The sequence below is a fragment of the Lygodium microphyllum genome, chromosome 30, assembly GCF_053477565.2.
Source record: "Lygodium microphyllum isolate KBCC chromosome 30, Lygodium_microphyllum_v1.1.10, whole genome shotgun sequence".
NCBI classification, from domain to species: Eukaryota; Viridiplantae; Streptophyta; class Polypodiopsida; order Schizaeales; family Lygodiaceae; genus Lygodium; species Lygodium microphyllum.
The window spans coordinates 29,857,899-29,929,987 of NC_141164.1; the positions used below are offsets into that span (position 1 = coordinate 29,857,899).

Genomic DNA, 72,089 nt, shown 5'->3' on the forward strand with positions numbered 1-72,089 from the left:
CAACAAACATTGCATGCCTCACATCACCCCTCCTCATGTGTGCTTGATAATCCACTATTTAATCCCTTCCATGAAAATAATTCTATCCTGCCGCAAAGTCTAACCTTGGTTCACATTTTGTAGATTTTCCCACAGTAGCCGTCATGGAGCACACAATGCAGCTGGCATGTAAGGAAGCTCTCCTTCGTAGAAGGGAGTATAAGGCACGAGCACCTCCACCAGAGCGATATTTGCCTACCCTTAAGAGGTACACACCAAAAAGAGGCCCTAAGCGACATCACCCCAGACGCAGACCAAAAACTTCCAAGGCCAGGAAAACAAAGGCTCAAGGGAATGCCCAGGGGGTGGCAACTCCGGCCTTGCAGGCCCCCACCAGATGCTCAGGCACCAGTTGCTCGAAAGAGGAGAAGGAAGCTAGAGACAAGCGGGAATTTGATGAATTGTTTAAAAGCGTTCTTGAAACTGCTGTGGCCAGGGACTACACCATTCAAGTCCCGGCCGATATCTTCCTCGCCCAGCCTAACAGGAGCCCACCATCGCCATAGCCCCAGTCGTCTGATCATCCAAATTCACCACGCCTCATACAAATAGAATAGGCCTTATGTGTATAAGCTGCTTGCCAAATGCCATTTTGTCATGACTTTTTGTCCTTAAGTGGTTAACAGGACAAGCTTCCCAACTGCATAAACCTCCCATACCTACTATTAATATATATCACGTCTTTAACAAGTGTTGAGGATATGCATCACAGTCAGCACCATACGATTTTGATAAAGTAATATCTTTTTGGGTTGCATCGATTCATTATAATTGATGCATGTGACTTGCATATACTCTCACGAAGTGTCAAGTGGATGCAGAACGACACAGGTCTCTGTACGAAAGTATTCAATGCCCAAGTCACCTCAAGACCACCAACCTCATAAAGAGCCATGACGAAGCCACACCGTCGAAAGCGAAAATCACCCTTGCCGATCGCCCACATTGCATGGCCCAAAGCATGATCAATGGCCACTTTCTCGTTCTGGGTCAAACTCTACACCTGGCACTCATGGCAGCTATTACCTCAATTGTACCAACATCGCACATTACTACAAAGAGGTTTTGCAAAATCTCCAGTGTATCTCCCCATCTCAACAACTATTCCTCTAGCAACAAGGCTGGGACACAATCATCGCTGTAATATCCAGTTTCGTAGCCTTTGAATCTCGACATTTCCCAATCCAATTGAAAGGCTATGACCTCGACGTATTGCAATGGTTGTACTCATGTTATTCTTTTTTTTTAAAAAGAAAATAAGTGTGGGAAAGAAAAGGAAAGAAGAAAAATAAAAATAAAAATAAAAATAAAAAAGAAAAGAAAAGAAAAGAAAAGTACTCACAATCATAGCATGACACCTAGGGGTCCTCAAATTAGGTACACCCGGTGACCTTGGTCGGCTGGCTCCGTCCCTAGTCCCGTAGCCCTCTACATATCCTCCACAATTATTCAGGGCACATCAAGGGTAGGACATACCTAGGGAGCTTGTCTCGTCTATGGTTAGACCTGTCACCTTGACCCATTTGCACGATTCCTTTTTGCACTTCGCCTTAGTATCATTGCAATCGATCATGGTAAGCACCGCACGAATGGCCATGAAAAGTACACCATACTCGTCAAGCAAGCCCAGTAACTACCAGCTACCGAAATTTCGGTGTCAATGTATTTGATTATGCTACATCATGCTGTCACAACGCAAAGGATATCTCATACACCTTCATGTGTACTTCTTCTTAACATGGACAACTTTGCTTCATCCACACGTTGTTACGAGGAACTAGCCCGCGGTCTTCTAACTACGTAATATCTAAGTATGCACGAGCACTCACATAATATTTGCACTGAAATATATACATAGTTTGGGTCCTCAAGTACAAGACAATACTCTGAGCTTGCTTAGAGTTCGACCTGTCTCCCAAACTAATTGAACTACGTCTTGTGCACGATAAAGAAGACTAGCACTACCCCGAGGGAGAGACCACATATGAGAGGTTTTCAATTGCAGGTATTGAAGACTCCAACGAAAGTGTCGTTCGCTCTTCATCGACACTCAACTCTGAAATCTAATCCTTTATCATCCTCCAAGCCTGCCAAGAATCGTCATGTGCAGAATCCCCAAAAACCAATACCTGTGCCAGCCCAATGCAATTCCCAATAGTGAACAAACCTACCCCCAACTCCAACCACCCTACCACCAGCCACCCACACCAACAATGTGGCCCCAACAACCTTCATCTGCCCACCACCAGAAATCCTCCAAGGCAACCATAGACGTCCTTGCCACCCACTTCTTCGGTGCATGCTAAAGCCTGCTACCTATGACTGTGAGTGCCATGGAACTGGCACTCGTCTAGGAGAGGGGTGATGTTAACCCTCAAACGAACAAGGTGGAAAAGCTGAAAAATCTAAAGCAGAAGACAAGGCTAAGGCAAAAGTGAAATAGAAGACGAAGGCGCACCAATAAGAATTTGGAAACACAAGAAGTACAGAAAAGTCCTAAATCAAGGAAAAGGGCACATGAGAAAACGTGTGAGTCTATACTATTGTAAAAAAGCGCAAGGCGCACCATGATTTATTTTAAGAGTGTCGGGCTCTCACCCGTGCAATTTGTAAATGTAGGCATGTGGTGGAAAGGAAGCTAGGAAGATAAGAGGACAATGGAAAAAAGGGCCATGGCCGGCCATGTAAAAAAGGGGATAAGGGGATGACCGTCCAGAAGGGATTTAGAGTTTTGTATATAAAGTGGAAAAGTAAATGAGAAGCTCATTCTTGTGTGTGGCCAAAAGTGGCTCTCTTATTATTATTATTATTATTATTATTATTATTCTTGCTAGCTTGAGCTTGTGCTTAAGAGAGGGAGTGTGAGAGTGTGAGAGAGTGAGTGTGTGAGGGTGAGGGACCGGAGAGGAGAAGCTCTCCATCTCCTCCTCTCTTCTTCTCTTCTCTTGTCTTGCTCGCTGCAATGGAGCTTGGAGCATGGATCTTGAGGATTGCTTGAAGCTTGCACTTGGATCGTGGAGCTACTGGAGTGCACGGGAGAGGAGGTAACTCGATCGGCAAGGAGGTAAGCTCATTACACTCGTAGATATGGATGGCGCATCGACTATGTGAGAGGTAGCTATTAGTGCTCGGCTTGGAACGCTTGAAACAATAAGCGGTCCGTGGGTCTTGGCGGTTGATCGCCACTACATAGGTGCACCTTAATTTGTCAAGACTGGGCCCCCATATCTAGACTCCAGAGAGTAGTGTGGATGTGAATAGTGTATCAAAGAGCCACAACTTAGTGCGGGGTTCCTAGAACTATACTAGTGACCACATCCTCTCCAAACCATTGAGTGATGTGTGTATGTGAGTCAGTTTGGTGTCTGCTGTCTCTCACATTGAAAAGATGGGCCTTGTAAATAAGATTCCCATGTACATATGAGAATCCACATACTCAAACTCCTCTTGCCCATATATGAGTTTAGGTGTTGATCTCCAAATCCATCATGGTGTAGTATTAAATACCATTGCCTCGGTTTCACCAAGGTTCCACCAAAAGCTCACTATCTAATGCATCCAAGTGTCTTTGTAGTACCTTTGGAGAGTCAGCAACAATCAACATGATGTCACCTACATACAATAGGTAGATGCCAACTAGTGGAGCTCTTTTGTCTCCTCTTTGTGAGACATAATTAGTAATCCCATCAATGTAGAGGCCAAATAATGCCAGAAAGCAATAAGTCCATCAAATGTGAGCCCTTCCCTCCTCAAAGATCACTCTAAGTGTGAGGATATGATTCAATGTGGAGAAGCCTCAGTTTTCTAATGAAACACCGAGTTTTCTAATGGAACACGGAGTTTTCTAATGGATCACTCTAAGTCCATCAAATGATGCAAACCTCAGTTTTCTAATGGAACACTGAGGTTTGCATCATGTAACAATTTGAGGATCTCCACTTCATAGATATCCTCTGTCTCTCTAGAAAAGATGTATCTCGAGTATCAGTGAGTTGCATGACGGGTTTGCATATCAGTGAATTGGAGGTCAATGGTGAATGATAGGTTTGCATGGTCCATTGCAACTCCAAGGAGGCATAGTGATATTGAGATGTCTTGGATGTGAGATATTGGCATCGATGAACTGAGTATATAGCCTATTGTGCTAGCACCATGTCGATGGGGATAACATGCGAAGGTGCCAGATATTGCACCAAGCCATTAAGGATGGTCAATTTGTGTGATGTGCCCATCTCCACAAGGTATCTCCCATATTCGATGACTTCCCCTATATCTTGAGATGTCCTTTCTAGTTGTAGCTCTAACACATCCTACTCTTGTAGCATCTCCTCACATGCATCAAAGAAAGATACCTAGTGGGAGGTTGTCCTAGAATTAAAGTCTCCTAGTAAGATAACATCTCCTTTCTTTGAGACTTCCCAAATATCCTCATCCAAAGCCACATACGGTGATTGCCCATTGGGTGGGGTGTATTAGGATGTCATAGGGGGGAACTATTGTATGGTGATATACAAAGTGCACTCCTCACCATGTACATTCACCTACATGTATGTGAACTACTAATATCTAAAGATTACCTAGATCATGTGCTATAGCTCCTCCTGACCCTTGGTTACTGTGGTTTGTGTGTGTCTTCTTCTTGTAAGCTTACTCCCACCTATAGCTTATCACTTGTGGGAGCGTAGTATGTGGTCCATGGTGTATCTCTGAGTAGAACACTATATTTCTCCCTCTAAATGTCTCCTCATAAGCTCTCACATCTTGAGCTTCAATCTTTAACTCTAGCTTTTAAATCTTATCATTCAGTTACCTGTTCATTATACTCAGTCCATTGTTGCAACTACTTCTTGACTTTGTTTTTGATAGCATTCGTAATCATCTTCTCTATTTGGATTTTCTCCATATTGAGGGTGAACTTCTTGCTTTGTTGGGCATGTGGGAGAGCTCAAATTAAAATACTTTAGGATAGGGGATGGCCATTCCAGTGTAGATGAGAAACATCCATTTCCAAGATAGGTTTATAGTTAATAGGGGTAGGATTGCAATCAATAAATGGGGGGGGGGGGGGGGGGGGGTTGGGAGGTGATAGTAGGGAACAAAGCATGGATTTTTTGGGGTTGTAGAGATGGGGATTTGGGAGAATAGGGTAGGGGATTGTTGGAAGGGAAAAGATAGAGGGGTGACAAGAGGGGATAGGACTAATGGATAGTAGGGAACAAAGCATGGATTGATTGGGGGTTGTAGAGATGGGGATTAGGGAGAATAGGGTAGGGGATTGTTGGAAGGGAAAAGATAGAGGGATGACAAGAGGGGATAGGACTAATGGATGGTAGAGTGGCAGGGGGATGGTGGGAGAGACTAGCTCTACAAGTGGCGCGGAGGTGATGGGGGGACTGAGGTTGAGAGAATTTTGACGCACCCTTCGATTATATATATGTGTATTTCACAAAAAAAAGATGCACATACAGAGACAGAGAGAGAGAGAGAGAGAGAGAGAGAGAGAGAGAGAGAGAGAGAGAGAGAGAGAGAGAGAGAGAGAGAGAGAGAGAGAGAGAGAGAGAGAGAGAGAGCCCTCGCGGTCTTGATTGCATAACGAGGGATGGAAGGGGATGGGGGGATAAACGGAGAGAGAAGAATTCCTAAAGGTGAGAAAATGTATTGATTGAGAAAATGTATGGTAGGTTGTTTGCAAGTTGGTGTTTATAAAAACCTTCAAAATATGTATTTTGGAAAAATAGCTATATTTTTTTATCAAGATTGTTGGAATGCGTGCTACATAGCATTTGCCAGGTTTCCTAATCAATCGGAAAGATGCGATGGTAATTTATTTTTAGGATGTTACTCAAACCGCACCTTAAGCAAAATGCCTACGGTTGGTAGAGTTTGAAGAATGGAATTTACGTGTGGAGATGTGAACCTTGAGAATCATGCATGGAAAGGTAAGCTCATGTGAAATTGCTGTAGCTTCAAAGGAAAATGTTGCTGTATGAGAGCCTAGGGGCCCATGGGCCATGTGTCTAAATTTGTGGGCTGAAAGAAGGGAGAGGGAGAGTCCTCTGCGATTGATCATGATATATGCGTGTGTGACAGAGTGTGAGACAAAATGGACACATCATGTGCACTGTCACCAACACCAACACTGATCATACACGCACTTTCTGGGAGGACGCCGACTCGCCGAGGCCATCATGGCCTATAATTTATAAATCATAAATGTAAATGTAAATGCAAATGAAAAAAAAATACATTTAACACGCACAATCGCGAGGTACACGAGCATTTACACGCGGCTATCGTGTTCTCTCACATCATCAGCCTCAACAAATCGACGCAGCGAGAGAGAGAGAGACTATTTCTGCCATCAGAGAGAGAGAGAGAGAGAGAGAGACTATATATATCTGCAGAATTGTTCTATTCTATCTTTGAAGGATCACTGTCGCTCATGATACGCATCATTATTCTGTCCCGTTCAGAGATCGATCCTTCCCTCTCGATCCATCACCGCCTTCCCGCCTCAGGCCCCCCATCCGTCCCCCTTCAGTGTGCCGCAAAGCCTTCCCCTCTGTCAGCATTTTTGAGCAGCAGCAGGCGTAGGACCTCACTCGTTGCTACCGCCATAGCCTCAGCCGCCCTCCCTCGCCCGTCTCCGCACAGTTGCACCATCAGACCGCACACAGTGGACTTCGATTGATCACCGTTCAGGCATTTTCGTTTACGGCATTGTAACATTCAGGGTTTTGTCAGCGGGGATCGCTTCTCGAGCCTTTTGGTTCATGCATTACCATATCTAGGGTTTTGTCACCGGCTGGCACATGATGGCCCAGGTGCAGGAGTATCGTGTTCCTCTCCTGGCAGCTGAACGGAATGGACACTCTCACGACTTCTTGTACGTGCACAATGGTCGTGCAGAGAGACAGTTGCCTAATGGCAAATGCAGCCGTTCCCAATCAGCAGACGTCGTTTTGGATATTGCTTTCGGAGAAGGCAGTGATTCAAGTTCGGATGAGGCCCGATCAGAAAAGGGTGACACATCAGACCACATCCAGCAGGAACAAGTGGATGAGGTGGATGACAATGAAATTGGGATCAGTAGAAGTGCAGGCAATAGCTGCCAGCAACAGTGTCAGTATGAATCACATCCACTGTATGGCTTTTTGGGAGATCAGCCTATGTTAGGGGGGCTGCCAGCTGTTGACCCTTTCAGGAATCACACAGAAGATATTTCAAATTTGTACGAATGGATCAAAGTAGTGTTATGCCTGCCTTTAGCAATCATCAGGCTGATGGTCATCCTCCTTACCACACTGTTTGGGTTGCTCTTGGCGAAGCTGCTGCTACTTGGCTGGAAAGACAGGCATTTGCCAATGCCGAGGTGGCGGCGAAATCTCTTGTACACTACACGACTTCTTGGTAGATTCATTCTCTTCTGCTTTGGGTAATCATGAGCTCTACCTCTGAATCTTTGAAGTATTGGAAAGATGCAGGTTAACTTTTAATAGTTCTGTCGCTCCCACTCTGGTGCAGGAATTCAAGCATTAAGTAAAGGAATGTGGATGCTTGGGTTTGAGGGGAATCAAAAAGAGAATTGGGGGTAGAAAGTGCTAGAATTGAGAGACATGGGGATTAAGTCATTTCAAACTGTGATTCATAGGGATAAAATCACATAAACTCATGATGTTCAAGAGAGTCAGGGACTGGTATTGACCTAGGGTAACTCTAGCTTATTGGGGGGTGGAGTCTGGCATTCCAGCTGCTCTTGAATAGTGCCTAGAATGTTGGAATTAGATGATCACTTTTCAGGAGCAATATTGGTTCGCTGTGGATAATGCTTACAGGCTAGGCCTGAGATTCAGTATGTGGCATTCTGTTTTTAGGACCTGTCTTGTGATGCTAACTTGACATGATCTCAGTAGCTTAGTTTAGTGCATGCATGCAGTTTTTAGTCAGAATACCTGCTTACAGGCAGTGGTAGCATTAGCTAGCTAGATTTACCTATGAAGAGACAAGGACTTGTTCAGCATAGATGGCCAAAGTTGATCCACGATTTCAACTTGTTTACACCATCCAATTTCCAGCTTGGTGAATGATGAGTTTGAAAGCTCAAGGAATGTTTTCAGACTCTCTCATAGTTATGCACTCATTTGAATAAGGCCAACAGCAAGGCCCTAATGATTTATTTACATGATAACTCAAATTGATGCTGGATTGGAAAATTGGGGGTGTATTGTAGCAGTAATGATGATTTCCCAATCTGTTGGTGCCATTTTGTATGTGGTTTTCAAGATAGTCCATTTGAGAGTACCTATATACTTGACATGAGAATGATGTGTCTTTGATAATTGTGTTTTATGTTGATGACATGTTGCTAATTGGTCTTAATGAATAATGAGACACATATTACTGATTTTAAGGCCGAGTTGAATGCAATGCTTGATATGTTAGATTTGGGCCTATTGCATCATTATTTGGGCATTCAATTCAAGCCGTGTGATGAAGGTATTGCTTTGTGTCAAACAAAGTATGTTGAGATATTATTGTAGAGATTCGGTTTTGAGGATTGCAAGCCTATTACTACTCCTATGGAGATAGGTTTGGAGTTGAGTCTTCATAATGTTGGAGATTGTTGTGATGTCTTTTTCTATTAGCAGGCCGTTGGATGCTTGATTTATGTATGCATTACAAGGCATGATATGTCTCATAGATAAGCAAGTTTATGCATAGCCACTCAAACACTAAAGCATTGGCAAGTAGTAAAGTGAATCTTTTGCTACTTAAGTGGTACTTAGCACCTTGGGGTGTTTTATCTCGAGGGGGAATGATTATTGCTAGATTTACATGCTTTTTTGGGTTGATTGTTACAACACTCGTGTATCCACAAGTGGTTTTTACCTCGTGCTTGGTAGCTCATGCATATCGTGGTTGAGCAAGAAACAATTTATTGTGGCCATTTGTAGTTGTGAAGTTGAGTACAAGGCAACTTTCATAGTTGTGGTTGAGCATTTTGCTTGAATACCTTTGGTTGATTTGGGTGTAGGAATGTCATTTGCCACCATCGCCTTTATAAATGGTTAGAGCGCATTGGCAATTGCATGGAATCTAGTGTTCCATGTGCGCACTAAGCACATTGAGGTGCATTATTATTATATTATAGTGAGAGACTCTTTGCAGGAGAGATTAGCTTGGCCTATGTCCCAGATAGAACCTTGTAGGTCTTTTCATAAAAGCATTGTGTTGTGAGAAGTTTGAAGCCTTCATCTTTGTGGATTGATATAGTCCATTGGGCTTAACACTTTCCTATACACGTGTGTCAACTCTTGTTCACCATGTTGCTCATGGGGGGTAATTTCTTACCATATTTTGGTAGTGATGTGTGTGAACACACTTAGGGCAGACGAGACACTTTTTTTTCCTCTTTAGGAGTTTTTTTTTCCGTGGCCTTGTAGATTTTCTCTATTGGTATCTCTCATACATTTTGAATTGTGCTCTCAAGCTTCTTTTTCTTTAAGTTGTGTATGTATTTTTTTGCAACCCTAAATTTAATAGGGCCGTTTATCTTTTGGGAATTTAGTCAAGTTGAAACACCATCCAAATGTAGGAGGAGTAGTCGATATGCTTGCTCAAGAGTCTTTTTCTTGATTTGGTACTTGAGGATATGTAGAGAATGCCAATAAATAACAAGGGCAAAAGTTTTACCTCCTTGGACATCTAGGATTGATACCCACAGTGTTGGTCACAACCTTGGTTCTCTTGGTGACCTCTTGTGAATGCTCCTTTAGTTGAGGATAGTTAAGGAGTTGTAAAAACGACTTACGGCTCATTTGTGCTACATTTAGCATGATGATCACAAGTGGAGTCTTGTTAGAGATCACAGCCTGATCAGGAGCAGCAAGGCAGGTGCAGCCGGACAGGAGCAGCAGTGTGCAGTCGGACCAGTCGGACAGGAGCAACAGTGTGCAGTCGGACTGCCACATGGCAGTCCGACCTGTTCAGGCAGTCAGCTGCATTTAATGCAGCCGACAGGCTGTTTCTGGCGCCCTGTTTTCGCCCAGTTTTCTGGCTATAAATAGCCGACTTCTCCAGCAGTCTCCCACACTTCTCTGCTCGCAGATTACAGACCGGTGGCACGCGCAGATTCCGTCTTTGTTCGCAGATTTCAGACAGGAGACAGTGCAGACTGCAGCAGACTTCGAGGTGAATAGCAGGTTGCATCGTTAAGGTGGAGACATGCAGTCCAGCGCACTGCGCCTGTGTATATATCTGCATATCTTTGTATTCAGCACACTTTATACAATAGATCTTCATCTTCCAGTGTCTCTTTCTCTCTCTTCTCTCTCTGCATTCTCTCTCTCAGTCCTACGCTTCCGCACCGCTGCACTCTGACATGGTATCAGAGCAGTGTTAGAGGGCTGACTGAGCGCAGAACCAACCTGAAGAGTTTCCATCGCGACACAAATTTGCGTTTTCAGCGCTTGAGGGCAGACAGGAGGGCTGCGCCTTGGAACAAGGCTGAAGCTAGTGTGGGCGCGCAGGAAAGGAGTCCAGGTGGTGGATTTACTGATGTTTACTGCTGTTTGACGCGGAGGAAGTTTGAGTTTTTAGCTTTCAAGCTTTCAAGTGCAGGTTTTGCTTTTTTCATCGCCTCCAGCGGGTGAAGAAGCTTCCGGACGCGGAAGAGCCTTAGCAGACTGAGTTTTCACAGTTAGAGGGGGCTGCTTTTGCGTTTGTGAAGGCATTACAGGTGAATATGTCTACAGAGATTGACTTGGAGTTTCAGTCGATTATGGACCAGAAGGTGCCTGTCTTACCGGCTCTTCCCGTTGGTGGAGCTTGTACAGGAGGAGATCGACGAGCCCTCGGTAAGAGATGAGTCAAAACTCTCTTCCGATGCTCGTGCGGAGTTGGCCAAGGCTCAGTCTCATTGGGACAAACTGAATGCCATGATTCATTCCTTTCTTTTTTGTATCTTGTACTACACCCGTGATCACTCACATCGAGCACTTGACGGTGGCTCGGGAGATATGGCTGGAGCTTGATCAGATGTACAATCGGATGACCCTTATGAAGCGGGTTTCTTTGGAGGTACAGATGCGGACCTTGTCCGTAAACAAGTCGGGAGCACATCAACAAGCTAAGGCAGCTTCAGATGCAGGTTCAAAATGCGGGGAAGCCGATTTCCTCCGAAGACATGGCGATCACACTATTGTCCCAGTTGCCGCCACGATTCGGTACATTTTACTTTGCCCTTATTGCTTCGGGGCGAGAGTCTACTCTTCGGTGGAAAGAGTTGGTTCCTATGGTCTTGGACCAAGAGGAACAGCTAAAGGGATAGAATGCTTCCAAGTCGGAGGCGTTGACAGGTCAAGCCTCTCAGAAGAAGGGGAAGGATCAAAAGAAGAAGAAGGGGGATAACAAGTCAAAGAAGGACAAGGACAAGGACAAGGACAAAGAATCCACATGTCATATTTGTGGAAAGACTGGCCATTGGAAGAAGGATTGCCCTGACAAAGACAAGAAGGACACCAACAAGAAGGACACAAAGGATTCTGGAGCGGTGGCTGCACCCTCCTCAGCTGCATTTCTTCATCTAGCTGTCATAGATGACTCTACACCGAATGTTTCTGATGCTGCGATGACGGCTCCCCAGGCTCGAGAGTGAATCGTTGATAGTGGTGCCTCCTGGCACATGACTCCTTCACCAGATGGTGTTGCCCAGTTGCGACCCTCGCGTGGGCAGGTTCTCATTGGAGATAGCTCTTCAGTATCTATTGCAGGACGGGGTAAGATGCAACTTATTCCAGATGGACGAGGTGGTTCCCCTACCTCAGAGGTTTTGCATGTACCAGGCTTAGGGTATCATCTCCTGTCAGTTCATAAGATTTGCTCCCTTGGACTTTTGGTGGAGTTTGACAGTACTACGGTGCGAGTCCTTGATCGTGGGTCGAGGAAGGTTCTATCATCCGGATATGAGGAGAACGACATCTATAAATTGAAGTCTTCCACCGCCCTCTCTACTCTTCTTCTTACCTCTCAGTCACAGTCAGTGTGACATTAATGTGACATTAAAAGTGACATTTAATGTCACATTATTTAATGTCACATTAATGTCATAAATATGGAATGTGACATTAAAGTGATATTTAATGTGACATTAAGGTAAACCTAGGGGAACATGCACGAGAATGACCATCCGGGCTCTTGGGCGCCCGAACGGGGTTAAGGGGAGCCTAGAGAGTAAGAGAGTCCAAGAATAGTAGGACTCAAGAAAAGTGGACGGCTGGCAGAGGAATACGGATGAGAGGTGCCAGCACTTATCTAGGCGTGGTTGGGAGGAGAAGAATCACTCGTGCTCAGAGGTTTCATCGTTTTTTCTCTGTCTTTCCCGAAGCCATCTTTTTTGTTATCAGAGTCGTGAGGATTCCTGGAGATCTTCAACGAAAGGGTAGTGACGGATTTTCAAGTGCCCCGCGATCTGCTCAGTCGACAGTCGACGGACCCGTAAAGCCGTTGGTCAAACGTCAAGTGCCGAGCTATTCATTTAGTCGACAGTCGGCGGACCCGTAAGCTGCTGGTCAAACGATTAGGTGACACGTCACGAAAAAACTTGACGTGACGTGTAAATTTGGTCACGAAACGTATCGAAAGGGCAGCCACTTTTTCACGTCTGTTTAAAAACGCGTAAGCTGATCATGGGCCACCGAATCCTGGCCACGCCTGTCTGTGAATACCCTCCATGAACACACCAACAAAACTCGCATCCTTCTCCTTTTCACGGGCTGAAATTGAAGTTATTTTCTGATATGTGTTTGATCAGTCGACTGCGTGTTCGGAATTCTTCTTTTCAGCCTCGACTGTATTTATATCACAAGTACAGGTTCAGCAGAAAGTAAATTCAGGAAAAGGACATTGATGGTCTACGTGATTATTAAAGAAGGGAGCTGAATACTAGTCGTTCTGCAAAGAAGCTCCATTTTTTGCGTGACCGACTTTGTCCGGGAAGATAAAATCTGTTCCTTACTCTTCGGGTTTCTTTCCAAATCAGCAGCCACTGCATGCCATTAAAATCAGGGAAGTACTTTACTTTGTATGCAAATTTCTTATCTTTGCTTTCCAATTCCAGTGTATTAATGGCAGAAAGAGAGAAAGAGAAAGTAATGGAAGGTTCTAGTTCTGGGGACCACCCTATGGTAGATCCCCAGAAACCAGAAATGCAAGAAGAACAGTGGGAAGAATTTTTTGCAACACGAGAGCAATTTGATGATCTTACTGCTCGTGTGCAAGCTCAGGGGGTTCAAATGGAATTTTTAACTCAAACACTCACTGAAATAAAATCTCAATTAACTTTATTGTTGGAAAGAGATAAAAATAAGATAGAAACCTCGGATGTCCCATCTTCATCGAAAGATTTAGATGTGACTATGCGAGATCCTAAGGGACCCCAACCTTACCATAAATTGAGGGATAATCCAGTTCTAAAGGATATGAAACCACCTCAATTTTACGGGGAGGAAAAAGATAGGAATAAAGACACAATCTTTAATTTCCTCCAAAAATGGGAAGATTTACATAAACTAAAAAATACCCCACCACATCTCCAAGCACTGGAGGCTAGTTTAACTTTGGGACCCAAAGCATATAAGTGGTGGCGAACTTTAAAGGAGGCGAATAAAATACCTGAAACTTGGGCTCAATTTGAATCCGTCTTTTTGAAAGAATTTCTTCCTGAAAATGAAATGGAAAGAAATTGGGAAGATTGGGATTATGTCAAGACAAAAGGGACGACCCCTGTTGACATATCTGGAGAAATATCGTGAGATAATCCTCAAATTGGAAGGAATAGATGAATTCCAAAAAACAAGAGGATTCATTAGGGGACTAGATAAAGCCTGTAAAAAGGAAGTAAAACGGAGTTTACCTAAGACGCTGGAAGAGGCAATTAAATTTGCATTAATTCATGAAGATAGTATGCGTCCAGGTACACTCACTAGTCTCACTGATACGGAACCCAAGTCTAAGGAATTGGAAACCTCAAAATTTGTGGGCAAATTTAAAAGGAAAATGCCATTTTTAAAGGGTAAAAAACAACCTTTTGAAAAGAAACCATATATGAGGCCAAAGTTAAGTCCTGATGACTTTGATAAGGCAAAAAAAAAAAAGTTGTGTTTCAATTGCCTATCCCCTAACCATGCTGCTTGGAATTGCCCTCAAAAGAAAAAGGGGGAAGACAAAGGAAAGGATAAGGACAAGGGCAAGGGAAAAGAAAAACAAATCCATGTAGTGCAGACCTTAGAATTAAAGGGCCATGAAAAGTACAAATCTTTAGAGGTCTTGCACATGGATGTACAACATAAGTGTTGTATGTCAACTTCTATGTGGCAGCCTACTTTTGGGCCACATGATTTACTTAGAGTACATGGATTGATAGCTGGAAAAAGGGTAAGAGTCATGATTGATGACTCTGCCACACATAATTTTATAAATTATGCACTTGTCAAAAAATTGAAACTTCCCCAACAAAAGAGTGGGCATCAATATGTTGTTCGTATGATGCAAGGCCAAGACAATAAAATATGGGATACAATGGTATCCAATTTGGAAATTGAGATTCAAGAATATAAAGACAAACTCAATTTCCAAATAATGAACACGGAAAGAGCTGATATTGCTCTAGGAAGGGAGTGGCTATGGGGATTGGAACCATCCTTAAAACGTAGTTATCACCATAATACACTGGAATTTGAAAGGGATGGTAAGACTTTTGTTATTCAAGGTGAACATGAAGTATCTGATAATCCTTTGCTGTGTTCTACTGAAGTTCAGAAGCTGATAAAGAAGGAAGTTTGTGAGGTATATATGCTATGGTCTCTTCCTGTACAGAATACTTTTACTTTCTGTAATATAAAGCAACAATTTTCTTATGTTTGTGAATTGAATATTAATAATGAATTAAGTAGTTTGTTAGATGATTTTAAAGATGTGTTTCCTTCTGATTTACCAAGTGGCCTTCCATCAGATAGGGGTGATATAAATCACCCAATTGATATAAATAAGGATACACACTCAATTTCAAAACCACCGTATAGGTTAAGTGAAACATAGCATCAAGAAGTTGAAAGACAAATTAAGGATTACCTGGATAAAGGGTTTATTCAACCCAGTAATTCACCTTGGGCTTCACCAATTTTATTGGTAAAGAAAAAAGATGGTTCTATGCGACTTTGTGTTGACTATAGAGCACTTAATAAAATAACGGTGAAGAATAAATTTCCTATGCCCAGAATGGAAGATCTTTTTGATCAATTACAAGGGGCGAAATTCTTCACAAAGATAGATTTAAGATCAGGCTATCACCAAGTAAGAATTAAGGCACAAGATGTTCCCAAGACGGCATTTCGTACTAGATACGGGCATTATGATTTTTTGGTGATGTCTTTTGGTCTCACTAATGCACCAGCTACCTTTATGAAGCTGATGAATAGTGTTTTACGGCCCTATCTAGGACATTTTGTAGTAGTCTTTTTGGATGATATCTTGATCTTTAGTAAATCAAGAGAAGAACATTTGGAACACTTACAATTAGTATTCCAACTGTTAAGAATACATTCCCTTTATGCAAAGAAAACTAAATGTGAATTCTTTGCACAAGAGGTCAAATATTTGGGGTATATTATCTCGAAAGAGGGCATGGATCCAGAAAAAGTAAGGGCAATTATTGAATGGCCAGCTCCAAGGAACCTGGAAGAGCTGCAGATCTTCCTAGGTTTATCTGGATTTTATCGTAGATTCATTCGAGATTATGCCAAAATAGCTGTTCCAATGACAGACCAACTTAAAGGGAAAGGGAAAAGTTTTAATTGGGGAACAGACCAAAATGAAAGTTTTCAAAAACTTAAGGTAGCTATTGCTACAGCTCTAGTATTATTAATAGTGGATCCCAATAAACCATTTGTGGTTGAAGCTGATGCCAGTGATAAGGCAATAGGCGCGGTCTTATTACAAGAAGGTCGACCAGTTGCTTTTGAAAGCAAGAAATTAGATCGTGCAAAACAGAATTATTCTGTTTATGAGAGGGAGCTGTACGCAATAGTACATGCAATGAAGAAATGGAGGCACTATTTGTATGGTGCCAAACTCTTGATTTTATCGGATCATGAAAGCATTAAGTGGCTTAATGATCGACCAGATTTATATGGGCGTAAAGCCAGATGGGCCGAACTCCTCCAAGAGTTCGACTATGAGATAAGATATAGAAAAGGAAAGTATAATATAGTAGCTGATGCACTCAGTAGAATGCCCATCATTAATGAATTGAGTTTTACTCAGTTCACTTCCAACTTGCTTGAATCTCTAAAAGGGAAATGTCAGGTTGATCCGGCATATTTCAACATATGGGAAGCAATTGAAAAATGGGGATCCAAATGAAAGTGCTTCTACTGAGGAAGGAATATCTGAGGATGTTCAACAAGGAAATGGAGCATCAGGGGTTGCTCAAACTGGATTCAAGTGAAAGAATTTTACCATTGATAATGGTTATTTACTCTACAAGGGTAGGCGTATGTGTCCCGAAAGATACAGAAATAAGGCGCCAGATACTCTTTGAGTGTCATGATACCCCTAGCGCGGGACATCCAGGAGTTAATAAGACTTATAGTCTTATTAAAAGGCAGTTCTATTGGCCTGGAATGAATAAGGACGTCCTTGACTATGTGGTCAAATGTAATAAATGCCAGGTTAATAAAGCTGAAAGATTAAAAATGGGAGGACTTCTCCATCCACTAGAAATTCCTTCGGGAAAATGGGAGAGTATCTCCATGGACTTTATTGTTGCTTTACCTAGAACACAGAGGGGGCACGACTCTGTGTGGGTAATTGTGGATAGGTTAACCAAAATGGCTAGGTTCATTCCAACTTCAACTGATGTTAAAACACCAGAATTGGCTAGATTGTTCGTAGAGAACATATACCGATTGTATGGCCTTCCGGCAAATATAGTTTCTGATCGGGATAAAAAATTTGATAGCCATTTTTGGCGTGCGGTATTTAGGAAATTGGATACTAAAATTAGCATGAGTACGGCGGATCATCCGCAAACAGATGGGCAAACTAAAAGGGTTAACCAAATTCTTGAAGATATGCTTAGGGCATATGTAAGTAAAAGGCAAACTAATTGGGAAGAGTATTTACCGATAGCAGAGTTTGCATATAACAGTGCCAAGCACTCTTCCACTGGATATAGTCCATTTATGTTAATGTACGGGTTTCAGCCCAGAGCTCCTTTTGCAGTAGGACTGCATAAGGAAAAGGTTCAGGCAGCTAAAGACTTTTTGGAGGATATGAATAGTATGTTAAAGTTTGCTCAAGAAAATATTAAAAAAGCTCAAAATCGAGCTAGAGCATATGCAGATCCTCACCTCAGAGACATCTCCTTTGAAGAATGAGAATTGGTCTATCTTAAGGTGCCTGAACAAACTAAAACTATGAAAAAGGGACAATGTCCAAAGCTTTCACCAAGGTGTTGTAGTCCTTTCATAATACTTAAAAAGGTGGGAGAATTGGCTTATAAGCTCCAACTACCTTCTGGTAGTAAAATACATCCAGTTTTTCATGTAAGTAAATTAAGGAAGAAGCTGGGTGATTTGGATAATCTAATCTTAAATGATGACATTGAGGAGCTATTCAATGACCAATCTAATCCACATGAACCAGAAAAAATATTAAATGTTCGTAATAGATGAACAAGGAATACTATTTATCAGGAATGTTTGGTTAAGTGGAAAGATTGTTCAGAAGAAAGCTCAACATGGGAGTAAGTAAGTACTTTAAAGAAAAGGTTTCCCGATTTACAGTTAAACCTTCCAAGTATCGTTTTCGAGGACGAAACCGATTCTTAAGGGGAAGGAAATGTGACATTAATGTGACATTAAAAGTGACATTTAATGTCACATTAATGTCATAAATATGGAATGTGACATTAAAGTGACATTTAATGTGACATGAAGGTAAATCTAGGGGAACATGCACGAGAATGACCGTCCGGGCTCTTGGGCGCCCGAACGGGGTTAAGGGGAGCCTAGAGAGTAAGAGAGTCCAAGAATAGTAGGACTCAAGAAAAGTGGACGGCTGGCAGAGGAATACGGATGAGAGGTGCCAGCACTTATCTAGGCGTGGTTGGGAGGAGAAGAATCACTCGTGCTCAGAGGTTTCATCGTTTTTTCTCTGTCTTTCCCGAAGCCATCTTTCAGTCAGAGTTATGGCATGCTCGGTTTGGTCACCTCAACTATGATTATCTTCGGAGGGCGTCACGTGGACAGCTTGTTCGAGGGTTGTTGGATATAGTGGTGAGCTAGCAGCCATGTGTCTCCTGCATTCGTGGGAAGCAGCATAGGGATGCCATTCCCCACACAGCTTCGCGGCGGTCTACTTCACCGATGGAGCTTGTCTCTACGGATCTATGTGGCCCTATGAGGAATGAGTCCTTGCGTGGGAGCTCGTACTTCATGTTGATCGTAGATGACTATAGCAGGATGACATGGGCCTATTTTTTGGCATTAAAGTCAGAAGCTTTCTCCCACTTCAAGGATTGGCTTCTCTTTGAGGAGAACCGATCGGGCCGGAAGTTGAAGACCTTGCGATCCGACAAGGGTGGTGAATTTGTTTCTAATGAGTTTGCTCGGTTTTGTGCAGATAAAGGTATTCACCAGGAGTTTGCTAATACCAACACTTCTCAAGAAAATGGCATTCTTGAACGGAAAAACCGCAGTGTGATCGAGATGGCGCGCACCATGATGGAGCACCGACAGACCCCTCAGGTTTTGTGGGCCGAGGCTGTGGCTACTGCAGTCCACATCCTTAATCGATCCCCTACTTCGGCCGTTGAAGGGATGACCCCTTTTGAGGCTTACTTTGGGACGAAGCCTGATGTTTCTTACTTTAGGGTCTTTGGGTGTGATGCCTATGTTCACATTTCCAAGGCTCACCGTGATAAATTTGAAGCAGCTTCCCGAAGACAGGTATTTGTTGGCCACAGCTCCCAGTCCCAAGGCTATCGATTGTATGATCTCGTCACGCGGGATGTGTACACTAGTCGAGATGTGCGGTTTGTGGAGGTTCTGGTGATATCAACGGGTGAGGAGCATCCCGTTCTTGGAGATCTAGGGGAGAGTTGGGCTCCTGCTACAGTTCCACTGGAGCCCGTGCCTTTTGATTATGATTTTGTTTCTGACACAGAGTCTACTGTTCCACCGGTCACCCCTGAGGAGTTACCACCGGTGGATATTCCAGAGTCTTCAGCTGATGGAGAGAGACGAGGGGAGGGTTGGCCTCCTCCTCGATGGGCCCGTGACACACTCCGTGATTCAGGGATCGAGGGGGTTCCTGAGGAGTGGGGACCGTAGGATGGTCCGCGACGGTCATGGCGGCACCAGGCACATTCTAGGGAGCTTGTTTGCTCTAACTATTGTTTGATGACCCGTGTTATGCAGGATCGAGAGCCCACCTCCATGAAGGAGACTTTACAGTCCGCACCATGGAAGAAAGCTATGGAAGCTGAGTTGGAGGCTATTGAGAGGAATGGCACTTGGTCACTTGTGCCCCGCCCCGCGAATAAGAAGGTGATTGGCGTCAAGTGGGTCTTCAAGACCAAATACCTTAGCGATGGTTCTTTGGATAAGCACAAGGCTCGCCTTGTTGCTAAAGGTTTTGCACAGCGCCCAGGGATGGATTGTCATGATACTTTTGCCCCCACTGCTCGTATGGCGACCATTAGAGCTGTTTTTGCCTTGGCTGGCCATAGGAGATGGCCTGTTTACCAGTTGGATGTGAAGTCGGCCTTCCTCAATGGTGATTTGAAGGAGGAGATCTATGTTGAGCAGCCTCCTGGCTTTGGATCCTCAGATGGGAAAGTCTACAGGTTGAAGAAGGCCTTGTATGGCCTCAAGCAGGCTCCTCGTGCATGGAACGAGAAGATTGATTCGTTCCTCCAGTCTCAGTTGGGATATCGACGTTCCAAGGCCGATCCGCAGCTTTATGTTCACACTTCCGAGGATGGTTGTGTGCTTTTTGTGTTGTATGTTGATGATTTGATTGTCACAGGTGATGATGCACAGCAGGTCCAAGAGATGAAGTCAGCTTTACATCGGACGTTCGAGATGACGGACTTGGGTCTACTCCATTTCTTTTTGGGCCATGAGATTTATCAGTCTCAGAGGGGGATCTTCATCTCTCAACAGAGATATGTACAGGAGCTCTTGGTGTCTTTTGAGATGGAGGATTGTCGGACCCTTTCTACTCCTATGGATCCAAACTGGAAGGCCACTTCCCATTCAGCTTCTGCTATGGCGGATGCTTCCCGCTATCGTCAGTTGATTGGATCCTTGATTTGGCTTCTCAACACTCGGGTTGATCTTTGTTTTGCTGTTGGGCTCTTGGTAGGGTTCATGAGTGAACCTAAGACGGTGCATTGGCAGGCTGCTCAGAGGATACTTCGGTATTTGAGGGGGACGTCTGATTTAGGGATTCATTATCCCGCAGGGACAGATGGTTCAGATCTTGTACTTGCAGGTTGGAGCGACTCGGATTGGGCCGGTGATGTGGACCACAGGCGGTCTACTACAGGTTACTGTTTTACCTTGGGTGCAGGTGTTATCTCATGGAGTAGCAAGAAGCAGCCCACGGTAGCCCTTTCGTCTACTGAGGCGGAGTATCGGGCTGCGTCTTCCACCACATGTGAGGCTGTGTGGCTTCGGAGATTATTGGAGGAGCTTGGGTGCCCCCACACTCGTCCTACTTTGCTGCAATGTGACAATGAGAGTTGCATTGACTTGGCACGGAACCCTGTTTTCATGCCCGGACGAAGCACATAGAGATCCAATACCACTTCATCAGAGAAAAGCTTCTGGATGAGACCATCACTGTGGAGTACTGCAAGACGGAGGACAATCTTGCGGATTTGTTTACGAAGGCACTTCCCCAGGCTCTACTTCGGAGACATTCCAGATCCCTCAGGCTTCTGCCCTGCCCAGGCTCTGAGAGGGGGTGTTAGAGATCACAGCCTGATCAGGAGCAGCAGGGCAGGTGCAGTCGGACAGGAGCAGCAGTGTGCAGTCAGACCAGTCGGACAGGAGCAGCAGTGTGCAGTCGGACTGCACAGTCGGACTGCCACGTGGCAGTCTGACCTGTTCAGGCAGTTGGCAGGCTGTTTCTGGCGCCCTGTTTTCGCCCAGTTTTCTGGCTATAAATAGCCGACTTCTCCAGCAGTCTCCCACACTTCTCTGCTCGCAGATTACAGATCGGTGCACGCGCAGATTCCGTCTCTGTTCGCAGATTTCAGACAGGAGACAGTGCAGACTGCAGCGGACTTCGAGGTGAACAGTAGGTTGCATCGTCGAGGTGGAGACACGCAGTCCAGCGCACTGCGCCCGTGTATATATCTGCATATCTTTGTATTCAGCACACTTTATACAGCAGATCTTCATCTTCCACTGTCTCTTTCTCTCTCTTCTCTCTCTGCGTTCTCTCTCTCTCAGACCTACGCTTCCGCACCGCTGTACTCTGACAAGTCTATGCTTAATCCCTCTCATGCCCATGTATCAGGATGGTGTGGGTTGGTAGTATGGGATGTTAAGAAGACTGCTAGGGTTTGCACTGAGGACACAGCGTGTACGACCACGACAAAAACACAGACATAGACACAGACACAGAGGGCAAAACTCAAACCCTAAACTCAAAACTCAAAACTCAAAACTCAAACACAATTAAAAGAAGGGAGAGAGAGAACACAACTCTGAAGTGAATGAATGCTTTAAATGAATGTAAGAGTGTACAGTGTGCTCAAGGGCAGAGCAATGTTGGAGTGTGACGTCCACTGACGACGGATCCCAAGTCTGTGACCACCAGTCGGAGTGTAGGAGTGCTAAATAGTGAATGACAAGGTGGTCACCAAAACGTAGTAGTCTGAAGGCTGGAAACTGGTAAACGCAGCAGTGTATCACCGATCGGGGGCTGGAAACTGTGCACAGTTTGCTGTAAACAGCAAGCTGAAACAGTGTCTGAGAGTGTCAGGGCCTGCAATGCTGAAAACGTAGGCTGGCTGACCTTGGAGATGATGGACAACAGATTGAACAGCAATCTGGGACAGTTTGGAGCAGTTGCCAGCAATTGAGAGCTATCGCCTATAACAATGGACAGGTTGAAGATGATGTGGTTGTAGTCGATGATGGCCAGACAATAGATGGAGGCGGGTTGCAGGCTAGAAATTGGGCGCCAACAAGAGCAAAGGGTGTGTGGGTTGGTGTAACCTGCAAACAAGGATGATGGCTGAATGGGGGCAGCCTGTTTATTCATAGATGTGGAAGGGTGTCCCAAAAATTAGGGTTTTCACTAAACTTTCTTGAACCGCTCCTCGTTTTAGGGTTTCCACTGAACTCTCTCGAATTGCTCCCCGTTTTAGGGTTTTACTCTAAAAGGGTATTTTTAGTGTGTTTTGGGGCTGTTTAAGAGGCTAATCAGCAAGTAATGCATATTTTAGCTCAACACCCCCTCTCAGGCCTAAAACTGAGCCGAAAGGTTAGGCCAGCCATGGTGATGTTTATGTACCCCAAGGCGTCCCATCCCAAAGCAGCCAAGGCATCGGACAAAGGGTGCACGTCGGCTGCCCAGTGGCGTATCAAGACTACAGAGGCGATGGTTATCTTACCAAGGGAATCCAAGTAGTCACCCTAGAGAGGACAAGGCATTGGACAAAGGGTGCACGTTGGCTGCCCAGTGGCCTACCAAGTCCTACAAAGGCGGATGGAACCACATTGAACTTTGTGTGTTGTTTAAAAAAAAAAGTGTGGTAAATATTATGGGATGCGGCCGATTGAGTAATAGTGATCCAGAAGACCGGAGTAGGGAGGGTACACCCAACACATCACAAAACAGTACAAGCTATCCCATCCACTCAGGGTGTTGATGATGAGGAAAAATAGACGATGAGGTATCCATGTGATGAAGAAGGATGGTGGTGTGGTAATAACAGCCGTCGGTGGAAATAGCTTAGGATCCGCTCAAGTGGTGCTCTGCACAATGAGATGCAAAGTATGCTACATGTTGAAGAATGCTCATGTAGCAGGTGCCACTTGGACAGTGTCTCTCAATGGAAAATTGTTTACTTGCCCAAGCCCCCTAGTACAAAGATGATGAAATCATGCAATGCAAAGGGTAAGGTACAACAGGGGGGAGAAGTCGATGTCGAAGACAAAGTGCTGAAGCATGTAGAATACCAAGAAGTATAGGAATTCCCTCTCAACTTGGATGTAGATGTCGAAGAAGGAAGAGGAGCTTGATGTCGGTCTTCGTGTAGTGTCGAGAACCATAAGGAATGAAGAGGAGGAGGAAACTTCCTAGCTGGAAGAGCTAGGTAGAAGTCACCGCCATGATAGCATCAAGAGAGATGTTGCATGATCCGCCTCGGGAGGGGAAGCCTCGGGAGGGGAAGCCTCCATGCTGGTAGAAGAACAAAACTCCAAGGATGATGAAACCATGAAGGAACGGCACGCATCCCAAGTCTTTAGCCCAGGTAGGACTGGGCAAACCTGCATGTTAGCCCTACACTGAAAACAAAACTTGCAAAGGAGATCAAAGTTTGCAATCACAGAGGTCAGTAGTGAGATGCTCAAAAAACAAAACAAAACAAAAATAAAAAGCGAACTAAAGGAACAAGTGCAAAGATGCAAATGTGTATGTGTGTGCGAGTAAATGCAGTGGAAGACTTAAAATGTAGAGACAAAAATCCTATGGGCCCGACTCTAAGAGTGTGAAAAATGAAGGCTAGATTGACCTAGGGTATTTGGAAGGACCTAGAGACATGCTAGTCTAAGAAGGTGGCCACCATTGCGTACGTCCAGTAGCAGGGCTTTGCCCAGGGAACGCCTGACGAGGTGGAGAGGAAGGTGAGATAGATGCATGAAGTGCAACGAGATCAAAACCTGTAGACCAATTGACCAGTCCCTTAGGGGTAGTGAAAGAGATGGGCTGCTGAGGCTACACTCGAGCCACATGTCCAGGAGCAACAATGGGTGCTGAAGGAGCAGATGAAGCTGGAGCGGAAGGTGTAGTCCCACTGGACTGTGGAGTCGCAGTGGTCTGTTGAGGCTTTTTAGGTGGAAGACCTTGGACCTTGGAGCAACCTCCTCGTCCACATGGCTTGCTCTTTGGCAGTGTGTGCAAAACCGGTTTTTCTTAGGGAGATGCTGCCATTGGCTTGTCTTCATATCTAGCGAGTTCTTGCTATCGGTGGTTTTTCCTCCCAAAGAAGAGGCAACCAACCCCTTCTGCTTTGAACAAGGCTGTGATGAGGATTTGTTGTGGACTTGATCGTATAGCCTTGCATAACGCAAGAACTGGCACTCAAACTCGTAGAAGGTTGGCAATTGAGGTTGGGAGATGATGTGTTGAATGAAATTGAAGTATTTTGCGAGCAACTTATTCAAGAAGAATGTAACCTGATCATCATTTGACTTTGGAGAGCCAGTAGTGGCGAACTTGGCAAGTAACCACCTATAGTCAGCTAGCTTGACTTTTAGATTATCCCCTTCCTTAAGAGAGAGCTCTTGAAGCTCAAAGTCGAGATTGATGCGCCGAGTACGATCATGAGCCGCATAGCGGTCGAGAAGGTGACTCCAACGCTCTGACGCGAGCGGGAAGTGTTGCAACTGAACATTGGTTGTAGCATTGCGGACTCTCCATTGACGGATGTAGTTAGGGTGAGCTAGTCGAGGGTCCGACATAGGCTCTAGACCAATGACGAGGTCCCAAAGACCCTGAGACTCAAGCACTTGTTGCATGAAATTCGATCAAGTAGTGAAATTTGACCCATTAAAACGTGTCTTATCCGTGAAGGCATTCTTGGCCGTTGCAATAGGAGTGGTAGTGCTTGGAGATGGATAATGTAAAAAAGTGTAGTGGGGGTAGGATGGGGGAGTGGAGTACACTTGGGAATGGGCCCCAGAGTGCCCACCAGGCATGCGGGTAGTGTGCAAGGTGGATCCATAGGTAGGGATGGGCTGACTAGGCATGGGCATGGTAGCCACATGAGGAACCGAAGGAGGTGGGAGGGGAACACTGGGAGCAGATGGGAATCCTTGCGTAGGTGTAACCCAAGGAGAGTGTGAAGATGCACCATAAGTTGAGGATGGAAACCCCTACATATGAGTGGTTATGGGAGATGTGAAGCTGGGGATAGTGAGGGGGATGCCCATCACAATCGACCTAAGAGTTATGGGTGTGCTCATTTGCGGAAAGGTGAGAGGCACTGTGTTAAAGGGTGGCATTTCCCCTAACGAAGTACCATGGTGCAAAGAGGTAGAGAATGGGGTGGAGAAGAAAAAGGTGCTAGGAGCGGAGATGGAAGATCCAACCCCTAGGGGGTGTGAAGCAGATGTGTGTGATGGGAGGGAAGTGAGAAGTGTGTGTGATATGCTTAAATGAAACAAAAGCTGTAGATGTACCTGAATTTCCATCTGCTTCGTGAGCCCTCTCTATTGAAGTTCACATACGCAAAGCTATCCGGATTCTGTACCTCAAAAGAAGAAACAGGTGAGGGTTTCGATTCATGCAACACAAAAGAATTGTACAAACCTAACATTGAACCTGGCTGAGATGATGAAGATGGATCGCCAGACGTTCCGAATGCCGTATGTTCTCCATGATCGGAGAGGTGGCCAGCCTCACCAACTGGTCCGGATGTGGTAGCAAAACTGGTAGGAGGGGTGTAAACATCACCGTACTTGTTGCGATAGTACTCCTTAAAGTCCTCCTCTGTCATCTTAGTGAAATTTGGTGAAGGTGGAGTGTCGTCCTCCTCACCGAGTCCATAATGCCACCTCAGGGTCTCCAATGATGGAGAAGCTTGATAAGACATCATAGGAACTGGAGAAGGTGTTTGGGACATTGTGATTCGGTTATGAGTCGTATTGTGTGCCTTGCACAAAGACTAGCTCTCAACAATATCTGCAGGATACTTTTTACAAGAGCACCGGCTCTGATACCATGTTAAGAAGACTGCTAGGGTTTGCACTGAGGACACACAGAGTGTACGACCACGACAGAAACACAGACACAGACACAGACATAGAGGGCAAAACTCAAATCCTAAATGCAAAACTCAAAACTCAAACCCTAAACGCAAAACTCAAAACTCAAACACAAAAACTCAAACACAAACAAAAGAAGGGAGAGAGAGAACACAACTTTGAAGTGAATGAATGCTGTAAATGAATGTAAGAGTGTACAGTGTGCTCAAGGGCAGAGCAATGTCGGAGTGTGACGTCCACCGAAGACGGATCCCAAGTCTGTGACCACCAGCCGGAGTGTAGGAGTGCTGAATAGTGAATGGCAGCAGGCTGGTCACTAAAACGCAGCAGTCTAGAGGCTGGAAATTGGTAAACGCAGCAGTGTACCACCGATCGGGGGCTGGAAACAATGCACAGTCTGCTGTAAACAGCAGGCTGAAACAGAGTCTGAGAGTGTCAGGGCTTGCAATGCTGAAAAGGTAGGCTGGCCGACCTTGGAGATGATGGACAGCAGGCTGAAACAGCAGTCTGGGACAGTTTGGAGCAGTTGCCAGCAGCTGAGAGCTGTCGCCTACAGCAATGGACAGGCTGAAGATGATGTGGCTGCAATCGATGATGGCTGGACAGCAGATGGAGGCGGGCTGTAGGCTGGAAACTGGGTGCTAACAGTAGCAGAGGGTGTGTGGGCTGGTGTAACCTGCAAACAAGGATGATGGCTGAATGGGGGCAGCTTGTCTATTTATAGATGTGGAAGGGCGCCCCAAAAATTAGGGTTTCCACTAAACTTTCTCGAACCGCTCCCCGTTTTAGGGTTTCCATTGAACTCTCTCGAACCACTCCCCGTTTTAGGGTTGTACTCTAAAAGAGCATTTTGTGTGTTTTGGGGCTGTTTAAGAGGCTAATCAGCAAGTAATGCAAATTTTAGCTCAACATGGGACATCAAGCTTTGTAATGTGTGTGTGGCCTGTTATGGTGTTGGTCCTAGCCTGAGAGGTGAGCTTGTTTGGCTCTATGGTTGGGTGTGCTTGATTACCATTTCCTCATGGTTCTTTCTTTGTAGGTATGACCTTTGTTTTGTCATGTGCATATGTTGGATCCTTGGAGGATGTTTAATGGGTGATGGAGGGTTGCATAGAGGCATGGCAGGAAATGATGCATTAGTAAAGCATGACTAAGAGAATCAAACATTTTTTTCACACAACCCTGGCCAGGTTCTAGTTAGGACACAGGTAAAATTGTATGCACATATGGTTTGAAGCATGCATTCGGGTTAGCAAGTATTAACAATGAATCAAAAGCTGGATGGAAAGACCAAGTGTGCTTAGTAATACTTATGTGCCCTCACATTTGGTTTGCTTAGTGCTACGTCAAACAAAGGATGAAAAAAAAGAAAGAAGAAAATGATGGGTAAGGTACAAAGTAAGTTCGAAAATTCATCTCTGCCAGTTGGGAGCCAGCTAAATACAACTGTATTATCTACTACACAATCCTTTTTAATAATAATAAAGATAAAACTCTGCGTTAAGCATCTTATATTTCATGTGAGTTTCTACTTTAAAATATGAGCTGTCTCCTAAGAGAACAAGCAGGCCTGGTTATATTTTGATTTCTATTCCCTTAAGAGAGAATTCAGATTTTGTGTTACTAAATTACATTTCAGACTCTGTGAGAGCGTAATGTGAAGAATGAGAAACTCGTGTGTGAATTTCAATGGTTGTATTATAGGTATCATTGGATACGGCGCCTTGGAAGACCTTCAAAAAGAGAAGTTGCTCCAATAATAGTTTCAAACCATGTTTCTTTCATAGACCCAATTTTCTTTTTCTACGAGTTCTTCCCTAGCTTTGTCAGCTCTGCTTCACATTCCAATTTACCTGGCATTGGGTTGATCATCCGGTCTATGCAGGTATGTTAAAAATTGAATCTGGTATATGTGACAGCACGAGAGGTCTACATGTCAACTTTGCTGAAACTATCAAAGTCTGAGTTGTATTTGTTATGTTGTTTTATATTGTTTAGTGCATTCAGAAAAGGTTTGTTTTAGTGTCTCGAAGATCTAGTGAAGATGTACTTATACAATTAATATGCTTCAATCTCAATCCAGGTTATCAGTGTAGACAGATCTTCAGCGGAGTCAAAAAAGCATACACTAAAGGAAATTAAGGTACGAGTACATTGATCATGGGAATCCAAAAATTGTGCAGCAATGGATTAGGGTCATCTTTGATATTGTTTAAAGTTTGGACAGCTTCTTCTATATGGGAAATTTAGATTGTGAGAATTAGCAGATTATGGGTGTCTGGGTCTGTTATAACTAGTGTTAACAGATGGCTTGTTTTCTGATTTTGAGATTTTGATTTTTTTCCAAGCTAAGTAAGCGATAATGTGGATTGTGAGTATATAAGCAGGCATAATCTCAGACAATACTAAAATATTTCTTTGTTTTCTGATTTCAAGACTTTGGTTCTTTCCAAGCTTAATAAGTGATCATGTGGATTAAGAGTATACGGGCAGGTATAATCTCACTAATTTTTTGATATATATCTTATTCAAAATACCTTTCAAGCAGGATAAAGCCATGTCCAATAGTTATCCTCGAGTAATGCTCTTCCCTGAAGGCACAACAACAAATGGTAAAGTGCTGATATTTTTTCAACTTGGGGCATTCATGCCAGGCCTCCCTGTACAGCCGGTTGTACTGCGCTACCCATTTGTTCACTTTGATAATTCATGGTAAGCTGCATGCAACCCCCTTCTCAACCACATCCTGTAGGAAAAACCAACAAAGAGAAAACTGAGAGAAAGTGAAAGGGATGAAAAGTTCACATACATACGGGTATGCAGTTGCAGACCTGCAAATACAGTAAGGCACAAAACAAAAAGAGGGCAGTTAGCAAGCAAACACATACACTACATGCATACACACCTGCAAAGGCATTGAGGCAACTTCAGCTACTTGATTCTTTAACAATCTTCAACTTGATTATACAGGGGAAAAATATCTGTGTTAAAGCTCATATTTCGAATGCTCACGCAATTTCATAACTTCATGGAGGTAACTACTGAATTTACTTTGAAAAAACAGGTGTTTAAGATTTTGATGAAAAAATAATAACAAGTTATTGAATTGTTTACACTTGATTTTAGTAGTTCCAAATCAATTTGCTTGGTCTAGTCTGAATTGTAGTAATCATGGAAGAGAGAAGCCTTGTGACAAGTAGAACAAATTTTATTCTTTAAGAAGCTGTTTGCCATTCTGGTCTTTGTAAATGAATGGCCATGCTTGGATTGATTATTTACTTCATCAAGTGCAATGCCTGAAGTGTAGAACTAATGTTTCTATCAAAAATGTCAATTGGTGAAGTGCAATGTCTGAAGTGTAGAACTACTGTTTATAACAAAAAAGTCAATTGACCTTCAGATGTGATAGGTGGCATTGAGATATTTGTGGTTAATGATGCATGTGGTATGCGGTATGCTGAAGGCAGTTCCCTTGCATCTTAGAACAGATGGGAATATCCTTAGGGCTCTGGAACTTGATTATTAATAGACAAATGTCTCTTGGAATTCCTTCTTGCAAGTGTGTATACATACCTAGAAGAGAGATGAGACTTTGGAGTGATTCATTGAAAAAGGGACTTAATCTTAGAGAGGGAAACTTTTGGCCATCTCTCAAAAAGGACCAAATGTGACTGCCAAGACATGAAATTTTTAATAATCTGTGAATTTCCGCCCTCATGTCCTTGTTGTGAGCTTTGTCAAAGTTTAACGGAGGCATGGGAGCTTTGGCATTTTTGTCTGTACATGTATTCAAGTCTCAGGTGCTCATTATTGGTACCCATCAGGTTTTCCTTTTCCTCCTCTATTTGCCTATGTATTAGGCAAATAGTAATTGTCATGGCTAAAACCTTAAGTTGCTGCCCTTTAGGCTTGTGACGGAGTTGGGAAGTTTGATGACAGCAACTTTTGTGCATTCAACCTTAGAGAAAGTTGACAGAGAAACTTGACATGCCAACTTCAAAGGAGTTGGAAACATGAAAGCTAACATTAGAAATTGGAGCTTGGACAAGTTTACATATATGTTACCGTAGCTAGTGTGATAAAAATTTACACTCAAGCGCAAAAGAGAAGAAAGGTCAGAAATGTTGACAAAGAAGGAGAATTCAAGGCAGATTGTTTTCCATTGGCAGATCAGTAATTGTCAAGGCCAAAGCCTCTCTCACAGATATATGTGCTCAAGCACACATGGACATCAGGATGGGTTTCTTGGGGGAACCCTTAGCTAGTTTCGCTTATTCCTCAATTTGGGGCACTTGTGGAGCTACTCATTTCAGCACTTTTACATTACTTGTGTCCATCTACATCATGGTATGGTTTTGAGGGCTACTTGTGAAAACAATTTGTGTGTGTGTGTGAATAGATGTGCATGCATGCGTGTATGATATATTAAAGGATGGGACTCAAGGTGCACAAAAGTGTGCAAGATAGTGGGTCCAAGACATGAGGTGGACACTATCTCAACGCCTCTATTAGTGACATTTTAGGAGAATTGAGGATGGGAAGACCCTAGTGAAGTTGTAGGGATAGAGCAGAAAATAGTGAAGTGTTCGAGGATCAAAACGAGTAGCTCCCTTTTGATGCAAAATCAATGAAGATGCACCATCAAGTGCTTCAACACATTGGAACATGAAAGGGGAGTGTGTGAAACCAGCCTATCTTCTCGGATTGGGTGGTTTAACCTGATTAAGCACTTAATTACAATAATCAGCAAATGAACATGAACTGAAATGCTCACTTTACCTTCATGAACTTGGATAGTGGATACCTTGTTGGCCCCAAAACTGGCACTCATTTCGGTATTTCTTTAATTTCAATTGCTAATGGATAAATTACAAGCCGAGATTTCAGAATGTCCTTGGCTGATTCAAAAGCCCCTTGCTGTTCCAATAATCAGCAAAACATTTGGGCAAATTGCCCCTTGATTTTCACCCAGGACTTGCTCTAATGGAACCCCAACTGGTCAAATGCTGCCCCATATTCACAATAGATGGGCTGGTGTCTGAAATCCTCACAATTTCACGAATTTCCGGTGCTGATTTCAATGTACAATGCCTTTGACTGATGGCACGAGTCCCAAGGTGCATGCTAAACCCTAATTACTGCTGTAATTTAGGGTTTACAGCAGTAAACTCTTTGTTGTCCACCAAATTTGGCTGTACTTTGCTACCAATGGCTGAGAATTACTGAGAATGCTTGAGCATAGACTGGAGGAGATGAGAGAATGCTGTAGAGAGAGAGAAAATCAACTGAAATGTACCTTTTGATTCGTAGCTTTGATGACAAATCTGATGGCACCAACAGCTTCTAAAGGGGGGTAAAATACTAGATTGGCTGGTGAGCCCTCCTCTTCTACTGTCGCCTCTCTTGTGGCGGAAGAGAAAACCTGTTGCCCCCTGTCCTGTCGCGGCGCGCGATCAGTCGTCGTCGCCTCTCAGAGCCAAATCTGATCACCTTCTCTCCCTTCACCAAGCTCAGAATGGCTGCAATTTAGTTTCCATCACCCTCCAACAGCCTTCTCCCTAGTTGCATGGGAAAGTTTTGCCACTTAGTGGCAGCATTCCTAATGCATTTTAAGCCATTAAATTAATTTTTCAGAATTAATTAATTCTGAAAATTAATTTCAGCCCTTTTGACCGTGCCTAAAATTAAACATGCCCATCTGTAATGCAATTGGCTAGGCCATTTGCAACTTGGAGTGGTTTCCAACCTCTGTTTACCCTTAGACTAGCATTAATTAATTAATTAATGCTAGTCCCTAGTGTCACCACTGACACTTAATGGCCAAACAATTGTCCTAGGGTCCAACTTGGCACCAATTGACCACCAAAACCCAGTTGGCATAACTTAACACAAGTTTTGCCTTTAACACCCATTGCATCCTCGGGGTCCTTGGCCCGTTCCCATGAAATAACTGCCATGTGCATCACATGTGCTAAACAACCTTGCACATTTGATCAATAACTTATCAAATGTTACTAGCAAGATTAAAGCATCTCAAAATTTCATGTCCCCATGACAGTGTGTAGGGCTTAAGTTCCTTGGGGATGTGGGAGGATAAGGGGCTTTGACTTGTGATTGCATTTTTGGCCAAGGTCTCTAATTAATTGTTCATCTACAAGTGGGATTGGGGAGTTTTGGAGTCTCAAACCTCGAACTAGTAATTGGTAGCTCCCACAATGTCTGGTCATTGTCCTAAAACAGTGCAGGTGTGGCATTGCTAGCTTTGATCTCTCTTGTGAGTTGCACATCTTGGGAGATGTGGGTAATTTGGAGGCACAAACCCCAGAGCAGCTGGATCCATATATGGCTTCCCAACTTAGAGTCATGGAGCTGTGAGGGGTGTTTAAAGAGACTTCTAGGGCATTTATGCTTGTGAGTAGATCCCAACTCTAGGCAGCACTGAAGTGTCTTGGGACCTTCTGTAGTTAATGAACCTTGTATGCGGGTGGCCAATCACTTTTTGGGTGTATTATGCGTATGCATTGTGTGGCACTGGCTTGCAAGAACCTAGAGTTTTTGTTCATGGAGCAATTCTGGTTAAGTAGTTAATGTTGTTATGCTCTCTCTTGCAAAGCGTCCCCACTGAATTAGATCTTTGAAATTTGGACTTATTACATATTAGGGCAATTCCTAAGAAAGAGGTAGCATTATGTTGGGAATAAAGGGCCATCGTGCCTTTTATACGTGCACGGGTGTGAACACACCCTTAGCACATTGTACTTTCATACATATATCTATCTAAAACCTTAAGTGGTACACTCGTCATTGTACCTAAAAATGTGTTCACTCTATACTCTGCTCACTCGCACTCTCCTTGTCTCTCTCATTGCACATAAGGTCTGTCTACCTCTCTCTGTGTGCCTCACCGGTCCCTTCAAACTGGTATCAAAGCCAATGGTTCACTCAAGTTGTTGAGAGGTGCAGGCGACATGCAGAGTCTCGTGTAACAGTCTTGTAGACTGTTGAGGAGCCAGCAAGAGGCAGTGCGAGTAGGAATTTGCTGGCGTGTTGCTGGCGGGCAATAGTCTGACAGAACGGGCAATAGTGTGACGGCCTGTGACTAGTCGGGGTCCAGCGTGGATCAAGGCGACTGCACAGGCAGTAGCGTGACGGGCTGCGACAGCGTGGACCAAAAATGACTGCAACTGACGGGCGATAGTGGTCAGCAATCAACGCGTGCAACTCGTGATGGAACCAGCAGCGGGCAAGGAGACCTGATGGGGCGGCGCAACGTGTGACGGAGCAGCGCGCGACGGGGAGGCTTGACGGGTCAACGGGCCCGTCGTTCGAAATTTTTTCTTTTAATTTTTTTTTCTCAAACTTCTTCCCCTAATTGGGGTTCGCGCGTGCAAGCACAAAACATCAACTTTGTGCAATTTTGGCCCAGAAAGCTGGGCCTTTGCCAAACTGAGCACTGTTCGTGAAAAATTGAGGCATCTGCGTTGGAATTGCAGACATTGTGTGCATTTGAATTGGGGATTTCGCCAAAATTGTTGAACTTTTACTCATCTGAGTGAAATTTCTCAACATTTAGCCTAGAAATTTGGGGTTTTTCCTAGATTTGGGAAATTTGATGTAGGACAAGTAAATTTGTCTCAGAAATTGCAGGAATTTGTGACATTTTGTCCCTGACATTTGGGGCTTTTCATGTACATGCACAAATTGGGCTGAAATTAACCCAATTTCTCGACATTGAGGCACATTGGACCCCGTGCAATTTGTGGCTTTTGCAATTTGGGAAAAATTTGTGTAGCGTTTGGTCATTTTATGTACATGCAGGTTGAATTCCGTGCAATTTGGACATCAACACTTGGTAAAATTTGGGGGTTTTGCTGAAATTGCTTTATTTTGGCAAAATTGGACAGTCCTATGCATGATAGAGGAAATGCAGATGTGTGTTTGACGCTTTTGAGCACAAAATTTTGGGGCTTTTGACCGTTCGTGTCAAATTTTATGACCGTGGATACACATTCAACAGAAATTGCAGCTGAAATTTTGGGATTTCTCATGTAAAGTGATGAACATGCCTTTTGGAACAGCTGTAATCAGTTGGATAATGCTGTAGCACTTGGTTTGGTGCTTCTGAAAACTGAATTACAGATCTGAAATCTGTACTTCTGCGTGGTCATCTATTGTTGATTGGTACTTGTTTGTACCTTGGTCACTTGGGTGACAATTTGGGCCTGCATTTACTGGTTTTTTGGTCACTTTTGAGCTGAAAACCATGGCTGGCAGCAATGACAGCAGTAATTTGATGCATATAAAGAAGCTTGAAGGTGCACATAATTTTGCAGTGTGGCAAAAACAATGCTACAATATCCTGTTACAAAAGAAGCAGGCAAAGCCGATCAAAACTAAAGGGGCAAAGCCTGTGGACATGGATCAGGACGATTGGGATGAGTTGAATGAGCTTGCACGCTCAACCGTAGAGCTATCGATTTCTGATGCCTTGCTCTTCAACATTGAAGGTTTGGATTTTGCATATGCTATATGGACTAGACTGGAAGAACTGTATGTACAGAAGAGCGCTGCAAGTAAAGTGTATTGGCTGAAAAAGCTTATGGATTTGCGTATGAAAGAAGGTACAATAATGTCTACTCACTTGAGTGAGTTTAACTTCATTTTTAGCCAGCTGGTTGCCTTGAAGTTCATGATTGATGAGGAATTTAAGGCTACTTTCTTGCTTTGCACTCTACCAGAGAGTTGGGATACATTCAGGATTGCCATGAGCAATTCTAATGTGATCCTTTTGTATGATGATGTAGAGAGTGCTCTACTTATGGAAGAGATAAATTGACAGAACAATGTATCCAGCAAGTCTTCGAGTGCTTTGCATACTAGGGGTAGATCACAACAAAAGGGCAAATATGATGGCAAGGGACATAGTAAATCACGTGGCAAAGATGTTGAATGCTATCATTGTGGAAAGAAGGGTCACTTTAAACGTGACTACTACAAATGGAAGAAAGAGAAAGGAAAAGGCAAGAAGACAGATGATTGCAAGGAAGAGAAGAAGGACAGTCAACCTAAGAAAAGCAGTGTAAAAATTGAAGAGGTGAATGTAGTCACTCATGACAGTGACAGTGGGAGTGATGTACTCTTTGTCTCTTCACATTTTGGTGCACATGCTCTACTTGCAGATATAGATGATGACATGCATACGTGGATTCTTGATTTAGGTGCTTCTTTTCATGTCACCCCTCATCGTGAGTGGTTTTTCGCATATACAGGGGGTCGACATGGTGTTGTTCATCTTGGGGACAACTATGCATGTGAGATTGCAAGTATTAGCAGTGTGCAGTTACAGTTTTAGCATGGCTTTGTCTTTACACTTCAGCATGTATGGCATGTATCTCAGCTCAAGAAGAGCTTGATCAGCACAGGGCAGCTAGATGATGATGGTTTTCATACCACATTTGGTGATGGAAAATGGAAGATCTGTAAGGGATCTAGGGTTATTGCCAGAGGTTGCAAGAGTGATACGTTGTATCCACTTCATGTATCTAGTGTGCGTGACCGTGTTGTTGCCGTGACCGAGCAGCCAAGTGTTTCTTTGTGGCATGGCCGGTTGGGACACGAGTCAAACATGAATGAAAGTGCTTTCTTGTTTGGGTTACTTGCCTTGTCTTTGTTATGATGATTTTGAGCACCGTGATTATTGTATTTATGGCAAACATACACAGACTTCTCACAAAAAGTCTATTTCTTTGAAATCTTCTCCTGTAGAGTTAGTACATTCAGATGTATGTCAAATGCTATGATTATCTTTAGAGGGAAAGAAATATTTTGTCACCTTTGTTGATGATGTTACACGGAAAGTATGGGTTTACTCTATTCGTAGCAAGGATGAAGTGTTTGACAAGTTTAAAAAATTCTTTGCATTGACTGAAAATCAGACAAATAAGACACTTAAGTGTCTTCGCTCTAACAATGGTGGGGAATATGTGTCCAAAGCCTTTCAGGCATTTTGTGACAGCAAAGGGATAAAGAGGGAGCTCACTGCCCCTCATAATCCACCCCAAAATGGAGTGGCAGAGCGTATGAATTGGACATACAGGATAATGTCCGTACGATGCTGTCTCATGCTCCCATGGTTTTTGGGTAGAGGCTGTTATGACAGCCGTTCACTGGATTATTCTGTCACCAAACAGGTCTTTGGGAGGGGGAGTTCCCCAAGAAGCGTGGTCGGGCAAGCCACCTTCATATGCTCATTTGAAAGTGTTTGGCTGTGAGGCTTTTGTGCACATTCGTAAAGAAAAATGCAGCAAACTTGAGCCAAAGTCCTGTAAATGCATTTTCCTAGGATATGGTGACAAGGGTGAAATGGGGTATAAATTGTGGGATCCCGAGAAAATGAAAATAGTACGCAGGAATGACGTTATCTTCCAGGAAGATCGCATGCACAAACAACTTGAAAAGACTGAGGAGGTTCGTAGGGTTGTATTCCGGGAAGAAATACGTTTTAGACAACAAAATGTGCTCATTGTACAGCAGCAAATACCTGCTGTAAATGAACCTGTAAATGTAGGAAATGATGCTGGAAATGATCAGCCAGCTTTTGCCCATGAAAATGAGCCATTACATGTGCAGGAACAGCTAGGACAACAAGCTGTAAATGCTGATTTGCAGGCTGAAATGCCAAGACAGCATATTGAAAATGGAAATTTTGCAGGAACAATCAGCAAACAATGACCATTGGGTTAGGAGATCATCTAGGGCTACTAGACAACCTGACAGATTTGTTCCTGGTGCAATTAATGTGATTGAGTATGTCATGTTGACAGACTGTGGTGAATCGTCTTGCTTCAAGGAAGCAATGGACAGACAGGACAGCAAGAAATGGTATAAAGCCATGCTGTCAGAGATGGAATCTCTTGAAAAAAATGGCACTTGGGACTTGGAGCAGTTGCCTAAAGGGCAGAAAACCCTTCCATGCAAATGGGTTTACAAAATGAAAGTCACTTCTAGTTCCTCACCAAAGTACAAAGCAAGATTGGTTGCAAAGGGGTACAAGCAGGAGCATGGAATTGACTTTGATGAGATTTTCTCTCTTGTAGTCAAGGTGACTACATTGAGAACCATTTTGGGCTTGGTTGTAGTTGAGGATATGGAGCTCATACAGATGGATGTAAAGACTGCGTTTTTACATGGTGATCTGCATGAAGACATATATATGCAGCAGCTTGAAGGGTTTGTTGAACAAGGGAGAGAACAAATGGTATGTAAACTCAAAAGGAGTTTGTATGGGTTGAAATGAGCACCAAGAGAATGGTATCATAAGTTTGATACATTCATGCAAACCCAAGGCTTTCATAGAAGTCAAGTGGATCATTGCTTGTACACCTAGAAGGTAGCAGATGGCAGCCTGATTATCTTGGTTTTGTATGTTGATGATATGCTGATTGCTGGTGGGGATACTCATGCCTTGGATTCATTGAAGCAAAGTCTTCATGGCAGCTTTGACATGAAGGATCTGGGTAATGCAAATCACATTCTTGGCATGCGAATACTTAGAGATAGATCTCTATCTATCTCAGCAGGAGTATATCTCCAAAGTTTTGCAGTGTTTCAATATAGAGGGGGGGAAAACAATTGGGGTTCCATTGTCTCCATATGTGAAACTCAGTGTAGAGGACAGCCCTACATCTGATGATGAGAAGGCTGAAATGGCCAAGATACCATATGCTTCAGCTGTTGGCAGCTTGATGTATGCTATGGTTGCTACACGTCCTAACGTTGCTTTTGCAGTGGGAGTGGTTAGCAGATACATGGCAACCCCTAGCAAGAAGCATTGGGATGCAGTGAAAGGTATTATGAGATACCTCAAAGACACAAAGGAGTTGTGCGTCTGCTTTGGAAAGCAGAAAGCATCTGTTGTTGGCTTTACGGATGCAGACTATGCTGGTCATGCGGACTGCAGGAAGTCCACTTCTGGGTATGTGTTTACTTTCACAGGAGGAGTGGTCTCTTGGATCTCCAGGCTACAAAAGTGTGTTGCATTGTCTACTACAAAGGCAGAGTATGTAGCTGCCATTGAGGCATGCAAGGAGGCTTTATGGTTTTCACGTCTGGTGGGAGAGCTTGGAATCAGGGAGTTGTTCTCCATTGTGATAGTCAGAGTGTTATCATGCTAGTAGGGAATCCTGTCTTTCATGCAAAGACAAAGCACATACAGGTGAAGTATCACTTCATTAGAGATGTACTTGATAGCAAGAGCATTGAGCTTGTCAAAGTGCATACAGATGATAATCCCGCAGACCTTCTCACGAAGGGTCTTCCAGCAGACCGGTTTGCTCATTGCTGATAGATGATGGGAGTTGGATAGATATATTTATTTCAGCTTTGTACATACTTAGACTTAGCTGATTCTTTTCTTCTCTTAAACACATTGCCTTTAGGTGGGAGGTTGTTGGGAATAAAGGGCCATTGTGCCTTTTATATGTGCACGGGTGTGAACACACCCTTAGCACATTGTACTTTCATACATATATCTATCTAAAACGAAGTGGTACACTCGTCATTGTACCTAAAAACGTGTTCACTCTATACTCTGCTCTCTCCCACTCTCCCTATCTCTCTCACTGCGCATAAGGTCTGTCTACCTCTATTTCCGTGCCTCACCGGTCCCTTCACATTACTTATTACGTATTGGGGCAATCCCTAAGAAAGGGGTAGCATTGGTACTCATGCCATATTCGAGCATGGTCCTGTCATGTAAATTATCTTTAGCATGTGATTATGTGGACAGCTTTTCACATAGCTTTGGTTTTTGTGTGTGTTTTAAAGTGTAGTGATCCTTCTGGTAATTGTCAGCCATGATGCATAATGATATGAAAACAGCACTTCCTCTTCAATTATATGTTGAAGGCAAACACCTCAAAGAGTTTTTTAATGTGGTTTTCGTGGGTGATGCAGGTTGAGTACTTGCCTGCAGTCTTTCCATCACCAAAAGAGAAGATGCATCCAGCTCTCTTTGCAAAGAAGGTTTCTCAGGCAGATGATTATTTATGTAAACATTTAATGTTAGTGGTTCATCTTCTAACAAATGTATTATGTAATGCTGGATCTTATAGGTGAAAGCAAAAATGGCAAAAGCACTAAATGTAGCAGAAACAAATCACTCTTATGGAGACCTGATGCTATCAACAAGAGCAAGCAAACTTGATCTTGTAAGTCAGATGCCTGTTCCATTAGATGGAGCAAATTGATGTCTTGCTCTTTGAGGGTAATGTTTTACCCTTTTGGAAACTGGTGAATCATAGATGGATATTGTTGTTATAGTGCCCAGCGTCATCGTACATGGTGGAGATGGCAACAATGGAAAAGGTAATCCCTTTTATGATTTTGTTATAGTTATGATGTTACGAGGGTTTTTGATATGTTGTTGGATTATAAGATATCTGCCATGGGAAAAGTATAATCAAAATCAACAGCTGACTTTAAGCAATCCAGGCCAATGAAATAGAGTTGAGCAATACATATGTTCTGCTTGTGTAAAAAGTGATGGCCAAAGTACTCCTATTTTCAGATCATTTGAACCAACAAAATGCTGTTTTACTTCTAAAGTGCAATTTTGTTGATTTCTTTTACCTTTTCTCCTCTTTTGTCCATGGTTGATTGTTTCTTAAAGACGTTAAATTAATGATGCCCAAGTACTATTTTCAGACCACACAAACTACAAAAGGGCGATTTACTTGTAGTGGAAATTTGTTCATTTTTACTACTTTTTCTTCTCATTTGTTCATGGTTGATTGTTCCTTAAAGATGTTAAACTCTGTCACAAACTTGGTGTGACACCACTGTACTTTGGTTGCAGGTGTTTGGTGTGTGCACTAAGGAGGCAATGGAGTTTCTAGCCAACTTTGGGGCCATGGACTCTTGCAATAGGTAAAAGCTCCCATGTTCTTTCAACTCGTGACTACATCCAAGCTATGTAATACGAGTGTTTGACTTAGACTCACCAATAAGGAGCTTCTACTTTTAACATCAATTTTGGACCACCTTGAACATCTTAGGTTTTGTGATTGTTACTGCCCTTATTAATGTTATCTGTTTGCCACCCTAACAAAGGGAGAAAAACATTTTTATGCCTCAGCACACATTCAAAACAACCTTGGCTGGAAAGCACACATGCTTGAAAGCAAATTGTATTTAAAATAAATAGAATAGGTTTTTCTGATGCAAGCTGGTTTCAATAGTGGCTATGTGACAGAGGATCAATATTTGGGTTCATTAGACCTACCGAAAACGAGTTTTTCTCAACAGGTATGATTTTGTGAAAGGTACACTTTATCTTCCAAAACACTTGAAAGTCTTTATCTCCCATTAGTTTACACATGCACATTTGTATCTTCAACGGCAGATCTTTGGTTTCTTTGATAAAGAAGAGGCAGGCTCAATCACCTTCAGAGAGGTAATTACTGTCTGATTTGTTTATAAAATAGAATGCCCTTTGTTCTATTCGAATTTCAAATTCATGTGCTGGTTTCAATTGGGTTACTCAATGTTTACTTTGGCCTTTCACAGTTCTTGGCAGGCTCAGCATTTATTTTGAAGCATCCTTCCTTTGGAAGACTCAGTAAAGCTGCTTTTGAAGCTTGGGATGTTCACAAACAGGGTTTTCTCACGAGTTTGGAGGTGTGTGACTGCATCACTTTGAAGCATGAGTACATACATTTTTCCTATCAGGAAAACTTGTCACTGCTAGAGTGGGCAATACATGAAGATTCTGTACTTTGTGTGTGGTGCAACTTTACTGTAGTTTCATGGATTGTTGTTGCGATTCCTTACAAAGTAGGAATATGGTTCATTATGCGTTTTATTTGATTGGGTAAAGGTTTGTGGGGGTGACTGCAATTTGTTAAAAGTAGGCATATGGCCTACTATTTGAGTGGTTGACCTAGGTAATGATGGATGGTGTTGTTTTGGTTTCTATAATACTAGACAGAAAGGTTCATTTATAGATTTGATAAAAGAACTATGGTTTTTGGCAGGTGGAATGCATCTTTCGAACAATTTTCCCAGAAATAACTAATTTGCAGGTAAAATAGCTGGCTTAAAAGTTCAAAAGTTAGTTATTAGTTGTAAAATAGAAATGGTTCAAAAAGTTCAAATTAAGAGATCTTTGAGTTGGCATATCCTTTAGATTTGCTGTATTACATGTTCAACAGGTGGAGAAAATGGTGAAGAAGCTAGATATTGATGGTGATGGGATTATTGGTTGGGATGATTTCAGAAATTTTCTGCAGAAACATCCTGAACTACTTGCTGTGTTTCTCCCTCCAAGCTTTCGGTGATACCATGTATAACAATGCTCAGCTGTAAGCTGTTGCAGTAGGAAAGACTTGAGGGAGCTATATTTTGACTGGCAAGCTGCATTTTTTTGGGATAAGATCTGAGGATACTGTAGTTTTTGAGAATACTGCTTCCTCCAAAGTCAGTGGCAGCATTGTAACATATGAGAGAAGAGAACACCGCTCTTTTTTTCTTCTGTGTTCTCCCAATTTTGTATCAAATCATTCATCAGTTGTGACTGGACCTTTGAGAAAGTCTTACTGAGTCGAGAATCAATGGAGCACAAACATAGAAATTTTTTGGCTGATTCAGTTCTTGTCATACTTATTCTAATGGCCGCTCTGATATGATCCATAAAGCTCTCTTTGCACACAGAAAAAATGCAGGATTTTGGGTGGGTGTTGGGCAATGATGATGGGATTTGCACCTTTTATAGCATGAAGTTGATCATCCTGTATTACACCAAGTTACTTCCATGCATATGTTAATGAAACATCAATGGTGCTGATGTTGACATGTGCTTTGAAAATTTATAGCATGTTGTTGGGGGTTCCAAAATCGATCAGCTTGCATTATAGATCTGGGGGCAGGGCTTCTGGATGGAACTTTTAATACCAAATTGTAACGAATCTTCATTGGATGACTTCAATACCAAGTCAGAACTGATAAAATGGCATAGAATATACAAAGGAAAACTATGCGCATTGTATCAGTAAGGAATTCTATATTATTCATTATAACCTCTAGGTTCAAAGGAGTTCATTATATTGTTGAAGTGCTTTTGTTTGCTGCCTTTATTTAATTTGATAGAGGGTGGCTTTTGATTTAGGTCTTTACTTAATCCTTAGCCACTTTTGTAGCTTGGGGTTATGTAGGCACTCTTTTTCTCTTCATCTTTGCTCATGCTTGTATCCATTTGCCACTTTACTCTTTTTCTCTTGCCTCTCCTTTTATTGCTTTCTTTCTTTTGGCCTTCTTTGCTCAAGTTCATCTTTGCTTCCTCTTGTTACGTTTCTTTCTTCTTCTTGTCCTTCTTTGGTCTTCTCATCTAGCTTTATCTTTGTTTGGCTATACCTTCATTTTCTCATTCTCTAACTTAATTAATTATTTTGTTCATTTTCATCTTCTTTTGTCTATACCTAGCTCTCCATATTCTAGCTCGGGTCCTCAACCTTTGTTTGTCCTATCTTCTTTCTTCTTTTTAACTTTCAGTTTGTTGCTTTGGCTCCTCATTATTTTTGGTCTCTTCTCTTCATTCTCTAGTTCCTCTTCACTCTTTTGTTGGGCATTTCTTTTTCTCATCATATTCTCTCCTTTCTTGTTCTTGATCTTTTCTTCTCTGTTTTTTACTTATATCGTAGTTGTAGCTCCATCTAGAAGCTCCTCTTTTTCCCTATCTTCTTCTTCTATCTGTTCTTAGAACTTAAAGATTTTCTTCTTGAACACTTTTTTTAGCTTGGTATAGTAGAACTTGGGTTGATTATTGATGTTGGGTTTGTTGGGGACAATGTGGTTTTTGTGTTTGGTTAAGCACATCCTCTCCCTTATCTTTATCTTGAGGATGATTTGTTTCTTGGATCTAGTAGAAACCATCCTCTCTTGTTCTATTCTTGGGGATGAGGTTGTTCTTGCATATTTTAAAGCACGTCATCTTTCCTCTTCTTCACTTCAATCTTTGGGGGTTTCACTCGTGCTCAATGAATTGTTGGCTCTATGGTGGGATTCCTTGTTCAAGATGCTATCACCTTGCCTTCCTCATCTTCTTACACAAATCTCTTCATTTAGCATCATCTTCATTTAAGGCATTGCATGCCTTACATGAGTGCAAAGTCATGTCATATTCACTTCTTCCAAGACTCAATTCTTCTTCAAGTTGGGTATTGTCATTGGCTATGCAGTCTTCTATGTTGTTGAACATGCCCGTGGTTGAGGCTCAATGTTGCTTCCATAGTTGGCATCAACGTCTTTACTCATGGAAGGTGGAAGGTGGTGAAAATTTTCATTGTGGAGGAAGAACCATTGAACAACTATTAGTTGACCCTTGAAATTGCCACATTTTGTTCAAGCTAATGGAGCTCCCCGTGTTATATGATGTTGATTTGTTTCATGGTGCTTTTGAGTGCCTTGAAGAGCCCTTCAAATTGAAGTAAGTAGTTTTAAAAATGTGCTCTATGGATTAAGCTATAGTTGCTTCGTTAGAGATGGCTTTGTGTTTTGCAATTAGGAGGATTTGGGGTTGGTTTTCTTAGTATGAGAGTGTGATTTTTGTACTCAAAATGAAGGATGTGTGGGATAAGCCTTAGCATGAGAGACCATAGATTATAGATAGTGAGAGTCATTCCATGAAGAGGAGGTATGCTACAATTGACTACAACACATACACCACATTTACCTAGAATGAATGTTGAGAGTAGATGAGAATCAATTGAGAGGATGAAACAACACTAGGCTTTAGTAACCATGTTGGGAGTTGAAGAAGCTAACCTAGATCAAATGAAAGAGGAGTAGTGAGTGAGAGAAATTATAAATGCACACATAGTGAATGCTTTATTAATATGTTACCTTTAAATAGGATTTCATACAACATGTGCCCTTATCCTTACTCCACCTCCTTACCTTTATAGTGTCCTATTTGAACTAGGAATCTTTTACTTACTTCACTGCTTTCATCATGTATATTATATAATTGCTGCCATAATCTTGAAGTGCTAGTGTGTTAATGGAGTAAGGTTCAATTAACTTATGATTACGATTCCCTAATGCTAGTGTGCTATATATAAAGATATTGTCACTACCCTTGCACTCTCAATAGTTCTTTGGGTTAAACTTTCCTTCTTCTAGGTGGTGGTTGATTGGGTTAGAATTCTTATTCTCCTTGGTGGTAATTAGTTGGGTAGTATTCCTCTAAGTTGTCTTTTGGTAGTAGTTTGCTTCTTCTAAGTATTGTGCTGGTTACTAGTAGTCTTCCTCAAAATTCACATTCTTTCCTTTATTTTTGGTTGCCTTGGTTCCATTCTTCAGCTCTTCAATCTCGTTTGTCTTCATCAATTTAGGTTGCGATGGATTGTTCTTATGCTTCTTTATCCCAAAGGTAGTCTCCTAGTTCCACTTTAGGGCCAAGTTCAATTGCAAACCAATTTCTAAGTCATGGGTCTACTTCACTTCCTAAAATTTAGCTCTCTCACGGACTAGGATACATTGGTAGTTGATCTTGTCCATAGTTTCTTCTCGCTCTTTAACCTTTGTCTTTTGATCTTGCAACAACTTGGTTTCTTTATAGCTCTTCATGTCTTTGAGGCTCTCCTTGATATTATTGAGGATCTTTGCTCATTGCCTATGTTAGATAGCATCTCCTTGTGACAAAGCTTGTCTTCCTTGTTGATCCCTCCATGTTTGTAGGTCCCTCTAGTTGGTATGAAGTACCTTTGGTATGAAGCAATATAACTCCATGACAAAGCACCTTTGGTATGAAGTTTAACACTCCCAAATGGAATCCCTAATACTAAGTGTAATGGACTTTCATGCGCTGATTTGATACTGAGTCAAGACCTATGAAATGACATAGAACGTGTTTTTCAACAATTGATGCTTTCTCAAACCTTCACTCAAAACATGGTTGGGAAAAAAGGTAATGAATGTAAGCTTGTAATCTTTATTGTAGTGTTTGAGTGATGGTGCTAGGAAAAATTAAGGTCCTTTTTCATGTCGTGCACATGCAATGGGATAATGATGCATGTAATCAAAACTTCTAGGGAGATGAACAAGCACATCATACCAACAATAAATGTCAAGCCTACCTTGAAAGAGAAGTTGATGCAAAATATGTACCTACAAAGGTAAAACAAGTAACATTCACTAATTCTTTTTGGTTAAGCTTACTACAATCTTGATAAAAATTTATACCCTAAGTCATGGGTTCAAGTGTGTAGACAAATTCATCATGATATTTGACAATGACTGTTGCAACTGGACTCTTAGCAAGACCTCAAGGGCAGTGAAAAACTTTGGGGCTTTACTCGTGGTGGCTGCATGACTGTTGCATGGTGCTAAAGAAATGCATATGTCACATGCACACGTGCTTATATTGCTGTCACAAATGTGAGTGCACATGGCTAACCATGGATGTGTATACCTATTGATAGTGGAGAAGATGGCTAATCCTTGAAATGCAGAAGGGTAGTGGGTGATGTTTCCTCTGGCTTTGGGTGATTGTTAACTTGATAAGAGTCTAAATAACACCTTGTTGTCTAGCACTAGCCCTTGTTGAGGTCCTACCCTATCTCCTGTTGCATACAATACACTTCATACATGTCTCGTGGTTATATTTACAAGAAGTTTTGTACATGTTGAGAAATCCTTGAGATGGATTTCAGTCCTCTCTCTCCATTCACTATTCTTACATATTAGCTTAATGCTTTTAATTGTATATGTTCGCTTATTTCACTTCTTTTTGTAGTATACTTTCACATATTACATTTTCATATGAAAGTTGTGCACTGTTTATTTCCATATATGTGTAAAGACCATAACGAATCATTGCTGCTTTCCGTTTGTATTTTGAAATCACTAGTGGATTTGGTAGACTCTGTTATTTCACTGAATGTATGATTGGCTCCTCCAAATCCTGTTTTATACTTTTGTTCCTTGATCTGTCTTATTTAATTTTTTGCTCTAACTTTAGGAATGCTAGCCAGCCTATGGTTCAAAACTCGTGCTGAAATGACATATGACATTCACTTTAATAGAAGAAATTACACATGCACTTTTATAAAGTTGCTTTTCATAGTAACTTAGTGGGCCCCCTAAATTATCAGTTAAGTTGTGACTCTATATATTACTGTTACACAAGAAGTGTGCATTTTGTGGAAGTGCTTGTAGTACCTCAACGTTCTCCTGGATTATTAAGTTAATGTATGATTCCTTACAAGAATATTCATTTTGTCAAAAAGTGACTTAGGAGGGCCATAAGATTTGCTTGTCAACCACAGAAAGAGAAGCATCATCCAACCGCTTCCAAGTGCTTATTTTGCTGACACCAACCCAGCCTCCATTTCCATCCTTCTCCAAAGATGCTACCACCACTCTAGCTCGCCTTGGCCAGCCTGCCAACCCATACGCATGGTACCCAAAACCGCCTGCATAGCACAGCTTCACTCCCATCAAATCCCCACAGAAGTCATTGATGTGATCATGGCCAACAAATGCAGCTTTCACATCTGCAGCTTCCACCATGGTTGTGAAGAAACCAGAGTTGATAGAGGGTGAGCTAATGTCCTCCTGTTTGACACCAGTCATGTTGGATGCATCAAACAAACTGAATTCTGGGAGTGGAATGTGGAAGTATACCAATCCTGGAGCTGAATTATTCTGAGGTACTGGCGAACCCTTGTATGCAGCCTGTGAACAATCTTTTCATCAACCTGTATATGATCTCTCTCTCTCTCTCTCTCTCACACACACACACACACACACACACGCACGCGCGCACACACACGCAAACACACACAAAGCATGCGGGCATGGTCACGAACAGTTGGTACTACCTGCAATCTTGCTGATGTTTGAGAGAACCACACTTGTTGAGAGGGCTTGATCCAACCATATCCACCTATGCTAGGGACTGTGGAATAATCCCCACTGTCCAAAAAGTACAGGTTAAGTACACTTTTATTCTCCATTTGTGATCCAACAACACCACCGACTTCAAGGTTGTAATTTCCAAATCCATCAATTGAGCTTAAGATGCTATTGCAAGACTGACCATCCACAATGAAAGAGCTGGGATTAACTTGTGCCAAGCTGTATCCCATTTGAGCAATTTGCTCCATCAACTGTTCTCTGTTAAGATTCCCTTCCTGGTCATGGTTTCCGAGAACTGCAGCCCAGGGGATTCTCGCAGTTATGGCAGGAGCAAATGCTGCTGCTTGAGAAGTCGCAGAATCATTGCAATCAGATCCATAGATGTTGTCGCCTGCAGAAGACAAAGAAAAGGGAACAATCATACTGTAGTCTTCCAACTCTACCATAATTGAAGGAGCAATAGATCAGAAGATTGCACAATGCATACCAATTACCATTTTGCTAAGGCTTACTGCCCAGAAAAATAATGGGTATAAAAGAAAAATCCATAGCCTGTGCGGCCCGAGGAATACAGGACAACTGATTGATTTCCAAATTGCAGTCAAGTAAAGTCTATCTAGGCATAGTCTGTCTGAGACAATAGGGTCCTGAACCCTACTGTTTGCTGTATAACTAATAACCATCGAGTAGCATTAATGCAACTGCTCGAGCCAGGCTCATATATACTGTTCCCAAGCTCCAATGTCACGTTTCCAAGTTGTGGAACAACAAATCTCTTAGCATTAGACCATGCCATGCCTCAATCAAAAATGATGTCAAAGTAATGGCGGTACCACTGGTGCTGGGCCTAGACCCTGTTGGTAATGTTGTTGATGATTATATGTAATCATGGTGCTGCCACTGGCACTGGCCGTGGCAATTGGATGAGAGTGGAAATAAGAATAGGTTGACATCTTTAGATGCATTTTTGCCTTATTGATAAGGCTAGAATGGGCCTCTCAAATGCATGCCAGCTTGCATTATCTGTGCAAGTTTACAAACAGAACCTCCCTCTAAACATTCAGGATTCAGATTTGATTACCTGTAAAGATAAGCATGTCAGGTTGCTCAGCAGCTATCATGCGGTTGAGAAATGCAGTGGTGTTGAGATCAGAGCAGGAAGCTTCTTGAGAAGGAAGTACATTCTCACATGCTGTGGTAACACCATTGGCATAATGCATATCGGCTACCTGTCATGAAAGAGTATAAGTTTTCAGGCAAGAGAATGGGGGAATCGATTGTTGGTGTAAACCCCACTGATAAAAGAGGTCCAAGAAGGCTGCATAGCTAGTGGTGGAATGTCTGTAAAATAAAGCAATTTGACAGTCTGAAATATTGATAGAATTAGTTGGGGAGATGAGGAATTCCACTACTGCCAATCACAAGAGGTTTTTGACATTTTCCCCTCTGGCAAAAGGGTTTCCTCTTCCTCGTGTTTGTCAATAGATTTTGCTTGGGAGGCACCACATACCTAGCTAGGTGTGGTTGGGGGCAGAGTGGGGGCCTGGCAGCCCCCTCCTCCCAACTCCACCTAGTTGGGTGTGAGGTCCCTCCATCACAGAAGCTCATGATGATGTAATTCACAATGTGGGAATTATAGTGGAAATTTGTCTAAAACTCCATTTGGATGCAGGTGAAAATTTGACCTCCACATCGACATCTGTAGGGGAGTAGGAACTTCAGGACCTCTACATTAACATACATCAGTCAATGGAGTCAACCACTGACCTCTGCATGGACGTTTACACATCAACAACGGAGTACACAATTGACAACTGCATTGGCATCTACAGTCCATGGATAAATCCCTCATAAAATAAGCTGACTGCCGGTGAGTTGCTAAGACTGTGTGGCAATAGAGCAGTCGACAGACTCATGGCACATCTTATCCATGGGTTATAATCCAAATTCACATGCAACTATATTGTTTCACGGAGATGTTGATACGGGTGCAAGAGCTGTTTACAAATGGTACATGGAAAATCAGTTTGTTTTTCCAGAGTTCCATGGAACAAAGCCAATGGCTATGGAGAAACAAAAAAATCTAGGGAATGTGATTGAACACCATAGCTGGACATTGTTGATTACCCCCCTCTCTATCTTTTCTTTTTTCGTGATCAAGTGGCTATCTCTCTTTCTCTCTCTCCAACCACTAAATACACTAATTGCTCTGATTCACCCTAGTTATACATTAACTACTCTCTCTCTCTCTCTCTCTCTCTCTCTCTCTCTCTCTCTCTCATATTCATATTTCAGGTGTCGCAACGGCAAGGCTACACATGTTTATATTGGCAAAATCAGAGGAAGTACCTGCACAATTTTGAACTCTCCTTTGTCGTGCCTGAAACGGAGAGGAAAAGATGAGCAGCTGGCAGTGTGTGCTATGTCGAGCAATGCGAGCAGGATGATCAAGAAAATCCTGGGAAATGGCGGAGAGCAGAGATGATGTAAGGCACCCAATGTTGGTCTGCCGGAGCCAGCCATGGCCGCTTCTGTTTCTGCTTCCGATCTTCTTCTTGAAGCAGATAATTTCTTAGCAGAGAATTATTTTGGCCGGCAGATACTAGCGTGAATATCCATAAACACCGGGTCCCAACTCGCACCACCGGAAATTCGTTCAAGGCTAGTGTTCCGCGCTAGGATCCGTGCCACGCCAGGATCTCTCGCCAAGGCCTTTACATGACATAATCTTATAACGAGTGTGGTGGATTCTTAGAGCCTTCAGGAGTCTACTATATGTTTGAACCATTGTGCAGTAAAATGAAAGTACAATTAATTGATGCAATTCTCATTTCTCACGCAAAATAATGTTATAAATCATTTTGTGCAACAAAATGTTCTATCTAACAATGCAATGCAAGTTTGCAAATGGACACAAGGACGTCAGTGGTATAACAGAGGTATACTATAGAGAGCAACTCTTGTAGGATGCTGCTCTTGGATGTGCAAGTGGCGGAAGTTGTAGAGCAATCAAGGCCCATGGGATTATGCATGCAAAGGCAAGCCTTGAGGTGGCAAATGAAAAATCAAGTGAGGATCATGAGATAGTGCATGCTCATGCATGCAAAGAAGACCATGAGATAGTGCATGCTCACGCACATGCATTCACATATAGTATGTGGTTTGTGTGGAGACTCCTTACACATGTTTGCACTTGTGAATGCGTCTTCGTATTGGGTTGTTTGTGATTTGGCTGTAGTATTTAGGCATAATGGAAGAATTAGGTAGGAAGAACAAAGGTTGCATAATGGCACTACGAGCGCAATATAAATATAAGGATTGAGAGCCTAATCAAAGTATGGTACATAGCTTCATTTGCTTACATTGTTTATCAAGCTTGGATGCAAGTGCAAGCCTTTATGTATGAAACAAGCAATCTCTCTAGCTAAAACTTATTGAGATTCTAAGATTGTGAATGATCTGGTTAACTAAAGTATTGGTTACGTAAAGTGCATTTTGCATAAGTGCTTCTCACATCAGGGGTTAGTGGTCTTTGGAGCTAGCTACAAACAAAAAATTCTACCAAGGCAAAGAGGCAAAAAACTTGCATGTGTCAAGGTTGTGGCATACAGAATGGTGTGTTAGGGGAGAGAGAGAGAGAGAGAGAGAGAGAGAGAGAGAGAGAGAGAGAGAGAGAGAGAGAGAGAGAGAGAGAGAGAGAGAGAGAGAGAGAGAGAGAGAGAGAGAGAGAGATCATGCAATCACACGTGGGACTACATCTTTGAAGCACAATAGGTTCAAAAGTAGGGGAAGTAATGTTATGGGGGTATTGTGGGTGGTGAGAGGAGATGGATGTGAGGATTGCCCTTTTAAAGATCATTACAACAATGCCCAACATTATTGTTGATTGTTGATCTATGATATTCATGTATATCAAAGTCTTGATAGTAAATATATCCTCCCTATTGAATTCACTTTGCAATCAAATGGTGAGAGGCATGGGAGATGAAGGCTATGGTGATAATTCAACTACATGAGATGGACATTAAGCATTTATTTTCAACAATGATTATGGTGAAAAGATTTTCGGACACATAAATAGACCCTAGGATGATATATCTTATTTTTTATAGGCTTGAATGTTGACACACTTAGCAGGTGGAGGAGCCTTGTGGAATCCTAAAGTGATCTCACCATGTGCACCTTCATGGTCATCTCTACTCTAGAATAGTACCTTAGGTACTATGACTTGTGATTAACGATTATCAAGATAGGGTCAAGAAGGTTTAAAAATCTATGATCAAGAGATTGGGTTCTTTTTGCATGTCATTACAACAACCCTATGATTGCTAGAGTTTTTTGTTTTTACATCTTAACATGCTATACTATAGTAGGCTTGTTGAGTTTAATAGAAAGAAATCAACAAAAGCCCCTTCCCTCCTTCCCCCACTTATAATACATTTGCACTCAATACTCACTCAACATGGTACATATAGGTAAAACAATATGTGAGAGCAAGGTATACTCTTGTATTATTCAATGAAAGAAATGGTACATCATAGGTACACCCTAGGACTACCTCCTCGTGATGCCACACAAGTGAGGGTTCACCACTAGGTATAGGGAATCACACATAGAGTGGAAACTAAGTAGGGCTCAAAGTCACTACTAATCCCTATATAGGTATTTCTATAGGCAATGCCATGGTATATCTACAAAGCCCTTACGCTCACCCCCTCGCACAATGGATAGCTGCCCTTAGCAATCTAAGTGTGGTTTTTTATTGAGTCATTCAAGGGTCTTAACACAACTCATTCTATTAAGCTAGTCAGTGTTTGTCAGGTCTAGGACTAGGCTTGTTAGCGGGGTCTTAACACACTATCTTTTCTATTGAGCTGGTCAATGTCTATTGCACTATGACTTGGGGTCTAAGTATAGCTTGATAGGGTGTACTCTTTAGTTTTATTAGTTTTTTACCATCAACTCAATTACATTTGAGGAGTGGAGTCTTCAAAGTCCTATGATGATCTAAGTAATGGCTCAAGGTACATTGAAAGTATTGTTGGGGTTCTCCTAAAGCAAGGTAACGGCCTCTTTGCCACATTCACAAGCCTCCACTTTCAAAAACTAAGGGGCTTATTTGAGAGGGTGCCCTTTCCACTTGGCAAGATACTTGGGGCAACCCTTGTGCTCGAGGTGCCAAAGGATCGCTTCTACTTTGAAGGGGCCATTGGAATGAAGTAGTGGAATGTGCCGTTGCTATTGGGTAGGTGGGCAAAACTTATGCAAGAGGTATGTATGAAAGGTATTACATCCACATATGGTCTCTGGCGAGTCCAACTTATAAGGGACCTTATTTAGAACTTGGGTGATGTGGTATAGTCTATAGTACCGATGGGCGGTATGGTCTATAGTACGGATGGTTGAACTTGGGGATTCATATTCTTTGGTAAGGACATATGCTTGGAGCTAACAAGGTCCATGTATCCCATAGTGAAGAGAATTGCTTTGTACTTCTTGTTGGCTTGTTTAGTCGTGGTGATTTTGCTCTTTTTCGAACTCTTCTTGGCTGATACATTTCTTTCTCTTCCATTTCCTTAAGAAGTCTTTTGTATCTTGATATTTTTATTCTAGAGTCTTGAAGAGTTCCTTCCACATATCACTCTCATGAAGTAGCCATCTTGATATAATACAATGGCTTTGGGTAGCCCATGTAGCTTGAAGACATGAGTGAAGAAGAGACATGCTACCTCCTTGGCATTCAATGGTAGGTTGGCAAGTATGAAGTGTGCTTGCTTGGAAAAATAGTCCACCATTACAAAGATGATGGTATAGCCATAGGATTCTAGGAGTTCCACAAAGAAATCCATGCTGTTGATGTCCCATGGGCATTTGGACACATTGGCATTGGTTGAAGTAAGCCAACTAGCTTGGGGGGAGCTTTCACTATCTGGCAAGTAGGGCATGTTTTGACATATTCTATAATCTCCTTCTTCATGTTTGGCCAAAAGAACTATTTTCTTACCTAGTAGCTACACTCAATACTTTCAAGTCTACTTTCCAATCTCCATGGTGTATTCTTCCAGCAAGTCTAAGCAACTAGCTTGTTTGGTGGACAACTTGGATTGTGATGGGAAGTATTTGAGAGAGATGTTGTCTGTGAAGATAATTCTTTGCTTGCCTTGTACATAGTGCTTTCACTTTCTAAGGCAATGTATTATTGCTAGCATCTCCTTCTCATGTGTACTCCATCTAGTTTCTTCTTGGATTCATAGGCTATGAGTAACCCTCCTACATCAACACAACCTTGATACCATAATTAGATGCATTTTCGGAGATCTCGAAGGGCTTGGTGAAGTTTGACACTTTGAATATAGGGGTTTGGCTCATACACTCCTTCATTAAGTCAAAGGCTGCTTGTTGCTCACTCCTCCATGTGAAATTTCCTTCTCCTTTAGTTAGGTGAGATAGTGGGGTTATGACCATAACCCCACTATCTCCTTTGGTTAGGTGAGATAGTGGGATTATGACCATAATGTAATCCTTTATCAACCATCTACAGAATACAATGAAGCCTAGAAACTCTCTAACTTCTTGGACTATTTTCAAGATTGGTCACTTCTTTTTACTCCTTCAACTTTCTTGGGGTCTACTTTGATTCCATCCACCCCTATAATAACCCCTAGAAATTCTAGCTCTCTTACTACAAACTCACATTTTTTTGGCTTTGCATATAGTTTGTGCTGCCTTAGCTTCTCGAATACTAACTATAAGTGTTCATTGTGCTCCTCTAAAGTTTTGCTATAGACTAATAGATTGTCTATGTATATAATGATGACCACATCTATCTTTGGCATGAATACTCAATCCATTAACCCACAAAAAGTTCCTGGCCCATTGCCAAGTCCAAATCCTAGGTCTAGCAACTTAAAGCTTCCATATCTAGTGCAAAAGGCCATCTTTGGGATATCCTCTTCAGCTACGTGGATTTGGTGGTAGCTTTTGACCTAAGACCAATGTGGCTAAAGTATTTGGCTCCACAGAGTCTATCTAGCTTGTCATGGACTAAGGGCATGGGGTATTTGTTCTTGATAGTGAACTTGTTGAGAGACCTATAGTCTATGCACAATCTGAGTCCTCCATCCTCCTTCTTCTTAACAAACAAAGTAGGGCTCCAAATGGGGACTTGCTTGGCTGGATGAAGCCTTGCTCTTCCAATGCATGGAGTTTCTTTTTCATTTCCATTAATCATTCAGTATGGGGCCCTAGTTGGTGGGATGGTTCCTAGGATCTTCTACTTGTTTCCAACTTGTAGTTTTGGACCCTTGGTGGCCTCCTTCTCCATGGGTCTTAGCATGCATAAGTATACAAAGTTCCCTTGCTTCACTGATTTCTCCACTTGTTTGGCATTGCAAGTCATAATGCGAGGTCTAATATTTGTGGTAGGTTGTTGTGTTGACTAAACTAGAGCTTCTGGGTTGGTAGGTCCTAATTTTGTGATTTGGTAAGAGACTCCTAGTTTGCTATCCTTTATCTGCACTTCGGGGTTGGTAGGTCCTAATTTTGTGACTCTGCAAGAGACTCCTAGTTTGCTATCCTTTATTTGCACTTTGATTGGCATTTTTGTCTAGCAGTTGCATTCTTTCACATGACACTCATACACCTTCTCCATGCATATCTAATATTATTTCCTTGACTCCTTTGCCAAACATTGCGGCCATATATTTGTCATAGAATTCAAGGCCCAAAATGACTTCAAAGTTATCCATATGTATCACTAGAAAATTGAGCCTAGCCTTCCATTTTCCTACTTCCACTTGCACTCCAAACCCTTGTTTCAATTTCTCGGCTTCTCCTTATGCAAAAGTCAATGTTAATCCTTCTTGCTTAGTCCATGCTTTGCTAAACACTTTGGCGTGATAAAATTGTGAGTTGCTCTTGTATCCACCATGATTGCTTCATCCCATTCATTGACTCTTCCCTTTAAATACAAGTGGTGCACAACTTCTACTCGTGCCACCATGCATTGGGAACGTGCACTCCCTATTCCCACTCTTGAGTGATCTAGGCTCTCCTCACTCTCATTGGGGATCTCTTGAATGCAACAGGGGGGGTTCTAGCACATCTCCTCCATAAGCACTTATAGCTATTACTCTGGATCCACTTGTTGATGTTGTGTCTTTCATGGGATATCTATGATGGTAGTGTGGGTCCCCACACTTGAAACATCTAGTGCATACAATTAATCTAATGTCATTTAGGAAGGCACATTTTTTTTGTGTGTATGTGTGTGTGCCTAGTGTAACAAGAGAGTAGAATAGAGATGTGCATGTATGAAAGCGTATGTTTTTTGGTAAGATAAGTGTATTACATGAAACAAAGTAGACAAGTGTGTGTATGTGTTTTGAAATAAGAGGCCAGGTAGAAATGTGTGTGTGTGTGTGTGTGTGGGTGCGTGTGTGCACGATAGATTCACCTCTCCCTTGTGCTCACATATTGCAATAATAGTAGATTCTTCCCTTCTCTATAATGAATGATCTTCTTTGCTCAAGTTGTGTTTCACATGGAGAGCTAATAGTTGCCTAATACCTACTAAGGCAATATAAGCTATTCTAGACATGAACGTGACTTGTCAAAATTCAAATGGTAGTTGAGTCAACTACCCTTCATCTTCGAAGCATGTGGTTGACTTCTATTATGATTTGCTTTAGATTGATACTCAACTTGTGCACATCAACATCAAGGTTTGTGAGTCTAATGATGCATTGAGCACCATAAACATCCTCCCTTGTGTACTGTTGAAGTTTGTTGAGCTTGTGCAAATGTAATTGAGGACTTGCACGCATTGCTTCACTCTTTTGAAACTTTACTTTACCCCTAACATTCTCCCACTTAAAGGCGAAGTGCCTCTAGTGAGGAGAGAACAAGTAAAAAGTGACAAAATACAAATGTACATATAGTACAATAGGATTAGGAATAGACGTCATCTCATCCTACACCCATCATCTTCCTAAGGAAGGCAAAATGTTACACTAAGAGACTTTTAGTGAATATATCTACAAGATTCTCATTAGTTGAGATCTTGACAAGCTCAATAGGCTTGTCCTCTACCACCTCCTCGATAAAGTGATAGCACATCTCAATATGATTTGTCTTCGAATGGAAGACTAGATTCTTGGCCAATTGAATTGCACTTATAGAAGCCAAAGTGTAGTATACGAGTAATAGTAATACCAAGGTTTGTCACCAGACAGCCTACTAACCATGGGGCCTCCTTATATATTGCAAGCCTAAGCGGTTGCAATATACTTTGCCTCAATAGTAGATAAGGCCATGTATTTCTACATCCTAGATATCCAAGAAACAACACCTCCAACAAAAGTTTCTTGACCACCAAAAATGCTAATATCTATAGTGTCTTTCAAGTTCCTCATGATACCCTTCATGACATATCAATGTCATGGGCAGGTGTAGCCATATAGCATGCCACAACTCTCACTATAAATGATGTCTCGATGAGAGGCTATCATGGCATACATCAAATTGTCCACTGTGGATGCATGTGGGATCTTGGCCATCTCAACCTTCTACTCATATGACTAGAGACAATCTGTCTGACTGACCTTTACATGGGAAGGTAAAGGAAAACCAATAGGTTTAACATTCTGCATATGGAAGCACTCAAGGACCTTTTGTATGTAGTCCTTTTATAATAAGTAAAGGAGTCCCTTAGAGCCATCGCACGTGATGCGTATGCCAAGAATATGTGAGGCATGTCCCATGTTCTTCATCTCAAACCTCTTCTTGAGTTGACTTTTCAAGATATCCAACTCATCATGAGCTCTCCCACTAATCAACATATAATCCATAAGACTACCATCATGAGCCTTCTTTGTGTAGAGACATAGATCCATATCACTATGTGTATATCCATGTGAATGCATGAAAGCATTAAACTTGAGATACCATTCCCTTGGTGCCTGATTAAGGCCATAAAGGCTCTTTCTCAACTTGCACACTAGGTGTTTCCTGCCTTTTTTCTCAAAGCCCTTAGGTTGGTGCATATAAATCTCATCATCATGTAGGCCGCCATGTAAGAAAATCGTCTTTACATCCATTTGATAAAGGTCTAGATCTAACTATGTAATCAAAGCAAATACTAAGAATAGGGTAGTCATCTTGACCACATGAAAAAATAGCTCATCAAAGTCAACACAATGCTCTTGCTTATAACCCTTTGCAACCAATTTGGCCTTATATGTCGGCTTGGGGTGGCTAAGGGTACTCTTCAACTTGCACACCCACTTGCATGGTAAATTATACATTCTACTAGGCAAAGAAACCAAATCTCACGTATGGTTTTTCTACAATGAGTCATACTCTAATTACATGGCCCTCTTTCAAGAGTGACTATCACTTCTGTGCATGGCTTCATCATAGGTAAGAGACTCACAAGTATATGCCACCATAACATAGTCCATGGAGGGTGCAAACTAATTAGGTTGACATCTATCTCTAGTAGATCATAGCAAAATAGGTTGTGGGGCCTATACATCCTATCCAACATCATGATCATGGGCCACTAGAACATTAGTTGCAAGTTGTCTAGTTAGTTGTATGGAAATAAGAGGCTCCTCCTGAGATATCACTTTGTGTACCTCAACTACTTGCTTGCATTGCTTATGCGTATTCTCCTCATGTCAAATAAGATCATGGCTATTGATGATCTTCCTAGCTTATGGATCCCATAGATGACATCACATCTCACTTGCATCCTTGTAACTAAGAAATATGCATTTCACTAATTTAGGATCTAGCTTATTGGGTTTTGTCCTTGGGAATGTGGCAAAAAGCCTCACATACAAAGATACACAAATGAGCATATGATGGAGGTTTTCCAAGCCATATCTAGTTTATAACCTGACAACCAATAGTAGTGCATGTGGATCTATTTATCAAGTGTACAGTAGTAGTAACTGTCTTAGCCCAAAGATACTACAGTAAGCCTGCATGGCTAAGCATACTACAGGCTCTCTCTTGAATCGTCCTATTCATGCACTCTACAATACCATTGTGGGATGGGGTATAAGGGATAGTTAATTGATGCTTAATACCCCACTCATCACAAAACTACTCAAATGCTTTAGATACATATTTAACCCCATTTTATCAGACCTTGGGAATTTCAACCTATATCCAAATTTGATTCTCAACAAGAGCAATCCAATGCTGAAAGATAGCCAATACATCCAATTTCTACTTTATGGGCATATGAATAATCATCAATGAAAGTCACAAAGTACTTTACACCACCTAGTGTTTGATAGGGCATGGGACCACATGCATCAAAATGAACAAGTGCCAGAGGCTCACCCATGTGCATAATGCCAGAGGCTCACCCATTTGCTTGCCACAAAGACAATGATCACATGAATCAAAGCATTTGTGGTCAAGGGACAGAAGATATTGTAAATGAGAAAGCATTTTTCATTCCTTTTAAGGACATGTGCCTAAGGCGATGATGCCATAAAGATACATGTGGTATATCAACCATAGCCAAAACATAGTCAATAGACCTTAATACAAGCAAGGGATAGAGGGTGCTAGCCTTGGCACCTCGAGCAAAGATAAGATTCCCACATGTAATCTTCCACACGGAATCACCAAAAGATACATGATACCCTGCATTATCCAATTGTCCAGTAGAGAGTAGACTTTTGGTCAAAGCTAGAACATAATGTACATCTCAATAGTTTTTCAAAGTGGCTCTTTGATTTTGGTTGGAGGTTTGGGTTGTAAATAAGTTGACTAGTTCTTTGTTATAGGGGAATTTGATTTTCTTAGGTCTATACACCCAAATGGCTTGTTTAGAGTGGCAATTTTTTATTGAGTTCTTAAGAATTCTTACCCAAGTCACACATTCCTTTGACACCTTGTGTCATGTTTTATGGGCTAATGAGTAGAGGCTCTTACTAGGCTTGGGTGATCTGCTAGATCTAGTGATTGTCTTTATAGTAGGGACTTATGTATCCACCTCAATGTGGTGAGTTTTTGTGTGTGGCAAACCTCAATAAGTACCCCTATGCCATAAATAGGGTCTAAGATATCCCTATGCCATAAGTAGGATCTTAAGAATCCACCTCAATGTGGCGAGTTTTTGTGTGTGGACCCTTTTGTGCTTGTAAGGTCTAGGTGAGTTTTGTGGGGTTTTTGCCCACGTGTTTGGGTGCCATTGACAATTGGCTTATGTTTTATAGGGGTCATCAGACTTTTCATTGCTCACTGGTCATAGCTTCTTCTCTTGGGCCACTTGTACTTGTTATAATAGGGCTTCTATTTGTTTGCTAGATGCATGTAGCATGATCAATTTTATCATTGGTAGGCATTTCTTGGCCAATTTCCTCATGCTAAACATGGAGATTGCCTTGGTTGCTGCTACCGGGAGTGTCAAGTGGATGTGCTTTTTCACATAGTTGAAACAACATGAGGCCTAAAATTTAAAGAGTTGGCCTAGCAAAATTTTGCACCCTATGTCCTCTCTATTTGAAAGAATGTAGAAGACCAACGAGACACTTTTGATTTCCATCATTGTCATGAAATTGCATTTGGTTAATATTAAATAGGCTTGGTGTTCATATGGATAAAGTTTGTTGTCAGTTGGTACAAGTGATGGCGGTTGCCTACATGATCTAAAATTCATAGGGTAGGGTGTTGAAATGTGACCCTTCATCGACAATGCTATTGGTAAAGACTTCTTTAATACCTTTCGGTTTGACCTTAAGGTAGATAGCTGGTACAACCTGTTCCTATCACAAACTAGGTTACTACTTACAATTGCCCTTATTTTTTGAAGATTTGTTGCCCTATTGGGTTGTTGTCATATTATTATGGAGGGTTTCCTTTTAAATAACCATCGGTGGACCCTAAGGGTCATTCATGCTTAGGATTTGTACTTAGGATATCATGGAGGGTAATATTTCTCAATGAGGCTTTCATTAAAGTGTTTGATTCCCTTCTCTTCGAGGGTATTAAGCTCTACATTTTTGATCCAACTAATAGCATGGACTTGATATGATCTCAAACTCCTAAATCTTAGTTTTTGTTTGTGTCCCTTAAAGCCAATACAAGAGAATTACGTTCTCATCCTCAAATATCATTTGTTGGACATGCTTGTCAAACTAAGCCTTCCTACTTACTTTCTTAATGATTAATGCATGGGTGGCGAAGAGCCTAGTTTTTATAAGATGTTTTAGCATGGTGAGGCACTCGATCCAAGCTTGTTCCCTTCCCATTGCTCTTATAGTACTATGTGTCCAAGGGCAACCTTAAAAGTTTAGAGCAAGCACAAAAGAGGAAAGACACATTTTAAATGGAAAGGTGCACCCTAAATTTTTGTAAGAGAGCTTATCCTCCCTCCTAGAAATTTGTAAATGTAGACAGGCATGGGTAAAGGCACAATGTAAATAGGAAGGGAATAGGAAAAGAGAACCTAGGCTAAAATGGTCAGTCATGTAAAAAGGGAATGGGTGCCCAAAGGAGATTAGGGCTTGTATAAAAGGCAAAAAGTGAATGAAGAAGCTCATTCTTGTGTGTGGACAAAACTAGCTCTCTCCTTCTCCTTCTTCTTCTTCTTCTTGTTCTTGCTTGCTTGTGCTTGTGCATAAGAGAGGGCATGAGAAAGTGAGTGTGTGAGCGTGGGAGACTGTGGTGGAGAAGCTCTCAATCTTCTCCTTTCTTCTTTTTCTTCTTCTTCTCCTCTCTTGTCTCTTGCATGGCCAATGGAGCATGGAGCATGGAGCTTGGAGCTTGACGATCGAGCTTGCTTGAGCTTGCACCTTAGATTGTGAAGCTACTAGAGTGCTTGAGGATGGAGGCCACTCAATTGAGTATGAAGGTAAGCTCACTACACTTGTAGGTGTGAGAGTGTGCATGGTTATGTGAGGTAGCCATTGTACTCAGTTTAACATGCTTGAAACAATAAGTGTCCATGGATCTTCATAGTTGACCATGAGCTTCCACATTTTGGTTATGTTTATGGGACCAATAGATTCAAGATTTGAGTGCTTGCACGCTCCAATTCAAGCATTCATGTAAGGTTTGCTCCGAACTGACAATGCTGGTTGAGATAGGTAGGAAGCGAGTGATTTGAAGAGGTATTCGATCTCCTTTGCAAGTAAGTTTTTTGGTTTGTGGGATTTAGGTAAGTAAGTTGGATTAGTGTAAGTGCTTGCTTGTGATTTGGATGCATTTAGGTAATGAAAAAACAAGGAAAATAGAGAAACACACATTACAATTTTTGCTGTAATAGCATGTCCAAAACAAGGTAAAAAGAGGGAAAAGAGAACTTCAAGGCATTAAGGTGGAAAAGAGAGAGAAGGGGGAGGTAAAAGACTAAGCAAAGAGGGGTTTAAGAAGCCAAGAGAGTAGGGGGAGGGTTCATTTGTCATTTTTGAGTTGAGAGAGAGAGAGAGAGAGAGAGAGAGAGAGAGAGAGAGAGAGAGAGAGAGAGAGAGAGAGAGAGAGAGAGAGAGAGAGAGAGAGAGAGAGAGAGAGAGAGGAAACCATTTCATGCTTGGCAATCTTCACCACCGTGCCTTGGAGCCTCGCAGGTAAGCTCTGAGTGTGCCTTCATGTTGGATAATTTCTTCCAAGATTATAGTTGAGAGATTGATCAAGGTGCTTATGAGATTCAACACGATTTTTGACCGTTCTGGAACTTTCAGTGCTGCTCTTGGATGGAGTCACAGTCGTTTGAGTCCTGTTGTCGCTCGAACAATCCAAGTTCTTAGTCTGCTTGGACAAACCATACTGGTCCGAGTCCTAGACTCAGACTAGGACAACGACACTCGGCCTTGGATGAACAAATTTGGACTCAAAAAATAGTCCACTCGGATGTGCAAACATTCACCCACCCTTGGACGGCCAAACGCCCATTTATTTAGACCGCTCTGACTTAGACCGCCATCCAAGTCATACACTTGGACACTGGCACTCGAACATTGTTACTCGAAAAGATTGTGCAAAATCTAGATTCTAGCAAATTGGACCCACCCCAAGGTAGCAAAGCTTATGCCCAAGCTAGACAACACCCCCATAGGCCTATATACACATAGAATGGCTCATAGGGCCAAAAAACTCACGAATCGTGATCTAACGGTTGACTATGGTGGTCATCACTAACCCTTAGTTGCGTGTCCTAATACAGACCTTGACTAACTGACTGAACTTGCTACCCCTCAGATCACACATCTAGAATGTCGAAGAGACCAAAATGAACTAGCTGGAGTGGTTGTCACCCGTAGGAAAGGATAAAAAAGGGTGCATGCTACACTGTATTGTTTTCATTGAATTCACACACTGTATCAATTAAAAATTTGACGTGCACCAAAAAAGCTGAAAGCCTGATTTCGTACATCGTACATTGAGGAGCACCCCAGTAGCATTTGAGTGTCCATAACATTGAGTTGTTTTAAGTAACAAGGAATTCACACAATATAAGATAAGCTAAATGAACCCACTAGTAGGAGGAGACCCCTAGATATCAAATAGTGGCCAAGGACACCAATCTCCAAATACTGAGAGACTTGAATTGTTGAGTTGCTTGGGGCGTAATAACAATAGTCATGATTAGGGACGTAGATCTACCTAGCTTGATCAATATGAGTGACACCCTAGTTGCTCAAGAAACCGACAACATGTCAAGAGCCAAGATCAACCTTGAAAATGATGAGATTGACTTGGGAGAATTCCTAGTTGACATCTAGTAAATGATAACCCAGTATGACCTACAAACCAAAATGGAGCATCACGGTGGACCAGCCAAGGACATCATAGCCAATCTCAAGAAAGAGCAGAAGTTGGCAAGGAAAGTGCTGCAGGGCATAGCTCTACAACCAAGAGTAGTGAGCTCAAAAGCTGCGGCAAGACATAGACTAGAGGCCAATCTGAGCGAGCTTCTACGAAGCAACTCTTAGACAACATGCCTATAGAGCAAAGCGAAGTAGCCCTGGTAACTTCATTGCTATAGCAGGACTAGGAATCACCCCAAATTCTAAGAGTCAAAATAATATACATATGGTTGCTAAGCAACTCGATAAGTATTAGCTCGATAATGACCCGTATAGCTTTGTAGACCTTACTTGATGCACACAAGCTTTCAGACTTTGCCTAGGAGATAAAGGACGGATGTGGTACACAATGCCAAACATAATAACTTCAATAATCTTAAGGTTCTAGAGAGACGTGCTAGCTAGGGTCTTCGAAGAAGCCATACAAGTGGATGGCCTACTCATGGAGAGAAGCACAAGACCCCCAAGATGAGACAACATTGCCTGTGGTGTGCATGGTTCTATTCTCAATGAAGAGATTAGACGCAGGGCAAGTGGGAAAAACAATGGATCAACCTACAATGTAAGAGAAAGAATTGAAAAAAGATCTATTGCTGCAAATAAAAACAAAAATCTCAACAAAAGTAAAGAAAAATAGCAAGATGTAACTTGCTATCAATGTGGTCGGAAAGGTCATAAAAAGCCCGATTGCATGTACTTTAAAAGGGAACAAGAATGTAAGAAGTAGGCTAATGCAAAAGGCAAAAAGAATGACAAGGATGGTAGCTCTACCCCTAAAGAGACAGAAAAAGTAAATGTGGTATCTAGTGTTGTTAGAGGAAATAGAAGAGGATAAAGATGTTGATTTGTTGGTTGCATTTTTAGATCCGCTTACTATGACAGTGGAGGACATGTATATCACTAAAACAAATGTGATAGATGCTTTGTTGTCAGCTCATGATCGTTTGTCACAATCGTGGATTGTTGACAGTGGTGCTTCATTTCATGTAACTCCATCCTTGAAGTGTTTTTCTACTTATGCAGAAGGTACTATGGAAAAGTCTACCTTGGCAACAATCATGCATGTGATATTGAAGGAATGGACACCATACACTTGGCTCTAGAAAATGGTCAAGAATTGATTCTTTGTGATGTTAGGTATGTACCTGACATAAAAAAGAGCTTGCTTTCTATTAGGTAGCTAGACAACAAAGGTTACTTCACTACTTTTAGTGGTGGTATGTGGAAAATATAGAAAGGATCTATGCCAGTCATTAGAGGTGGTAAAAAGGGGACTCTATATTATCTCTACTACCTCAGAAAGAGTTATGAATGTTAGTGAGAGATCTAGCTAAAGTACCCAAGACAAGGGAAAGTGTGTTGACTAGAGCCATGAATTGGTAGACATGAAGCTAGAGTTGGCTAGGCTTCAAGAGATTATGAGAAGGCATGCACGACCTGATGTGCAATGCATGCATTGCAAGGGAAACCGCCTTCCGGTCGAGTGCATGGATCTTAGATCCAAACCCTGTGCCAATTGTGGTAGGTTTGGCCATGGTGCAATGCATTGCTAATTACTGAGGTGATTGCCATATTCACAGCTATACAATTAGCCTTACTACCTAGGGTCCATTAGCTCTCCCAGCTCCTAATGATTCAAAGCCAATTGTCGCTAGGATGGATATCAACCCCACACAGATACCTAGACTACCTGGACCCATTGTGACCCATCCAATGAGCAAACCTTTGATACATTACATAGAGGAGCCGAATGAGAACGAAGCATACGTGAACCCTTACATCTTGTACGATGAAGAGGGTAATCTCATCTTGATGGATTTCAAACTAGTGTCACGGTGATGACATTGGGTGCCAACACTCAAAGTATCTTAGGCCAGTCTTGTCTCAATTGGCTTGCTCCCTTTTGGGGCATCAAGATGAGATGTGCCCTTGAAGATAGTGAGAGTCTAGTTCTCAATGAACTTTGTAGTCATGAAGGGAGTGGACTAAAACATCCTACCAGGCCGACCCTAGATTGCAGCAATGGTCTCGTATTCTTAGGCAATAGATTAAAGACTGTAAGAGTCGAGATGGATATTTGGAAGACCACGCCAGTGGGCCTAGATGCCATCTCTGCTATCTTGAAATAAGACTCACAGGTTAGGAATTCTTACATGCCACTAACAAAGTATAAAACAAGATTGGATACATGTGCTAGCCACCATCATCTTGCTATTCTTAGATGACGAAGAGGATTATAAGTGGGTTGCAAGGACAACCAATGCGTCCCATAAAGCCACAACATCTCAGCTATCGAAGGGTAAGTCTCCACCATTAGTACCACTTTGCATGATGGCCAAGAGCTTTAGCAGACAACCAACACCTATTCCTTTCTACATTCCGTCTAACAAACTCGAGCTTCAGGGGATCCTTGAATACTTAACAAGAGAGCTAGTAGGTAACCGAGCTGCCAATCTCAAACCCCTCAAGGATCTCATGGATGACCTAAAGTGGCGGTGGACCAAAGTGCATAATTTGAATCGAATGTACAATTGGACATTGATCATAGATGAGAAGGGGGTTGAGAACAAAAAAACTAGGAGACAATGAGTAGTCAAAAGTTAAGTCAATGCTTCAACAAAGAGAGATAACTATCCACTACCCTACACATAGCACATGCTCGAGAGAGTAGCAGGAAAGGAGGCCTATGGTTTCTTAGACGACTTCTCAGGTTATAACTAGGTGGAGGTACACACCAATGATAGGCATTAGACAACATTTGTGACAGAATGGGGCATGTTTGCCAACACCGTCATGCCATTTGTGACGACAAATGCACTAGCTACCTTTCATCACCTCATGTGTGCCATCTTCAAAGACATGCTTAGGTGAGAATTGGAGATGTTTGTTGATGATCTATATGTCCATTTCAGTTGAAGGGAATACCTAGATATACTTTGTGCAATCTTTGAGCAGTGTAGACTGTATAATCTCTCCTTGAATCCCTTGAAATGTCAATTTTGGGTAAAATACAGATGTATCCTAGGGCATGTGGTGTCTAAGAACGACATTGCCATTGACTTCTCCAAATCAAAGTCATTGTCGATTTACTACCACCCACGAACTATAAGGGAGTTCAATGCTTCCTAAGACACACAAGGTACTGCCAGAACAATTCATTTTAAACTATGCATTGATTGCTAGACCCCTTTACGAATTTCTAATCATATTCAAGTGGATCAAGGAATGCAAGTGCACCTACGAGGAACTAAAAAAGGCACTCACCAACTGCATGATCCTATAAGCCTCAGATTGGAACATAATATTCCACGTGCACATTGATGCCTCGTAGCTTGCAGTGGGAGTTGTTTTGTGCCAACCTAGTGGTGCACAGATTGGATGCCATAAGCGCGCGTAGTGACCGTCAGAAGGTCACCAAGAACAAAAGAACTCTACTTTTTGCACACAAATCAATGTAAAAAGCTTGCATGACATGAACAAGAGACCAATTGGGTGCAATCTCCCCCCATGCCTTGTGTGAGCGCTCCACAAAGCATGTATTTCATATGTTAATCATCTTCAAGCTCAAATAATAGCCCAAATTACAAAATAGCACGCTTTAGCTTTTGAGTTTGCTTTTGTGCCAAATAGAATTAAAGCTAATGGGTGCTCAAGAAGTCAGGCGTACCCAAATACAATGTCCAAATACAAATATCTAAATCGTGCGTCCATGCGCATACAAAAATAATAAATAAATATCAGGTGCCTTGATAAATAAGCGTGACAAAATATAGGCGCCATGCCTAAGACACACGGCCATCAAAATATTGACGATAACTTTGAATACACGCTATCCTCCAATGCTTTCCACTGCCACCGCTGCTATCTCTACACATCAACTGAAGCATTCACAATCGTTAGTAAAATAATACAATTAAATCGACAAAAGTGAATACCTAGCAGTCTTCAGCTACATAAATAAATTGGTTAGAAATCAATCCTAACCTTAATTTATCATGAGTGCGCACTCTAAACTCATAAACGTTTATTAATTAAATATGTATTTTGCAGAATCACCCGCTATGGAATCACCCATGTACACATAAAATTAACAAAACGCCCGAAAAGAATAGGCATCCCCATCAACTTCTCGCACAAAGAATCCACTTTGTGTATGAGCCCCGGTAATAAAAGTTTACGGAATCCACCGTAAAACCTCACGGAATCCACCGTGAAATATGCCTCCTGGTATCATACCCCTGGGTTAGGATAGCAATTGTCCTCAATTGCTATTAGCTCAATGTAGAGCTAACAGAGTGGGGAAAGCATTTAAGTCTCTAGTGTGCATCCATTGGGCCTCTTCAACAGGATGGTTTTTAAACTTGACCAAATATCTAGAATATCTATGGCCAGTTCTAGTGGTCATAAAGTCAGTATCTATAATAGTTTCAGGCTTAAGGATTTAAGCTCTTCATCCAGCAAAGGTGGGTTTTCATAGACAGGGTATACAGATAATTAGCCTCTAAAAGGTCATAGTAAACTGATATGGAAGGTGTTGTGTATTTTTCAATGTTGTGGTAGTTCTAGTTTAATTGTATTGTCATTGATTTTGTGTATGATCTTGAATGGTCCATAGAATCTAGGTGTTAATTTCACAACTGAGTGTTTATCTACATTGTGTAATCTACGTTTTTCTATTCGTAACCAAACATAATCATCAACTTTAAAATTCATAGCTTGTCTTTTCTTATTTTCTTGTTTTGTATATGATTTCTGGGCTTTGGCAATCATATCTTTAACTTCATAAAAAATAGTGGCATGCATGTTAGCAATATCATCAGCAGTTTGAATTTTGTTTGATAATGATGCAATAGGTGTAGACAATCTATATCCATAAATAACTTCAAATGGTGCTTTCTTTGTGGTTGTGTGTGGTGTATTGTTATATGCAAACTGAAGTAAATGTAGATGTGTATCCCATGTGTATGGTTTTGAAATAGTGTAAGCACGTAAAAGATCTAAAATAGTATTGTTAGTAGCTTCTGTTTGATTGTTAGTTTCAGGATGAAATGCATATGAAAAATCAATCTTTGTTCCTAAGTTAGCAAACAAAGTAATCCAAAAATTATTACAGAATCTAGAATCACGATTAGAAATAATAACTTTTGATAAGGATATTTGGGGTTGACTAAGGAGATGTCTAATGCTTTGTTGGTCAGTTTTGATCATAAATTTAGAACCCATTAAGTAATGTTTCCATTGACATAAGGCTTGTACTACAACTAGCAATTCCTTATCATATGTAGAGTATTTAAGTTCGGATGGTTTCAGTTTACAGCTAGAGTAGGCTATGGGATGATTATCTTGCATAAGGACGGCTCCTATTCCAGATCCACTAGCATCAGTAACTACTAAAAAGAATGGTCTATTGAACTCAGGTAATTGTAATATAGGAGCATGGGTTAAAGCATGTTTCAATAAATCAAAAGATTTTTGTTGATTGTCAGACCAGTTATACACAATACCTTTCTTTAAAAGTTTAGTCAAAGGTAATGCAAGTAATGAGAAATTTCTTACAAACTTTCTTTAAAAACTAGCAAGACCTAGAAAATAACGTAACTCATGCACATTTTTGGGTATGGGCCAATTTAAAATTGCTTCTATCTTTTTAGGGGCAACCTTAATACCTTCTGATGAAACAATATGTCCTAGATATTCAATTTCTGTTTGGAAGAATTCACTCTTTTCTGGATTAGCATACAATTGATTGTCTTTTAACAACTTGAAAACTAAAGACAGATGTTCATAATGCTCATTCTCATTTTTACTGATACCAACATATCATCAAAGAATACTATAACACAATACTAATATTTCAGAAATATGCGATTCATCATTCGACTAAATGTAGCTGGTGTATTAGTTAGACCGAAAGGCATCACTAGAAATTCATAGTGTCCAAATTGTGTTCTAAATACAGTTTTGAATATATAAGATTTATCCAATCTTACTTGATGATAACCAGATTTAAGATCTATCTTACTGAATATGGCAGATCCTTGTAGTTTATCCATAAGAACATCTACCCTAGGAATTGGATATCTATTCTTAACAATAATTTTATTTAGGGCACGATAATCAATGCACATGCGATAAGTATTATTATTCTTCTTTACTAATAAGACATATGCACCAAATGGAGAACTACTAGGTCTAATTAATCCTCTGTTAAGCAATTATTCTATTTGATTTTGAATTTCTTTCTGTTCAATTTGATTATGCCTATATGGTGCTTTACATGGTGGTTGTGTACTAGGAATTAAATCTATTTTTTGATCTTCAGGACGTGAGGGTGGTAGTCCAGGTGGTAAATCATCAGCAAAACAATCTTTAAATTGAGCAAGAAATTGTGTATGCCTAGGATGCATATGTTTTTCTTTAGCTTGAAGTTCATTCACCCATATTAAATAAGATTTGTTACTTTTACGTAATGTACATTTAGCCTAAGTATGAGTAAGCAGTGGAAAATTATTAGAAGTGTGCATACCATGCAATGTGATTTGTTTTCATTGGAAATAAATTTTAATTGAATACGTAGAATAATCTATGTCAGGATTATACTGATGACACCAAGGCATTCCTAAAATAATGTCACTAGACTGCAAAGGTACAACTAGGAAATTTCTTCGTTCAGTATATTCACCAATTTTAATTTCTAAGTTATGCACCTCTTGTGTTCCATTATATCTCATGCCTAGGAATGCAGCTTTAATGCGATAATGTGTAGAAACAATTTGTAAATTCAATTCTTTAACTAACTTTGCAGAAATAAAGTCATGTGTGCTACCATCATCATGTAAAATAGTCTTTTCTTTAACATGCACAAAACATTTCATTGTTAACAAAGAATGTGGAGTTGGCATACCTGGCAAAGTATCCGAAGTAGTACCAATGTCGTCATCATCTTTCGTAAAGTCATGCATTTTCTCACGTTCTTCTTCTTCCATTGCTCCAAGATAATTGATATGGATAGGTGGCTTTTTCGATTGACAATTGGCTGCTAGATGTCCAGGTTGATGGCATTTGTAACAAACTATCGGTTTGGCTTTAGATACATTGTTGGTAATGGCAGGAAGTTTAGGAATGTTGGGATTTGGCTGTGAGGATGGCTTAGGGTTTGGATTGGTATTTGAAGGCAAAGCAGGTGGTCGTGTCCAAGACTTCTGGAATGAAGATGGAAGAAACGACTTTGATTAAATCTTCGAAAATTTGAATTGAATTGTTTGGAACCATAGTTACCATTAGTTTGAAATTGTTGTGGTCGCTTGTCTCTTCCGCGAATCTTGTCTTCAGTGTCATGAGCCAAGGAAATTGCATATTCAAGGGTTGTTGGCTTGAACACATTGACTTCAGCATAGTAATGTCCAAGTAGGCCGGACATAAACTTGCATTTGTGAGTCGCTTTAGGTACATCTTCGAGCATGCTTAATTGCAGTAGGGCATTCCAAAAACGTTAAGTGTATTGGGAAATAGGTTTGCGATCTCTTTGATGTAGAAGATCCCATTGCTTTATGCTTTTCATGGAATTGAGGAGGAAGGAAATTCTGCAAAAACTTCTTTTGGAAAGTCTCCCAGGTAGTGGGACAATCAATGCTCTTGTGAACCACAGTCCACCATAGAGATACTCGATCGACTAAATGGTTAGTGACACATTTAATTTTGTCTTTCTCAGCATATGTCTCTCCATGGAAGTAATCATAAAATTGACTGATAAATGCAAGTACAGTCTTTCCATCTTGAGATCCATTGAAAGTACGAAATTTGAAGTTTTTTTTACTTATCTTTGTTTCTTTGCAGATGGATTGGGCTTCAAGTGTCACATCGATGGTACGTCGTATAAGATCTTCGGGTTGCGGTCCATCTTTATCGGTGGTAGTTCGTTCCAGATTGGCCAATTGAACTTGCAAAGCTTGTCGGGCTCTTCATTCTTCATCAAGGTGCATCATAGTCAAATCCAACTTTTGCTCCATTGTTGGTTCGGGAAGATCACCTTCAGCCATAAAATCGTCCATATGTTGTTCCGTCATCCTGTAAGATCTAAAAGACCTCACACTCTCGAAATCTTATTAGCAGGATGAGTGTAGCTCAAAGGCGGGTATACAAGGCTTATAAATTTTTGTTTGGCTTTTATAGTCTTTCTCTTTTGTGATTGCGTTATTCATTGTCTTCGTAGAAGTTGCATATAATCTTTGTATGACCTGCGTATGAACTTCTGCGTTTGCTGAAACGGGTTCAGCAACTCTGCAGGTGTGAACAGAGTCTACCAGAGAGCAATAAATGAATTTTGTGCTTCTGCGTGTGAATAGCCTTTATGGGAGTGGTTGAAGTAAGTATTTAGTGACTTCTATGACCTTGATGACTTGCAAGATTACTTAGTAGACTTGGAAGATTAGGAAGCTTTAGTCTTCTTGATCCATCGTGGATTTTTAGGACATGGATATATCCTCGACCGATTTGACGCCGCCCAGTTGATCCTCTTTTCGCAGATCGTCAGTTTTGTTGAACGAAGCTTTTTAAAGCTTAATACTAAGCTCACTAAGCTTTAATTCAAAGCTTTAAAGCTTTTAGTTATGGAGCTTACTGTTAGTCTGGTTCAAAATGACTTGAAGAAGGAGATATCTACGTGGTCCTCCGCCTCCACAGGCTGGTCCTTCGCGATCAGAGAGTGCAGAAGGGGGTTCTTGACCGCCAGGAACACACCGGTATCGACCGTTCGCGACAAAACTGACTATAGAGCTCGTTCGTTCTAGGAGCTCCGCCTTCGCACAAGATGGTAAGCGATTGGAAGCTCTCGATCTCAGCTTCGCTCTGATACCACTACTGCACAGATCGGATGCCGTAAGCGCACGTAGTGAGCGTCAAAAGGTCCCCAAGAACAAAAGAACTCTACTTTTTGAACACAAATCAATGTAGAAAGCTTGCACAACATGAATAAGAGACCAATTGGGTGCAATCTTCCCCCATGCCTTGTGTGAGCGCTCCACAAAGCATGTATTTCATATATTAATCATCTTCAAGCTCAAATAATAGCCCAAATTACAAAATAGCACGCTTTAGCTTTTGAGTTTGCTTTTGTGCCAAATAGAATTAAAGCTAATGGGCGCCCAAGAAGTCAGGCGTATCCAAATACAACGTCCAAATACAAATATCTAAATCGTGCGCCCATGCGCATAAAAAAATAATAAATAAATATCAAGCGTCT

General features: G+C 41.7%; 2 protein-coding genes across 2 annotated transcripts; one reads left to right on the top strand and one right to left on the bottom strand.

Moving 5' to 3' along the window:
- The first annotated feature begins 6,360 nt into the window (after positions 1–6,360).
- On the top strand, positions 6,361–41,748 carry LOC148009669 (lysophospholipid acyltransferase LPEAT2-like). Its single transcript, XM_087672444.1, has 14 exons — positions 6,361–7,474; positions 27,813–27,993; positions 28,192–28,251; positions 28,657–28,820; positions 29,079–29,142; positions 39,063–39,131; positions 39,221–39,316; positions 39,429–39,473; positions 39,964–40,034; positions 40,346–40,412; positions 40,510–40,560; positions 40,674–40,784; positions 41,141–41,188; positions 41,318–41,748. Exons 1-14 carry the CDS (start codon positions 6,852–6,854, stop codon positions 41,441–41,443), a joined length of 1,776 nt encoding a protein of 591 aa, XP_087528570.1. The 5' UTR covers positions 6,361–6,851; the 3' UTR covers positions 41,444–41,748.
- A 4,464-nt stretch (positions 41,749–46,212) lies between these two features.
- Positions 46,213–49,750, bottom strand: LOC148009670 (putative inactive purple acid phosphatase 29). Its single transcript, XM_087673223.1, has 4 exons — positions 49,371–49,750; positions 48,103–48,250; positions 46,985–47,412; positions 46,213–46,838 (listed from the first exon to the last, which is right to left on the bottom strand). The coding sequence occupies exons 1-4, from the start codon at positions 49,542–49,544 to the stop codon at positions 46,395–46,397; spliced, it is 1,194 nt and encodes a 397-aa protein (XP_087529349.1). The 5' UTR covers positions 49,545–49,750; the 3' UTR covers positions 46,213–46,394.
- Between the last annotated feature and the right edge of the window lie 22,339 nt (positions 49,751–72,089).

What these genes read in the sequence shown, in the direction of transcription:
- LOC148009669 (XM_087672444.1), top strand. Translation starts at nt 6,852, where the DNA reads ATGATGGCCCAGGTGCAGGAGTATCGTGTTCCTCTCCTGGCAGCTGAA. An exon ending in GTTCACTTTGATAATTCATG is followed by an intron (nt 28,821 to 29,078) that starts GTAAGCTGCATG and finishes TTGATTATACAG; the next exon opens with GGGAAAAATATCTGTGTTAA. An exon ending in AGATGGCAACAATGGAAAAG is followed by an intron (nt 39,474 to 39,963) that starts GTAATCCCTTTT and finishes CTTTGGTTGCAG; the next exon opens with GTGTTTGGTGTGTGCACTAA.
- LOC148009670 (XM_087673223.1), bottom strand. Translation starts at nt 49,544, where the DNA reads ATGGCTGGCTCCGGCAGACCAACATTGGGTGCCTTACATCATCTCTGC. An exon ending in GAGAGTTCAAAATTGTGCAG is followed by an intron (nt 48,251 to 49,370) that starts GTACTTCCTCTG and finishes CTTTCATGACAG; the next exon opens with GTAGCCGATATGCATTATGC. An exon ending in AAACATCAGCAAGATTGCAG is followed by an intron (nt 46,839 to 46,984) that starts GTAGTACCAACT and finishes GATTGTTCACAG; the next exon opens with GCTGCATACAAGGGTTCGCC.